General features: G+C 46.4%; 1 protein-coding gene across 1 annotated transcript; it reads left to right on the top strand.

Moving 5' to 3' along the window:
- Positions 1–25210: 25210 nt before the first annotated feature.
- On the top strand, positions 25211–44677 carry GDF6 (growth differentiation factor 6). The gene is made up of 2 exons (XM_040494035.1): positions 25211–26728; positions 41529–44677. Exons 1-2 carry the CDS (start codon positions 26302–26304, stop codon positions 42491–42493), a joined length of 1392 nt encoding a protein of 463 aa, XP_040349969.1. The 5' UTR covers positions 25211–26301; the 3' UTR covers positions 42494–44677.
- The last annotated feature ends 17523 nt before the right edge of the window (positions 44678–62200 follow it).

Here is a 62200-nt window from a genome sequence, read left to right as displayed (position 1 = left end):
CGCTCTGTAGCCACCATGGCTAGAATGTTCAAAGAAGCACAATGTGGCTGGCCTGCGTGTGTAGAGCACGCTCTGTAGCCACCATGGCTAGAATGTTCAAAGAAGGGGATTTCATATGTCTTGTAACAGCAAAGTCTAGGGCAATTTTAGAGCAACCTGGCCAGTGTACTGTGAGAAATAAACCAACGGACGTGTACGTAGTCTTCCCTCCTTTTATCCACCCCGGGACCCAGTCTCATTCTAGCTCCCAACCTCTTTCACCAAAATTCAGAGGAAATAAAATAGAAACTTGACTTTTTAATAGAAAATAGGGGGAATTCCTGGTGAACTCTGATTGTGGCTTTCTGGGTACAAAGAATGGAAACCTCCTGTGTGCAGCTCCAGATATGGGGATTCCTGTAATAAAGACTGAATAGCACAGGAATCACAAAGTCCTGAGGCATAAACAGGCCTCGGGGAGACAAAGATGGCTCAGATCAGCTCTGAAGGTGGTGAGTCTTTACTCCTGTCACCACTTTGGGGGTTTCAGCATCTATACAGACGATTCACCCAACACTCTGGCCTCACTCCCTTGACTTCATCAATTCTGGTGACCTTTTCCTGTAGCCTTGTTAGCCACCTCCTCGCACCATCTTCCACTGTATTTTGTCATTATCTGTCATTTCACTGACATTGAATTCATGGAAAAGACACAAAATGCCACAAACTATGGTGAATAGGTGCAATTAGAGGTCTTACTCTCAACTGATTGATTGTGCAATCTTCAAGTCCTGTCTCCAGAAGTGGCCTGTGTGTGCCTTCTGGCCAGCATTAGCTGCCTTGTGAATGTTGTGTGTATTTGCTCCTCAGAGCCCTTGTCTTTGAGAATTAAATAAAAATAGTTAATTAATAAATAATTAATTGAATAAAAGTGTGTTTACTGTTAAACTCTACCAAAGTTATTCCACCAATAATTATGTCAAGTGCTGGAAAGAGAAAAAATATCCACAGTATCAATTGGGTATATAGCAGCTCGTTAAAGCAAAGATTATTTTCTCATATGGAATTAAAGTGAAAAGTTAAGCTTCCTGAAAATAATTTTTAAGAAATTAATTTAATTTCCCAATTGTTTTACCTTTGCTGGAAAATAATTTTCTTGAATCTTGAATAATTGAATACATTTTTTAAAAATTTGATTACATTGCTACTATTATTATATATTTATATAAGTCACTGATTCACATATGTGATTTTTTATGTTACAATTTAGTTAAGTAAATGACATTAAAAGTCATTCAGCAAGTAGGTATGTCAAATATTAATAGATTTTTAATTTTTTTCAACGTTTATTTATTTTTGAGAGAGAGACAGAGACAGAGACAGAGCAAGAGCAGGGGAGGGGCAGAGAGAGAGGGAGACACAGAATCCAAAGCAGGGTCCAGGCTCTGAGCTGTCAGCACAGAGCCTGATGCAGGGCTCAAACCCACAAACTGTGAGGTCGTGACCTGAGCTGAAGTCAGATGCTCAACCGACTGAGCCACACAGGCGCCCCAATAGGTTAATTTTTAATTTAACTTTAAAATTCAACATTTTATTTAGTCACCTTAAATTTGCATCCAATAAAAAACAAGCCTTGTACTTTTTTAATGTACACACAGTGTTATATACTATATATACTGTATGTATATTTGTGCTGTGTATATATATATATATATATATATATATATATACACACAGCAAATACATAGATAGTACATGCTGTTGAAAAACCACATTCTGGGGGCGCCTGGGTGGCGCAGTCGGTTAAGCGTCCGACTTCAGCCAGGTCACGATCTCGCGGTCCGTGAGTTCGAGCCCCGCGTCGGGCTCTGGGCTGATGGCTCGGAGCCTGGAGCCTGTTTCTGATCCTGTGCCTCCCTCTCTCTCTGCCCCTCCCCCGTTCATGCTGTGTCTCTCTCTGTCTCAAAAATAAATAAAACGTAAAAAAAAAAAAAAAAAAAAAGAAAAACCACATTCTGATTGTGCACATCGGCAGGTGAATCCTCACTTCCTGATTACAAGTCAATCATGTTTTTGTGACACAGAGTCCTCACGTAAGCTGTGGTTAGTATAGCAATATGGTACCGATGGGGTAGTAAGAAGTTATGTAAGTGGAACCCGGGTATCAGCTTCAGGTGACACAGCTTTTGTGAGCTGGTCCTGTGAATTCCTGACCGGAGTGATTTGCTTCCACGTTTCTTGCATTCCTCAGCAAGCCAGGCACATACTCGTCTCAAAGCTGTTGCGATCACAGTTCCCTCTGCATCAACAGCTCTGGCTGCCAGAGCAGGTCTCACCCCCGGTTGGTTCAGGGCTCTGCTGGGAAGTCGTGTCCTCAGAAGGCACGCCCTGCTGGTGCCCACACTCGGAGCCCTGTCTCCTTCTCCGTTTGTTGGGATGTGTGATACCTATCACCGCCTGACATTATATGTCTATTTGGTTATTTGGCTTATTGTTTCTCTCCTTCATTAGATTGTAAACTTCACAGAGGCCTTTTGTTTACTCCTGTATCTCCAAAGTAGAGACTCCGTATTTGTTGAATGTGTAAATGAGTACATGAATAAATAACAGAGCCCAAGTTTGAGTCTTGGCTTAAACGGAGCACAGCTTGAACGTTTCTTTTTCATTACTTCAGGCTACCTTTCTACCTGATAGTGGTAGTGAAGCGCCCGAAGATAACAGGCATCTCTTTCTTTCTCCTGCGTTCCTGCCCCACCCCCTCTCTTTCCCTCGCTTGTTCTGTTTCACACTTTTCACATTCCTAATGGCTGACAGGGTCCAGGACCCTGAGGAGATAAATCTCCAGAGGGACCCCCTCCTACCTCTTGTCTCTCTCTGCCCTGCTTAGCGCAAGTCTAATGCAATTTTCTAGGCACACAGCCTTTGAAGGTGCTTTCTTCACCTGGTCGTATCACTTGGTCCCATGCTGCTGAGATGACTGTGGGCCTCTCACCCACTCCTGCCTACCAGGTCCTGCTGTCAGGTCTGAGTTACTGTGGGCTCACAGGTCTCATCCGAGTGTGATGACAGTCTCCTCCCCCGCTCATGCAGCAGAACATTTCTCCCGGAATATATTGCTCTAATCAATTTCAGGCATTGCCTTAGATGTCCTCGAAGCTTCCCAGGTACCATCTGAATGTACATTCCCATGAGACCAGCCCAGGACACCAGAGCATTTGGAAATTAAACTGTCTGGCTATGTACGTATTTCTGGGGCAATCTCAAAGCACAGTGTAATTTCTATTATGGGACTGGGCTTGTGTTTGTCTATCACATGAAATGGCAGAAAAGGAAACACATTGATTTTGCAAATGTATACTTTTTTTATGGTCTCTAAAGAAATGGAAGAAATGAGAGACTCCATTTGCTATTGCCATATGGAATATAGTGCGAGAAAAATTTACCAGCCTGCAAACCTGCAGTTCCTGGTCTTAAATCTTACCTATGAATTGTGTTTTTCTTCTAACAAATGGAAATCCCTGAACATTTAAATAGAGGACTCACTGACTTGTCCCTTGAATTGTAGTTCAACGCAGAGACCCTTTTCACGAGATTAAATTGTTTAAGTCCCTCTAGCCGTGAAAATTTTTTTCACGCTCACCCAGATTTCTTTCCAGAAAGTGACTAGGTCAGAAGGAGAGACACCAACTTAACTTTTATGTCGATGACAAGGGCAATACAGCTTACTAGGGTGAGCTTTGATGTTGGGCAGACATGGAAGGGAATCTTGTACTCTCTCCTCCACCAATACTACAATCAAGGCAAGTTATTGAGAGAGGTGGTATTGAAGAGCAGAGAAGAAGATGGGCTTCTAGGTCAGGTGGCTTGAGTTTAAATCTTGTTTCTGCTACTTATGCTATGATCTTGGACAACTGACTTTACCTCCCTGAATCTCCGTCTTTTCTTCTGTAAACTAATGCTTTACTTAACTGGGTGGTTGTGATCATTAAGTGAAATAAAGTATATAAAGCTCAGTTTCTGGCACAAAGCAAGGGTGCAATAAATATAAGCTGCTACATCGTCATCATCGTCATCATTATCACCATCATCCTCTGTAACATTAGTAATTGTGGTATTCGGTAAGATCACACAGCTAGTTAGTGATGGAATCTTAAAAATCCCTAGTTGCCTTATTTCCAGCCAAGTGATTTTTCTATTGTGTCAAAATATGTAGCTTTGGGAAAAGATTGGGCAATAAGTTCAACAACGAGGGTGGAGATGATGATGATGATGATGTTAGTAATGACGGTAACCGCTTGAACCACAGCTTTCTTTAGACTAGTGGTTCTCAACCTAGGTCACAAATCGGAATCATCTGGGTAGCTTAGAAAATACCTGGATTTCACTCCCAAAGATTCTGATTTAAATGGTTTGGAGTGCAGCCTGGGTGATGGGATTTTTTAAGACCTCTTCCTGATAATTCTAATGTACAGCCTGGGTTGAGAACCACCGGTTTAGGGACACCTCTTACAGCTTGCTCTTCTGTGACAATGGTCAAGCCAAAATCAGGCTCTGGTGCCCCCATAGAGGAAGGCCAGCAGAGAAGTTTCATTCCCTGGCCCCCAAATTACCTGCTGTTATGAGGTTGAGAGGATGTGAGCTCAGTTCACCTTGCTGGACACCTGGAAAGGAAAGTAGCAGCTGACTACCTCTCCACTTGGGACCACCTGCCCTGTAGTCTCTGTGGGTGCCTCTCCCTGCACCCAGCTGTCAGCTAACCCATAAGCAAAGTGTGTACCTGCATGTAGGCCCGCACATGTTTAAAAGCATGTTATCCTGGAACAGTCATGAGAATCTCAAAATGCGTGTGTGTGCTTGCATGGATGTATACAGAAGAGTGGGATCATTACAATCAATTTTACATTCCCCTGTATTTAATTATATTCAACACAAATCAGCTGAATATTGAATAGGAAGATGACCTTGATCTTGAGAGAACCTTGAGTTTGTTCTGAGCCACCAGGTGCCACCATATTGCACACCTAAGTAATGGCCTTCTGTTTAAGAGGGCTGGTCAAGTCCACTTCAGGATTCATGGCCATTATTTGTCAATACATGATCCCCTCTGTACCTGGAGGTACACACTGGAGCAGGGTCAGCCTGGCTTGACCAGACCTCACAAGCTTGAGCAGATGTCCCCAAGTGATGTGTCAAGCTTGGGGAAAAGAGATTCAGCATGTGTCCTTAAGGAGTGGGGAGTTGAGGGGCGCCTGGGTGGCGCAGTCGGTTAAGCGTCCGACTTCAGCCAGGTCACGATCTCGCGGTCCGTGAGTTCGAGCCCCGCGTCGGGCTCTGGGCTGATGGCTCAGAGCCTGGAGCCTGTTTCCGATTCTGTGTCTCCCTCTCTCTCTGCCCCTCCCCTGTTCATGCTCTGTCTCTCTCTGTCCCAAAAATAAATAAAAAACGTTGAAAAAAAAATTTAAAAAAAAATAAAAATAAAAAAGGAGTGGGGAGTTGAATCTGGGGCAGCAAATCCAGGCCAGGGTTCTAGAGCAAGAATCAAGGTGTGGAGTCCAAAAAAGGTATTGTGATACCAGAAGGGCAGGGGATGGGGGTTAGAGGAGCTAGACAAACAGGAAGCGTCTTGGAGCAGTTCTGATAAGTAGTCCCCTTCATTTGCAAGGGAAGCAGGGACCAGAGTAAAGTGGACAATTATCATTGTCTATGTATCTATTGTAAATTATTTTGCCTCTTGGAACCCTGAATGCTTCAGGTGGCTGAAGCTAGTGATTTTATCAACCCACTAATCTCTTTTAGGCCACTATGGGGTCTTGTCCATGGACATTTGTCCCTTCTGGAGTCCTCTCCAACCTTCCTTTAGTTACTACTTCCCGAGTCAAGCCTGCCTCTCTTCCTTCCCAGTGTGCCTTCCTCTGACGAGCTCCTCTTGTCCCTGCCCTGCTCAGGGCCCATGACCAGGGACTGCCATGTTCACTCTGGGCCCTTGTTCAAGACTCTCTGCTCCCTCCCCCAGCCTGTTAAGTACAAGAAGTCAGCAAGGTTTCCTGTTGGAAAGAGTGGATAAACTAACTTATATTGCAGTGTGACTAACTTAAAAGAGCTTAGTATGTTCCTCTTTAGGATATTTGCATTTTGTGTGTATGTTGGGGGAAGTATACTACAGGGAAAGGAATTTTATTTTTGTTGAGTTTTTAATGTTCATTTTTGAGAGAGAGAGAGAGAGCATGCAAGCAGGAGAGGGACAGAGAGAGAGGGAGACACAGAATCCGAACAGGCTCCAGGCTCTGAGCTGTGAGCACAGAACCTGAAGACCGGCTAGAATCCATGAACCACAAGATCATGACCTGAGCTGAATTCGGGTGCTTAACTGATGGAGCCCTCAGACGCCCTGCGAAAGGGATTTTAAAAAAGAATTTCAGGGGATACCTGGGTGGCTCAGTCGGTTGAGCATCCAACTTCAGCTCAGGTCATCATCTCGCGGTTTGTGAGTTCGAGCCCTGCATCGGGCTCTGTGCTGACAGCTCAGAACCTGGGGCCTGCTTCGGATTCTGTGTCTCCTCTTCTCTCTGCCCCTCCCACGCTCATGCTCTGTCTCTCTCTGTCTCTCAATAATAAATAAACGTTAAAAAATTTTTTTAAATACAATTTCAGGTATCTGTCATTAGACCAGTGACAGATGATTAAAGATTTTTGAGGATTTTTGAGAATTTAAAAACTTAACACAGGCACTCCCTAGGCCCCTGAGACAAGAACGATCTTCCCCATGTGCAAGTATACACAGACATCCAGGTGTGATGAGCCAGTGGGGTAGGGAGGAGGGAAAGGCACACTATATAGAATCAGCTGGGCAGACCTGGGTCTGGGCTCACACTCGGGCACTAGCAGTGTGGGATCCAGGCAATCAGCCTGAGCTTCCCAGGCCTTGCATCTTCATTGGAAAAGTTAGCTCTGGGGCCCCCAGGTGGCTCAGCGGGTTAAGCAATCTTGATTTTGGCTCAGGTCATGATCTCACAGTTTGTGGGTTCCAGCCCTGCATACCACCCCTCCTCTGTCCCGTTGAAGCTCCATACAGCCAGCACTGAGCCTGCTTGGCATTCTCTCTCTCTCTCTGTCTCTCTCCCTCTCTCTGCCCCTCCCTCTCTCTCTCTCTCTTTCTCTTTCAAAGTAAATAAATCAACAAATAGATCAAGAAAGAAAGAAAGAAAGTTAGCTTAGCCAGCACTTAAAGAATACCTTCTAAGTTCCAGCGCAGTACTAGCTAAGCCCAGGGGGGCAAGGAGAGAGCATTTACTGAGGAAGGTGAATCCCTGCCACAAGGCTTTTCTAGCCCTACGCACCAGGCATAGAGGAGACTCAAGGAAATGTATGAACTCTGCAGGGGGTGTTGGGGAAGCCTGCCGAAGGGGAGCTTTGTGCTCACCTGGGCTGCAGAATGCCCCGAATGTCCGGTACTGGGGACAGTGCACGGGGCGGTTGGAGCCATGAGCTTTGTGGAGTCATAGAGCCAGCTCGAATCAAGGCTCTGCTCCTCACTAGCTGTGTAACACTGGAACATTATCTGAAACGTGGGGATGATAACATATATACCCCATAGATGAGAAGTAAGATAATACAGGTGAAATGGTCAGAATGGTGCCAGCTTTTACCTTTTATTTACTGAACAAATGATCAAGACGGGGGATTTCCGGGAAAAGAGACTGGGGCGGCATTCTAGGCATAGATGGAGGGAAGGCAGAAGTACAAAAAGAGAATGATGTGCCTGGGGACTAATGGGCACAGCAGAGGTCAGGGACCTGGGACATGTGGGAGGAGCGTGGGGAACCAACCTGCGGAGGCCAGTGGGGGCCAGACCTTGGCAGGCCCCAGGGGTGCTCGGAGGGGTGTGGGCTCCGTCGAGAGCCTCAGGGAAGCCAGTCATGGCGGTGAAAGTGTTGGAGGGTTGTACCAGGAAAAGGTTTCTGGCAGGGTCATGAAGGTTGGGCTGAGGAAGGGAGACAGGTAACAGGGGTGTGGGAAGGTCCAACGAAATAATGAGTGTGAAAAAAGCTCATATTCGTGTGCAAAGTGTAAGACGAATAGGAGTGGTCCAGGGAGCCCAAGGCAGGGCTGCCGACAACCCCCTAGGCTGGGAGAACCCTGGGCCCAAACTATTGCTGCCAGAGCTGGGGGGAGGTGCGAGGGTTGGAGTGAGGCTCCGGCCACCAGCCCTCACCTGTTTGTGGCAGACTGCTGCAGGCCACAGGAGCGGCAGACAAGACTCATTGCAAAGGACTCCTCCCCACTCAACCCTGCTGCCCCTGCCCCCCACTCCCCTACCCGTGCAGTCTCTTGAATGGGAAACTTCTCATCGTGGCTGTAGGCAGACGGAGAATGAGGGCTTGAGGAGTGGCCTGGACTTAAATCTGCTTCTCTCTCTCTCTTTTTTAAAAGTTTTATTTCTTTATCTTGAGATTGAGAGAAACACGGGGTGGAGGGGCAGAGAGAGAGGGCGACAGAGAGAGAATCCCAAGCAGGCTCTGCACTGTCAGCACAGAGCCCGATGTGGGGCTTAAACCCACGAACCATGAGATCATGACCTGAGTCAAAACCAAGAGTTGGATGCTTAACCACAGAGCCACCCAGGTGCCCCAAATCTGCTTTTCTTAGTTACTAGCCCTGTGACCCAGGCAAGTGACTTAACCTCAGTCTCCTTTGGCCTCAGTTTTCACATCCATAAAATGGGGTTAATGAGAATGCCTACCACATAGGACGGCTCTGAGGATTAAATGGAAAGCACTGGCATGGTATCAGGCACACAGTAAGTACTAAATAAGCGTTTATTGGTTGAAATGTGTAAAGTGATAATACTTGCACCTACTTCAAGATTTATTGTGAGTATTTATTATGAACGAAGTATTTAGGGTAGTGTCTGGAATATAACAAACCCTCAGTTAGGTTCACTGTGACTGTTAGTATTGTAACAGATGCCCCGGAGCCCAGGGAAAAACTCAGGGGGAAAAGTAAAGGGGTGGATGGGAAGGACATTTTCCCTGTTCCAGTGAATCTACTTGAACATGAGTCTTGCTCTGTTGCACTTCTAGTTGAAGTTCACTTCGGACGTGTTTATTTGCTAATCATTTTCTGCGTGCATAGATATTCACCTGTACCACTTCCATCGCTGGAGAGACAGGAAGCCCCTACTCCTTGCACTGGACCAGCCCTTTATCTGCCTGCAGCTGATACACTGCATTTCTGCTCGGAGGCAGAGGGATGGACTAGACGATCTCCTCTTACCCTAAAAACTTTTTCTAAAAAGGACACGTCAGATTTCCATAGCTGCCTCACACAGAGACCTGCCTTTCAGGCCATTCATCACAACTGCTTTGCAAAATAAATGTAGGCTTGCTTCTCAGTGTCCCGGAGCCGGAGCCGCCCTGGGTTTGCAGACAGGAGCCAGAGATCCAGAACCGCAAGAGAGAAGGTAATCATTTGGCAAAAGAGAGAAGAAACCAGGCAAATGGAAAGCTGGGGGCATCAGGACATCCCTCCTGTCCCTGATATCCCCTTGACCCTCTTCCACGTTGAACAGCAGGGCCACCCACAGGAGGGCTGGCCTCCTCTGGGGAAACTGGGGAAGCCCTGGGCGGGTGGGGGTGGGGGATCCCAGCTCTCTCTAGAGCTGCAGGATCTGGGCCTACTCACTTAGCCATGCAAGCTTTTCCTTATCTGTAAGATGAGAAGATCAATTTGTCAAGAGTGTTTTTCAGCGTTCATGAATAGCCTTCTTTCCCTTACTTAGGCAGAGCTTGTTCCCGCCCTGGGGACTCTGCTCCCACTGTTCTCTCTGCCCAGAAGGCTCTCCCCCCAGACTCCTGTCACTACTTTCTTTTCATCATTTAGGCCTCAGAGCAAACATCTTTTCCTCAAACGGGCTTTGTTTTCCTCACCACCTGATCAAAAACAGCCATCCCCTGACACTTGTATCACATGACTTGATTCTATTGTTTAACCCTTGTTTATTTACATGGTTATCATCTGTCTCTCCCCTGATTAGAAGGTTAAGTTCCACAAATACATACTCACTGCATATGCCCATCTATTTCTGAAAATCAGAATTCTCTAGGCTTTTATCATGGACAATAACTTTAAACTATGTACTACTTATGAAAACCCATCTTTGATGAAAATATCTATAGAGGCATGCTGTTCTGTCACTTTTATTTTCTTTAATGTTTATTTATATTTTTGAGAGAGAGAGACAGACAGACAGAGTGTGAGCAGAGGGGCAGAAAGGGAGGGAGACACAGAATCTGAAGTAGTTTCCAGGCTCTCAGCTGTCAGCACAGAGCCTGATGCAGGGCTCAAATTCATAAACCTCAAGATCATGATCTGAGCTGAAGTCAGATGCTTAACTGACTGAGCTACCCAGGCACCCCTGTCATTTTTCTAAATATTCCGGATGCTACATCAGCAGGAAAACCATAAACTTGCCCCTTTCAAAGGGTGGCTTCAACTGAGTTAAATTTTTGTGCTCTGCCCTGGGCTTTCACTGAAGGATGCTATGAAAAACTACCCTAAGAATCCTTTGTTATTGGAATAGTACCAGGAAGACAGTACATTACAGCCCTAGGAGCCACTATGAGAAACCCCACTGTAAGAAATTCCTTTCAAATTTCAACCCTTAGCAAAATATTCACTTCTTTGAGGAGCTAGTATGTACTTCATCTTCAAGAGTTGAGTAGCAGACTGTATTTCTCTTTTCACGTCAGCTGCCAGGAAGCTCAGGGCCAAATGTTTAACTCCTTTATAGATAGTAGCTATGTGAGACTTATCGGCCTGCATATTTGCACTTCTCTTTTTCCTCAGTCTTTACTTCTTGCTTTATATTCATCCTCAGTATGCTTAATGTCTGAGAAGATTAAAAAAAGTGTGGCTTAGAAAAGGGTAGGTACCCATGAGGCTGGCCTAGCAAAACTACAGCTTAATCATAACAGGGGGAGAACCTGGCGAGGACACTGCTGCCACAGCCTCTGGACACGGGTCTCTGTCACTGCAGGTGTAGTCCTGAATAGGAGCATCTGCTGGGAGAAGACTGGTCAGACCCTCACAGCCAGGGGAGAGTGCAACAGGTGAATCTGCCCTTCTAGGCATCTGTATGAGAGATGGCCCCCCCTCCCTGCCAGACTCAAACAGGAGGGGATTCCTCAAACATGGGAAAGGGCTTCAGATATTACACAGCCCTCCCCGCTGCCCTGCAAAATAACTATTCACCAGAGTTTATTTTTATTTGGAAGGGTTTTTTTCTTATATACTTCAAAACCTTTGTGGAATGAAGGGGGATAGAGGGATATCAATAAATACATAAAACAGATGTGAATTGATCCATGCCAAAAGGTGAAAGAAACTTTTCATTTCCTTACTTTTCCAAATGAAAACCTGTGCTGGGTCCCATTCCCCGATGTCAGTGAGAAGTTCAGTGTCAGTTACTTATCATGGCTCCTTTCTCATTTCTTGTACCATGAGAGTCCAGGAGGCATAATTTTCAGAAAAATTGAGGGGATGGCATCCGTTCTCTGGGGAGGGCTCCCCGGTGGTTGCCATGGAGATGCCCATTATCCATATGCCTGGGCCCTCGCTGAGGTGGGCAATTCCCCTGGTGACACCCACTCCCTCCAGGCCAAGCCCTGTGCTGCATTTGTAGCTAGCTGGGCCACACTGAGGTGAAAGCGGAATATTTTAGATCCATCCGATGGGTAGAATCACCTCTAGGTGGAAGGAAGTCAGGTCGTACAGGCTCACGGAGGCCAGAACACAATGCTGGGCCCTCCACTGTGCGTTCTGCTCTCCCCGGCCCCACCCTGCCCTGGCCCCAGGGTCCACACGCTCAACCATCTTATACCCAACAGAGTGGCGCACACCTGACACATTTTCTTCAGCCTCTTCTCAGTCTGCATACGAGGGACACACAGACTGTGGGACAGCGGGGCACTGTTCTCCCAGATAGGAGGAGGAAGGTGACAGTCTATATTTTTAAACAAAAGGAGGCCGGATTTGACCAAACTCCTCACAGCCAGCAAATCGCCAGGATGATACTGGGCTACCACGCTGTTTCCAGGGCAGCAGTGGCGAACTCTCCCCACACCAGGCAAGAACAGAACGATCAAGGTATATCAAAGACTGTTGCTCTCCTGGAGGGTTTAAATTACGTCCCCTGCTGGTGCTCCCGCCCCGAGCTCCCAGCATTAAAGTGGCTTGTGTTGCCATCTGAACACCAGAGGGCGCCATTAGCTTAGTTTCTGGATTCTTGTCCCTGTAAGAACCAGACAGGTGTGAGGCCGTTAAACAAACTGCAATATTTTAGATCCATTTTAGAGCCAGTAGTTGGCCCTTTGCTGTGAATTAAGGTTACCGACAATAAAGTAGGGCAGAACCTCCTTGATTCCTTTCTGCCCAATCTCAACGTAAATAAGTAACTATGAGGCTGGTTTCAATGGTTTCCAAGAGACTGATAATTCCAGGCCTAGGGGCAAGAAATAGTGATTCTGGGCATGAGAAGCATCGGACCTTCTTTGAAGGATGAGGAAGGCTGTTTTTCAGTTTTATTAAGATGTAATTGACATACAGCACTGTATAAGTTGAAGTTGTTCAGCATAAGAGGGAGTCTTTTAAATAATTTCAGTGAGAAGTGTTTCCAGGTTCTGCACGTTACTCATCTCAAAACCAAGCAGTGGGTCCTCTTTCTCGCTCTGTAGAGCCACAGCTGCTGTTCAGGCCTCCCCTTACCGAGTATTCTTCCCAGAGCTCCCCTGACAAACGGCCCATCATAGAGGACAACATGCGGCCGGGTCTTCCACTGGGAGTTTGGCATTTTTGCGAATCTGGCCTGAGCCAGAGTAGACTTATGGAGAAAACGCTTGGTCAGCAAATGAAAACCACAAAGAAGATTTCGGGGATGTGTGTCTGATCAAAGCTTTTGGTCCATTCCATGGCTTTTTCGTTGTTATGTGTAAATAGATTGAACTTACAAATGTGTCTCCTGGGGCCTTGAAAGCTGGTCTCAGCAGAGTATTCACCTCAAAACACTGGTAGTGGTTATGGTTTTGAACATAACAAAAACACATTTTTAAAAATTTGTAAATTACAAGAAGTGCACTTGTCATGATGAGCACCGGGTGATGCAGGGGATTGTTGAATCACTATATTGTACACCTGAAACTAACATAACACTGTATGTTAACTAACTGGAATTAAAATAAAAACTTAAAAAAAAGAAAAAATCATAATTCAGACTCTGTTTATTCATTTATCATTCAGTTAATTACTGGCTATTTACCACTGGGTCTGAAGATGCCTCCTTGGGAGATGACTTCAGTGTGGCCCTTTGCCCTGGAGCTGTGTGTTGTCTTGTGGGAGATAACTACATGTAGAAGGTCATTGTTGTACAATGGGTAGAGACTGTAAACAGTATTCCGGACAAAGGAAACAAACCTATTGAGGGTTAAAGGTGGCTTTCTCTTTCAATAATTTCATACCTAATTGTGCACTCATTCTTTCCACACATATTATCACGTAGGGTTGTGAGGCAGTGAGCACACTCCAATTGTAGGCATGTGCAAAAGGATCCACGGTAAGGTCAGAATTGCCTGGCGCAACTGGGGCTCTAAAAGCTCTTAGAACTAACCAGCCAAGGCTCACGTGCGGGATGGGGCCCACAGTGAGAAGAAATTTCTGGGAGGCTCTTCCTGCCCACGTGGGCTGGCATGCACTGGCTGGTATGGATTACCAACAGGAGCAACAGAATGCTGCATGGAAAAGCCTGGAAGTTTGAGCACATGTCTCCTTGCTCAGAGAATTCCTTCAACGTGGTTGGTTTGTGCAAACTCTAAGTGTCACATGTTTGGTTTTTTTTCCTTTTTAAAAACGTATATATTTTCTTCATTTTTAGAGAGAGAGAGAGAGAGAGAGAGAGAGAACAAAGGAGGAGCAGAGAGAGAGGGAGAGAGAGAATCCCAAGCTCAGTGCAGAGCCCAACTCCGGGCTCGATCACACGAACCATGAGATCATGATATGAGCCGAAGTCAAGAGTCGGACACTTAACTGACTGAGCCACCCAGGTGCCCCTCACATGTTTTAACAATCAGTTTCTGAGTGAAGAAAATTTATTAAATATCCATAATAATGAGGAGACGGAAAATGCTATTAGAAACCGAGTTTTGTAAAATCTGTATCGTTTCTGCTTTTAAAGACTGGGCAGCACATTTCAGATCAAGGTAAGGATGCCTCATCCAAGAATTTAGCCTGATTCGAAGAAAAAATAAACATCAGTTTCCCCAATGTCGGCAGGCTTTTCTATGTGATGAATGGAGGCTGACCATCATGGTTGACTTGGTCTTTTTACAAAGCATTGTAATGGGCCTCATGTCGTTTGAGCACCAGTAAGGAAAGAAACAGGAGGTGTTTTGATTTATATAGTAAAGTAGGATTCTGAGATTCCCAGGACAATCTGTGGGGAAAGGCGGAGGGGGATGGATGAGGAAACATGGCAGAAGCCAGGGGGATGGCGAGTAGAGATGGCCAGTGGGAAGGTCTCAGAGGTGAGCCCACACGAGGATCGTTAAAGAACAAAGACATCTGATATTGCCTTTTATGTTGTCTTCTGGGCTGTGTGACAATCTAACTTCTCCACGCCTTCAGTACCAGCATGCCATATGTGGCATCCTTGTGTGCTGTGGGGAAGCAGAGGTCAAAAGGACAACTTTCAAGGCAAGACGGCAAGAAGAAACAGTCCTAGGAGGGCAGAAAACAGAATTCAATATAAATAAGGCATTGGAATAAGAGGGATCTGGGAGAAACACACGTCTCCAAGAACCCCTAGAAATATCAGGAACAGAAAAGATGCTGGTTTTCCTATGTAAGACGTAGATTCTGGATATTTTAAGGTTAATTATTAAAGAAAGGATGCCCCCACATGGCAGCAAGGTGCACCAGCACCCAGCTGGCTGGCCTGTGAATTACACCACCTTTCAGACTCTCTCCTAAGATTTTCCCACAGGCTCTTAATTCATTTCCTTATAGGTATTCAGCCACCTGGTTCTGAAGCATGTTAGCATCCCATGAGAATAAATAGCATGGATGGAGTTTTTCTACATTAAAAAATTGCAGACACAGTGATTTGACGGGAGCGAGGAAGAGGGTGAGGAATAACTGGGTTAAGTCTGCCTTGTATGTATTTGAGTTTAATAAAAGAGAGTCTTGAATGAAATAACCACACTGAACAGTTGCTGCGAAGGTCTCTGTGGAAGAGAATGGCAGCTTGAATTAATTGGCCTATTTTTTTCTTTTTTTTAATCTCCAGCCGTGTGAGAAACATAACCACAGGACTGTGGTAATTACAGAGTAATCAGAGCGATTTGTTAAAGGTAAACCTAGCTGGTGGTACTAGGGGTTCTGTAAACATTTTGTCACTTTGCACATTTTGCAGACAACTTTTAAGGGAGCATCAGCTTGTTTAACAAGTTCCTTGGGTGAGCTCTGTCATTGGATACACGGACTTCAGCTTTTAATCCTTCTTCCATTTGAGCTGATGCCTTTAATATTTTTTCAGGCATCAATTATGTGGCCAGTGCAACGTGTCCTGGTGAAAACTGGAAGGCTATGGTCAGGGCTCTGGGCCTGGCTGGCCCACGGGATGGGTTTCCAGAGAATGGCAGCAATGAGCGGTCGCCTCCTGCAGCCCACTGTTCCTTTACTCTTCTTTTCTCCAGGTTCTTTTGCCTGGAATGACTGATATCATTACAGTAGGTGAGCACACAGGCAAAGGAATTAACAGAAAGGGCCTTTGCTGGCGGAGCCATGTATTCCAAAAAAATTAGGGAGGTTTTTCCTCATTGGTTTCCTATTTTGTAGCTATATGCAATGCTAAAAAGTGTTAGAGAATCTTTTGACAGAAGTGTTTTTTTTTTATGTCAACCGCATCCCTTAGAATTTTATGGGGGCAACCCACAACACATAGCTCCCCCCCCACACACTCCCACACACATACACATACACACCCTTCAAATAAAACTTTTCCATTAGAATATTTATACTATGCACAGGAATTCTGATCTGTTCTGTTCTGCTCCATTCCTTTCTTTTGCTTAAAAAAACTGCTGATCATTATCTATTGCTCTGATGTCACAACCCACAGTTTGTAAAATACTGCGATCTAGACCATTTGGCATTAGGTCACAACAGTAAAGCTGTCAATTTGTTTTTTAATACCGCATGGCAGATAAATGATTAGAAGAAGGCATTAGTAGGAATCTCTGCTCTTTGGTCAGTCCTTTTCCTGCTCTATTTAATCATCCTTAAATAAAATCACTATGACCTTCATGAAGGGGCATCCGCCCTTCTCTTACTTGGTTGAATGGGGGTCAGGAAGACAAGGTTTTTCAGCCCAGCTCTTGTCCCCACTCTGTCACCAACTGTGAGACCTGGACAGGGTCCAACTCACCCTCATTTCTTTCATCTGTAAAATAATAGTACTATTAACAGCTAAAGTATTTCTATGCGCCACTCACTATTCTAAGTGTTTTACATAAACTAATTCACTTAATCGTACCGCAAAGCTGTGAGTTTAAGGCTATGTTGATCCCACGTTATAGCGAAAAGTAAAGACCTGGAAAGGTTAGGAGACAGGCGAAGGCTGCAGACCTACAATGGCAGAGGCAGGATTTGTGCCTGGGCAGCCCATAGCATTATTCTACACTACCTGTTTGGGGCCAGTTAAGCTGGGTGGTCTCCTAGGCCTTTCTCAAATATGAGTTTCTGTGATTCCCCTTGTCATGGTAATTTGGAGTTTCTCAAAAGTGAGTCTCACGGAAATATTGTCCCTGTCGGTCTTCAGGAAAAGTTCTGTGATATATGACCTTAGAGAATATATGTCTTACATGTGTCAGACAAACTCCAAGCAATGTTTCTTACTCTAGAAACAGGTTGTGTGTATGTGTGGAGGTGGTCAGAGAACATGGAAGGCAGGAAAGTTGATAAAATCACCCAAGGAGGTTTTTTTCTTTATCCTTCATATCCACATACACTACAGCCTTTCCCCTGCAGGACACATCAGGAGCTGTGGTCGAGGCAGGCACCATCAAAGATGTCTGTTACAGTTAAGAAGTAGAGAAGTACGGTTAAGAAGGCAGTCAGGCCAGCCTTCCCGATGGGACACATCTGTGAGCAGGAAGTAGGTGGCGAGAAAACACAGGCAGGTTCAGAAGAATCAGAAGAATCCAGCCATGTGTCAACACGACTGCCAGGCGTGTGCTCAGGAGTGATGGAAGACAAAGTTAAGGCTCAACGTAGCAGGCCTTGAATGCCAGGAGAAGCCAAAATGCCTATTGAAAAGACCTTTAGCATTAAAATTATACTTTCAGGTATTATTGAGTTACACTCCTAAAGTGATATTCTTGGCACGTTGGATACTGCCTAATATTGCTAAAATATGAACAAACTTCTAAGAGCGGGTCAAACAATCCATGGCAGCTATTTAAACCTTCAAAAAAAAAAAAAAAACCCATCAAGGGAATCATAGTGTTGGCTCCATCCAATCGTAAAAATGCACCCCACAGAGAAATAATCAGTATTTATTTGATGCTATACTTAAATGAATATCAAATAATAAAATCCTTATGGGGAGATAGGGTTCCCCCCCCCCCATCAGGGCCACTGTGGGAAAATAAATCTATCAAGGGACACATTTAAATAAAAAGAAAAGTAGATTAGTTTCAAGTGGTAGGGTTTTGGGGTTTTTAAGGAGAAAAATATTTTAATTCACTCGGTGCTTAAATAAGGATCAACAGGAAAGCAAAGTTTTTTTAATGTGCTTCAGTCCCAAATTGTTCAAGGACAGGAATAGAAAGAGTGGTGGAATGAGGAGGAGAGAGAGGAAAGGAAGGCAGGGAGAAAGAAGAGGGGTGGGGACAGAAGGAGAGATTGAGGAACCAGGCGTGGGGACGAGAGCCAGTGGCCAAGCTGAGCCTGAAGAGCATTCTCGAAGGATGCTGTGATCATCGGAAAGTCTCAAGGAGTCAGGGAAGTGGAAACAACTGAAGGCGAACTGTGGTGATCTTAACTGAGGGAATCAATAAGAGGAATTGAGAAGGGTTCACATAATATAGGTGGAGAGGTGAAGAATTGGATTTTAATCCCCAAAAGACTAACATGAGTTTTCCACTTGAAATTTGTGTAGATAGGTATAAATTCACCCTTAGTTACGCTTATTAACAGAGTCTGTGCAAAGGGGTTAAAAAGCCAAAATTGTCAAAAAAAAAAAAAAAAAAACTTGTCTAGATGTTTCTGCCTTTATAAACATTATTTTACAAATGGGCATTTCTTGAATTGTTTTATTAAATCTGTGCCCTTTTTTACTGAAGTAAAATATACACAACAAGAAAACTGCCCATTTTAGCAATTTTAAGCGTACAATTCAGCGGCATTAAGTATATTCATGTTGTTGTCTTACTGGGACCACCATCCATCTCCAGAATTTTCTCATTTTCCCAAATTGAAAATTTTTATTCATTAAACATTAACTTCCCATTCCGACCCCTACCCCTCACCCCACCCAGGCCTTTGGCAACCACTATCTACTTTGTCTCTGTACTTTTTCTGAAGACCAATTCATTATGACTTGTAACTGTGACATTTCATAATCTTAGCATTTGGGAAGCAAAATCAAGGAGAGAAGTCTTTTTGAGGAAAGGTAGGGCTTACACTGACTTTTCAAACCTTAAGTTCCATATTTATTGATTTCAAAATGAAATTTCAACCATTTCTCAGATTTAAAAGTGTTCATTTAATTAATGCTAAATGAAGATGCAACAAATTTGACTTTATTTTTAGTGATTCCCAGACAAGATACATTAGAGTATTGTTTTCTAAAAGTGCATGAAATTAAATAGTTACATCAGTCATTTCTATTTGACTGGAATATATTGAAACTAGTCAGTGTAGGCTCATGCCCTAAATATTAACATAAAACGAGTGAAATTGTTTCTGAAACAATTGAGGAAGCATACACTATTTTTGATGGAGTAGTTAGTTGTTCTTTGCGACTTCTTTTACAAGTTAAACCTGGCCTTTAAACAAATGGAGAAGCGAGCAATAAACAATAGACATTGAAATCATTTAGCTAATACGATTTAGAGTTCTGAAGCAAAAATAGATTATGATACATTCATAGTAAATGTGACGTTCTTAGTGCATGTAAATAAACCCTGAATTTGAGAACCTTTGTTTTCCCAGAGCCCTAGTAAATACACTTTCAACAGAGATCTCATGTAAAGTAGCCATATGCTTATAATTATCCAAATATTGTAGATCCCCTGTGTGAGATTTCACATCTTTATTGCTTCTATTTTAATGTTTACAAAGTTGGTAGTAATTTTTAAAACCAAATCTGATCCCAAACAGGAAAGACAATTTCCTATGTAATTGTAATTCTCTATGCGAGATTTGGCAAGGAGCAAATCGTTTCTAGGATTTAATCATCTTTACTCTTGTAAGCATCCTCTATGCTCATTTGAGAAGGCACTTTGCTCAGTTTAAGTATCCCAATACCTATTGGCAAACTGCAATGTGTTTCTAATCTAGAATATTTGGACAAACATAAAACATGTCGAATCATTACAGAAGAAAAGTGTTGCCACCAATCCACAGTGAAATACAGTAAAAGCTCACTATGTCAAACACATTTAGCCTTTTGAGAGGAGTTGCTTAACAAAAAGAAATTCTTAAGAGGACAAGAAAGCTAGTCAGACTGACGTTTTGAAATGTAATTTTGAAAAAAAGTAAAATGTAATTTTGGAGCAAATGTATAAAGATTGAGAACTACTAACAGAACTATTAACAGAACAGAGAACAGAGAACTATTAACAGAATTATTTGAGACTTAAATCCAAATGGTCAACTAATGAATGACCTCCATACTTACTAAACGTCTGTAATAAAAATTTATATGTGCTGTTGTATGTGTAATCTGCATAAAAAAACCCTAAAGGGACAGATTTTTACCTCCATCTGAGGGGACAAATGTAAAGTTAGAAGATTTTGTGTTCATGGAGCTAGAGAGTGAGACAGAGGTGGGATCTGGGATCAGAACCATCAGCTCCAATCCCCTCCTGTTTCTTTCACATCCGTAGTACATAAGATGTCTACACCCTGCTTCATTCTGATGCAGTTTCTGTCTCCCTTCCAGGTTCCAAACAGGCTCAACGTTGCTTACATCTAGAGATCTGACCAGATTAGGCACATTTGGCCTGCTACGACTGTAGGCAATTAAATACACCTGGTTCGCATGGGGAATGACAATTATTTGCTCATTAGGAATAAGAATCACTAATTTGAGAATAAAGTTGCATACTATGCATTTCCTTTACAGCTTTCTCTTAAAAATCAAAGCATTTCTCGAAGTTCTTGGCAGGTAGATTGCCCCTATTTCATGGTGCAGACAGTGTGGACCAATGGTTCTCCAACCTAGGCAAGCATCAGAATCCCCCGAGGGCTTGTTGACGTGTAGGTCTCTGGGCCCCAGCCCCAGAGTTTCTGATTCAGTAGATCTGAGGTAAGGCCCAGGAATGTGCATTCCTAAAAAGCTTCCCGGTGATGTTGATGTGATGTCCCTGGTCCAGGGACCACCCTTTGAGAACTATTGGTATTGGCAAACTACAACATGGTTGGACATCTCTGTGCCACGCGGTGCAACCAAACAAAGGAGAGCAGTGAGTGGCTGATGTGACACTCCAGTGAGTCTTTGTGCTTCTCGCGATATTCAGAACTGAAGCTCACGTTCCCTGCCAATCTCAGTGCTGTCATACTGGAGGCAGGCGTGGGACCGGCCACATCTGAGTCAGCCGATGGAGTGGGGAAACCGAGGCCACAAAGGTTGTGAGTAGGATACCAGCAGGCATAACGCTTCATTCCGTTTCATCTAACTTGTCTGTGATTCATTCTGGGAAAGAATGGGAGTGCCAAGCCAACAAGCAGAGGAAACAACAGAAGAACCAGAATCATCAGTCCCAACACAACAGGAGGATGTCAGAGCTGGTACCTCCCAGTCTGAGGTGTGAAGAAGAAGTTGTATCTTACGTGTACCCTTTCCTCCAAGGTCTTTTCCCATAGTGTTTGGTTAGGTTTGCTTTCGTCCCACCCTCTGCCGAGAATCGTCACCTTTTTCCTGCTGCTACATTTTTCACTCTTTAAGGAACATTGTTCATTCATGACTCTAAGCCAATGGCTTCTTTTTTTCCTTTTGGAAGGAACTTTTCTGCAGATGAAATTTTCTGAAAATGTCAAAAACATAAGAGCGGGGCTGCTCAGGTTGGAGTAAGTATGGTTGATGTGAGCCTCACCTGGCTGGCTTCCTCCTCAGCACTTAAAAAAAAAATTTTTTTTTTTAATGTTTATTTATTTTTGAGAGACAGAGAAAGAGACAGAGCACGAGCAGGGAGGGGCAGAGAGAGAGGGAGACACAGAATCCGAAGCAGGCTCCAGGCTCTGAGCTGTCAGCACAGAGCCCAATGTGGGGCTGGAACTCATGAGCCGTGAGTTCATGACCTGAGCCGAAGTTGGACGCTTAACCCACTGAGCCACACAGGCGCCCCTCTGGTCAGAACTTTAAACCCACTTATTGAACCCTTTCTGTCATTTGCTTTCTTTTAACCCAAATCTACCAATCTTGAATCTCATTTCTCTTGGTCCACATAGGTCACAACTAATCTTATCAGATCACCAGTTTATCAATTTGTGCAGAATAGTATAACGCTGGTCATAAAATATGAATGGGGACCCTACTCAATAACATTTGTATTTTAACTCCAGAACCTTTAAAGAATGGTTACCTCACCTGTGGGTGGGGCCCACATTAAAATTCAAATCTCTTCAGTTACTTAGAAAAATTCTATTTATTTATTTATTTTGAGAGAGAGAGAAAGAGAGAGAGAGAGAGCAAGCGAGCAGGGGAGAGGCAGAGAGAGATGGAGAGAGAGAATCCTAAGCAGGTTCTGCTCCAACAGCACTGGGCCCGAGGCAGGGTTTGAACTCACGATCCGTGAGATCATGATCTGAGCCGAAACCAAGTGTAGGACACTTAATGGACTGAACCACCCAGGCGCCCCTCTTCAGTTACTTTTACTAAAGTTGCTTTCCAAGTGACATTTCAATTAAAAATGACATAATGAAAGATATAAACTCCTTTATTTAAGAGCATCTTTCTCCTTGGGTAAATATGAAATAATAATTTAGAGACAATGGCAGCTCAGATTTCAGATAGTAACAGGCCGTTTCTACTTGTTTTTGGTCCAATATTTCTGGGCAGGCACATCTCTCACCTATGGAGACTTTGTTGTCAAATGCTACACACATTCGAGAGTCAAATGACTCTCTAATTTCTTAAAATCATGTTCATAGATGTCCCTATCCCTCGCTGATCTTGGCAAGCTGCTCTAAACATTCTGTGTCAGCATGGTTTGGGTGCTCCAAAGATAACTCCCTCGCTGTCCACAGGGGGGCAGGACATACCATACTGCACGTTGTCCCTATTCCCTTCTATGTGGGGGGAAAATCTAACCGTGGAAAAGAATGCCCCAGGAAACTGCTAAAGGTGCCTACGCCAGACCTCAGTTCAGCTCAAGAAACTCTTACCCCTTTTTTATATTCTTCATAGATGAAACCACTGAGGAAATATGAGAGAATTGAAGACTGGACTGAAACTTAACTCCTATCTACTATTTCAAATTCTCAAAATGTTGTGAGACGATCTAAAAGCATATGTTCACTTGTAGTTTTTTCTCTGTATATTTTTACCACACACACACACATACACACACACACGCACAGCAAAGGCCTTAGCATGGCCTTACTAACATTGGGGTAAATTCCTATTTGAAACGTATCCATGAGGGAGGAAGAGATAGGACTTTATACATGACTGGGGATCATTGCCACGATATTTGAAATATGAGATGTTTTTTAATATATGGGAAGCCTTGGATTAGGAGTCACAATGACTTGCCTCCCAGGCCTGACTAGACTACTGACCAGTGTTCAACCTTGGGCCCAGCCCCTGAGTTTATTTGCTCACCTGTAAGTCAGAGCTGCAGCCCATCAGGCAAAGGGCAGCCTACACTTTCCTTGCATAGACCAGAAGTGGGTAGTTATGTAGGAGAGTAGTATTCCCCTCCCCACTGCCCCCCTGCCGGGGGGAATCTTAGAGCTGGGAAGACAGACCACATCCTTTGTGGTCCCTGTCTCAGTGTCATTTACACTAACACATGACTCTATCTAGTGTGCTGAGAGATCCCAAGCCACAGCAAATAGGCTCATTACTTTGTTTCCTGTTTACCGATAACTTGTAGCTGATAATGATTGCTGTGAGCAAAATGAAGAGAGAACACGCTGGGTTGCAGTTACAGGCAGGAAACATTCTTATTGGATGGAGGGTCTGAAACCATGAATCATCATTAACCAGACTCCATACTGATAGAAATTAAAACACTGATAACACAAACCACAAGTGTTCATTTCCCCGAGGGAAAGGATGGAGAGAGACCACAAGGAGGAAGCCTCTTCTGGATGACACTCAGGAGACGGATGTACAGAGCCAGAAGCGGGGCCAGGCCAGGAGAGACGGCGGCGTGCATCCCAGGGGTGACAGGTAGGCGGAAGGGGGGAAATGCTGCTTCTGCAGGTGAGAAGTGAGTTTTGAGTCTGTGGTTTTGCAGAGGTGGCATGTGCAGGCCTGGAGAAAGGGGGTGAAGGGGGTGAAGACCTGCAGAGAGGGGCGGGAGGGCACAGGGGAGAGATGTGGGGGGAGATGGGCTTGGCCTTGATACAAAAAGCAAACAAAAGAATGAAAAGAAGGACCAGCAGATGTGCTTTGGGTATAATGTTAAGTGACAAGGGCGGGATACAGCACGGCATCTATCCCTGGATTGCAGTAATATGGAAATGATGTGCACAAAAAAGTAAAGAAGGAATGGAAGGGAACTCATAAAGGTAAAAACATTTTAATTTGGTGATTTGTTGGAGCAGCTGAAAATCTGAGAAGCAACTTTTCCCCATTCAGTGTCATTCCCTTTTATGTTGCTAATTTAGTAAATAGTAAACAATTTTAATGCACAGACAGGAAAGAAGGTCATGGTAAAGCATCCCTTGAGTCTAAAGGTCAGAACCTGCCAATCACAAAGTCAAAACTAGGGGATGTACATGGGATTGCTATAGGGCCACAGGGGCATCTGTGGGGGAGATGAGGAGGAGAACAGCCAGCACAGACCCTGGAGCAGTGTGACCTGAGGTCTCAGTTTCCCTACCTGTAAAATAGGGATAATAACAGCACTTATAAGACTATTTTGAAGATTAAATAAAATAACATGTGTAAAGGGCTTACAATCCTGCCAGTTCACAAGTTCTCTTAGGTGTTTGCTATTATCTGGGGGAGGCCAGTGCCAAAGAAGCGAAAGCAGAGCCCACACCTTGAGGAAGTTAAGGCATGAAGGGAGAGGGGAAGAGCAACTTCCCCCTGCAGTCAAGCCAGTGGACCTCTGCAGGGACAGAAAAAGGCAGGGAGAAGCAAAAGTGAGAGGAAGGGGAGTAGAAGACTGGCAACACACACATACAAAACAAGTGTGGGAGGAAATCATCTGAGATCAAATAAAACCATAAAGAAGAAAAAGGCACAAATGTGATAGAGGTTTAGGGTCCGCGATGCGTTCTTCTATGTTGGAATGGGAACACTGGATTTGGGGTCTGTGCCCTCGGTTCTCTCCCTGGCCGCATGTCCTCTTGTCTGAGTGTCCTTGGAAAAGTCATTTATCCCCTGTCTCATTTTTTTTAAATCTGTGAAAGTGAAAATGGCGAGGCCAACTGCACAGAGCTGTTGGGATGACTAAAGGAGAGCATGTTATGGTTGGTGGCTGAACACCCAAAAAATGCACCAGGAGATTCTAGGACCATAGCATTCCAGGGCACAGAGCACTGTGGGAGAGAAGCAGTCCTCCGCCTTGACTTCCAGCGTTCAGGCCCAGGAATGAGCGAGGCAGTGGGCGGGGAAGACACGCACGGGGAATCTGGGGACAGATAAAGGAAACTCGTGATGGGGCGAGGCTGGGCTGAAGAGAAACAGATTGGGGAAGAGCTGCAAAGGGAGGGGTCCGCTGAAAGAGGAGGGGGAGGCCGCGGAGGGAGAGGGTGGGAAGGCAGAGATGGGAGGGCAGTGTGAGAAGAAAAGCAGGCTGGGGAAAGAAGGATTGGAATGCAGAAGGAACTTAGGGAAGGAGAAAGTATTGAAGGCGGGAGGGAAAGACGAGTGGGAAAATGGGGACGCAGTGGAGCGGGGGACCAGGCCGCGCGAGGAAAGAGGACCCCGGGAAGAGACGGAGGAGAAAAGAAGCGGCTAAAGCCAGCGCCAGAAGAGCCTGGGGACTTCGAGAAGAGAGGCTGGGGCCTGCAGTAGAGCGCGGCAGCTTTCAGCATCCATCCGGACTCTAAAGACTCGTGGCCTTTGCTTGACCTCGAGGGTCGGGAACAGACGCCCTGTCTTTGTGGAGAGCGGTACCCCCACCGAGAGAATGGGGCTGTTCGGGGTTGGGCCCTGCGCCTGGAGCCCGGTGAGGCTTCGCTGGCCCCGGGCGGGCCCCTGAAGGCAACGAACGGCCGGCCTGGAGGTCGGGGCCGAGGAAGGAAGGTATCACCAGCCAGAGCCAGAGCGCAGTCCTCTGCAGACGCGCCTGCCGGGAGCAGTCTCTGGGGGGCGCCGCCGCCGCTTCCCTCCTCCGGGGCCGCTTGCTCCCCGAACAGTGGAGGCAGCGGGAGAGGACTTAGCGCCCGCGCTGCGCTGCGCTGCGCTGCGGGAGAGGTGAGGGGGGCGGGGGCGAGCTTCCGACGGTGCTAGGGGGACTCTGGCGCTGCGGATGCTCCTGGCCTCCCCGCCGCCGGGCGACCGCGCCCGCCTTCCCTGGCCCAGCGCTCCCGGCCCGCTCTGCGCACGCCGCCCGGCAACCCCGCGCGCGTCCCGCGGGGGCGCTGCGTCTCCCAGCCACACCGGCACACCGCGGCCCCTCTCCCCCACACCTCCTGGCCACACCACCGGCCTCTCCTCCCACCCTCCGCTCCCCTCCTCCCCCCACCCCTCCCCTCCCGACGAGGGGCGGGAGGGGGCGTGGCAGGGCCGGGGTTTGTGTGGCTGGGACCCGGCTCCTTGCACTCGGAGTCCGCGCGAGGAGCCGGGCCCCGGCCGCTGTCCAGCCGCTCCGTGCCCCTCACGCCCTGCGCCGCCGCCTCTCTGGGAGACGCTGCCACTCGCTCGCCATGGATACCCCTAGAGTCCTGCTGTCGGCCGTCTTCCTCATCAGTTTCCTGTGGGATTTGCCCGGTTTCCAGCAGGCTTCCATCTCATCCTCGTCGTCGTCCGCGGAGCTGGGCTCCGCCAAGGGAATGCGAAGCCGCAAGGAAGGGAAGATACCGCGGGCGCCACGAGACAGTGCCACGGCCGCGGAGCCCCAGCAGCGCCACGAGCCACAACCGCGGCCACAGGATGAGCCCCGGCGGCGGCCGCCGCCGCAGCAGCCCGAAGCGCAGGAGCCCCCCGGCAGGGGCCCACGCGTGGTGCCCCACGAGTACATGCTGTCAATCTACAGGACTTACTCCATCGCCGAGAAGCTGGGCATCAACGCCAGCTTTTTCCAGTCTTCCAAGTCGGCTAATACGATCACTAGCTTTGTAGACAGGGGACTAGGTAAGTGGCAAAGAAGACGCCCCACTCTTCTCTCCCTGGAACTCCGCAGCCAGGGCGCTGCTTCGGCTCTGGCAGGAGGTTGCGTTTGTGAATTACCATCCCGCTCTGGACGCCTCCCCCTTTCTTTTCTTAAATTGTTTTTCTCAAGCCCGAATAAGTTTATGAATGCAGCTGCAGATTTGACTCCGGTTTTCAACCCTCCCTTCCTCGCTTCCTTCTTTCCCTTCCTCCCTTCTCTCTCGTCTTTCTTTCTCTTGTCTTTTGCAGAAAGCAGCGTGGTGGCCGCTCGTCTGGTGGCTGGTGGAGGAAGCGTGGAGGACGGGAGGTGGCAGGCAAATCACTGGGTCTGGAGAGGGGACGCGGCGGGGACTGACGGCACCCTTGCCACGGGGTCTCGGGTTGTGCGTGGTGCGCGGTACAAGGCCTGAGCTGCGGTGGCCGACCGGGAGGGCCCTGGGGCACGAGTGAGCAGTTGTAAAGCCCCGAGCTCCCGTTCGCTCCGGGAAAAGCCGGCAGAAGCAAGTCCCGCGGTCGGAGGAGTGAGTCCTCGAGCGGCGTCTGGCATTGCCCCGACCCAGCCGCAGCAAGGGTTCTCAGCTCACCCCAGCGCTGGATGTGGGGGGGTATTAACAGCCTGGAGGGAGCCCGGCGCCCTCGGGCGTTTTTGCTCCTGCAGCGAGCGTGCTCTCTGCGGCTCCGAGGCGTCAACCTAGTCGTTTCTGCTAAGGCAGCCGCGAGCAACTGGCAGGGCGGGGCAGGGGCAGGGCAACTAAGTTTGGGGTTTGTTGGTACTTAATCCATATGGGTGCATGGATGTGTTCATCCACCTTTCCCAGCCAGGCATCGCTCCTCTCTTTGAGCTTCTCCCAGGGGCCCTATTCGTGGTTCCCTCCGAGGGCGTGGGTGCATGAGTGGGTGCCTGCGGAAACTCGTGCACCAGCTCCTTGCCACCCGAGATGGCCCACGTGGTGAGTGCCTTCAAGAGAACCCCGCTCTCCCCATGGCCCCCAGAAACTGAGGAGGGATCCACAGGCACCAGGAACTCAGCTCCTAAAGAGACCATAACGTGGAAGGAGGCAGGAAAGGAGGGGAGAAAAGGGAAAGAAAAGGGAAAGGGGAGGAAGGAGTCGAGAAGACAGGGAGGAGGAGGTAAAAGAGAGCGAGATTTGGGGGCAGCTATCCATTCCACCATCCTGCCCAGACTTAGCTCCGCGGCTTTGACCGGTTCCCCTCCTCCTACTCCCAGGTCAGTGAAAGTGGGGTCGCTCGGGAACCCGCGAGCGCCAGGGTTCAGGCGGACAGGGCTGCTCCGCTCGGCCTGCCTTGAATACACGCAGGTCCTCGGACCTTTTCGGAGGAGGCTAACGGCCCCCGAGCCCCGGGCTCTTCCCGGGCTTCAGACCCCAGCCTCCACCCTTGCAGCCACCTTCCTTGCAGACCAGGGTTCCTGCCCACGCTGGATTCGCTGCTGCAGCCGAGGTCAGCGAGGTTCATGAGCTGCTGAAAGGTCCAGGCAGCAAATTAACGCCGGCTATTTTATGGTGATTTTAGGGCTACTAAAGTCACCTTTGCAGACACACGTGGCTTCTTCGTAGCGCTGCAACTGGATCCCCAACCTCGGTGCCGGCAGCGCAGCTCGCCCCCTCCCCCCACCCGGTCTTCTCCCTGCCTCTGTTGTCTCCCTCCCTCTAAATCCTGTTTACCGTCCGCCTTCTCTGCTACCCTAGTCAAAGACTACCCTACACTTCCCTGGTGGAGACACTAAAGAAGCTCAGAGAAAATTGCTTAAGAGGCCTTTCCCCAGGGGAAGAAATCCCGGAGGCCCAGGCTGGCGGGAGGCTGGGCGCCTGTTTTCTTTTCCCCAAAGGAAGTGGCAAGAGTCTCCGCCCCTCCCCCAAGCAGGCACCCCTAACTCGTAAGCTGCGCCCTCCGAGTTTGGCCCGGGACCAAGGGACCCTGCAGGCTGTTGGGAGGTGTCTACCGAAGCCTGTGGCGTGCAGGCAGGAGTGGGAGGTCTCTGGAGGGTTCAGCTCCCGCGCCGACGCGGCCTCCCTTCTCCACTGCTGGCGCTGCAGTCTCCCCCCGGGCACCAAACTGGGCGCCCCGGGCGCCGGAGGTAGGGAAAGGGACTGGCTGCGCGCCCAGGCCTGGGGGCCTCTGTTCCCCAGCCAGGTCTCCAGGCTAGCGGGACCAAGACCCAGACGTCGGCTTCAACTCTGGAACGCGGTCCCCAGCCGGAGGAGACGCGGAGTGACCACTTGGACCTCAGCTTCGAAGGCGCGGTCTCCTCCACTCTCTCAGGTTCCCAGAAAACGCGAAGAAAGGCAGTTAGTTGACTGGGAAGGCTGTGCGACTCGTCGCACGCCGCTCGGGGGCGAAGGCGTGCGGAGCTCGAGGCCGGAGGGGGCGCGCAGAGGAGGGGTTGCGTTGCGGGCTACAGCGCCAGCTTGATAAAGGGAAAGCCTCACTTTCCCTCTCACTGATTTTGATTTGATGTGTCACCGGCGGTGACCTCGGGCTGGACCTTCCGGGGCTTGCTTAGCATCGGGCCCCTGATTGGAGTGTTTCAACTCAGCGATCTAATTGAGGGTTCATGTCATAACACATCAAACGGTGTCTAGTCTCCCGTGATGGAAGGGACCCGCCAGCCGCGCATCCCCGGCTCCTGGCGAGGACTTCCGCCCCTCTCACGTGGGGACTCTGAACCGCGCCAAACCCTGCTACATCCCCTCCCCCAACCCGTGGATGGCAGGGCAAGTAGGAGAGAGCAGGGGCCAGCCGAGAGCAGGGCCGGCCGCGCAAACTTGGCGCCTTGCCTCGGGGATGTTTAAATCGCCGTCGAACGCGGCAGGCTTGGCTTGGAGCTGCAGGGTCCCTCAGGGGGAGGAGCAAAGAAAATGCAAGGAGTCTTGAAGCCGGTCCGGGAGGCAGGAACTCCTCACTTACCTACAGTATTTGTAAAAAGCCTTTCTCACCCGGGAACCCCGGAACCTCAAAAGTCACCCCTCAAGCTTGCGATTAAGAGTGGGCGAGTAGGGATAAATTCGGTCGGAAGTGAATGAAGAGCGCTTTGGGTCATAAAGATAGCACGTTCTCTGTTACCTCATCCTTGCCACCTTCTCCCCACCCCCCACACACACCTAATGAGGAGACCTGATTGCGACTTTTAAAAAAAGGTCCCTCCTTTCGGGTTGCTCTTCCAGCATCTAGGGGTGATAATAATAGCCAACATATATTGAGCATTTACTGTATACCAAGTACTGTGCTAAAATCTATTACCTGAATTATTTCATCTAATTCTAACAACAACCCCTGGGGAAAGTGCTATAAACAGTGTTTTACAGGTGAATTAAGGAAGACAGAGAGGTTAAGCAAGTTGCTTAAGGTCACACAGAGTGAGGGGTGAAGCACACATCCAATTCTAGGTCTTGTGTACTTAACGATGACACTATATGGATAGGATAAGGGGTGAGAAAGTTTCTAAAGGATGGTGGCAGGAAGCGGGAACAAAAAAAAGGGGGGACAGATTTGCCACCCGGTCTAATATTCTATGATTTCTAAGAACCAGTTTGGAGTTGGAGCAGATCTTTGGATTTGAGGGTCTGAATCTGTGCTGTGCTTTGTAGTCTCTGTAAAGGCACAAACCACATTATCCCTGATCTTTACAAATTCTTGCATATTGTGCTTTGACTTTGGATCCACAAAGATGGAAACTGCACGTTTGTGCTGGTGCAGTTGTAAGATCAGAATAGATCAGTTTGGATACAGAGAAATTGCAATTAGCACATGCTATAACCATTCAAAGGCCACTAGTACTGGAGTCCTGGGGCCTGGGAAAGGCAGACAATTAGAACTTCTATGCACTCAACATGGCTGAGAGATAGAGGATGAGAGAAAGAGAGAAACAAATCTGGAACTCTCAGCTTTGTAGTTAGAAGTGCCACATAAACAAGGGGGGAAAAAACCTCCCCCTTGGTTTTGGAAGAAACCAAAATGAGTCTAGGAATACTGCTGTAAGTTTGGTTTCCAGATGATTTGGAAATAAGACTCTTTAAAAAAAATTTTTTTTTTCCCCTGGTGGTGGTGGTGGTGGTGGTGGTTGTTACAATAGCCTTCTCAGAAAGGCAGCGGTAGGGGACAGATCAAAAACCAAAAATGAGATCGGAACATCCTTGAGGAACTTGACACCCTAGAAATGAATCCCTGGAAAGTCTGCCGTTGACTGTTGCCTTCTTGGTTTACCTTGTGGGTCTCCATTATCAGAGGGCAGGGCAGGACAATTGTGGGGATAGCCGGGCCGCGAGGAGGGCATTCTCAGAGCTGCAGACTTCCCTCGCGATTGAAGTTTGTCCCGTACAGCATGTTTATGCAAAACAGCGAGTTTCTGGGTGGACCTGGGCCGCAGAGTGGCGTAATCAACGCAGCAGCGCTTTTGCCCCGACCCTGTTGTCGTTGGCAAACGGAAAATGAAATATAAGCAGGGAAGTATTTTAATGGGGACGGAGGGAATTCACAACTGTTAATTATTTGGTGACCTTGTATTCGATTTGTTTGAGTCCCTTATAAAAACACTAATGCAGACCAGACGGCCAAGTGAGGAAGCCGGCAGAAGGTTCCAATCTAGGCTTTATTTCCCCGGAAAGAGGGAACAGCCTTGGAAAAGGATTGCTGAGCGTTCAGAGTGTGCGCGTGAGGGCGCGCCCGAGTGAGCGTCCGCGTGGGGTTTGCTTTGCTGTCCAGGTTCATGATCTTCTACCAGGCCGGTGGACTGGAAGGTCCTGGGAAAAGGCCGAGGGTGAGGGAAGGAAGCTTTAAAGCAGAAGTTTGTTCTTCCCTTCTGGTGGGAAGGATTAAAACATTTTCAAGGCCACAAACCACAAACACCTAAGCCATTGGCTTGCTGTTAAATATCAGTTGCTGTCACCCCCTTCCCTAAGGCCCTAAGGCCTTTGAAGACTCTTACAAGGGCCGCCTTAGCAAGTAAGCTAAGAACACCTAGTGTCTTCTGCAGCGAGAGTGCGAGTGTGGCCAGAATTCTGGGCGAGCTTCCTCTGCAGGGGAGGCTAATTTGACAGGGACACTGAACGTTTTCCCCCGGCGCGGGAGGCTCTTGGGCTCTGCGAGTTTGCGCGATAGAGTTGCTGGTGGGGGAGGGGATCGAAAAACGTGCCCAAACATCCTTGCCTTTCCTCCACACTAAAAGAAAACCAACCAGCCAACCAAACAAACAAGAAAACAAAACAAAAACCAAAAAACAAGTTACCTAAGCCACAGCCCACGACAGGCCTTGAGAATCCCTTCCGCAAGCTGAAAGAAGACACGAAACCTCCCCGCTTGCGACCCGAGCGTTTGCGCGTCGCCTGGACCCGCGGGGAACGCGGGCGTTGCATAGATGGAGGTCCTCACGCAACCGGTTTTTTCTCCCAGTCTCAGTTCTCTGGGTTCTGGCGGCACACCTCCTAGCAACTGGTGTCGTCTTTCTGGGGCGGTGCAGGGAGGAGAAGAGAACGGGACGGAGGGGCGGGAAAAAGTACGGAAGAGAGAGGGCAGAACGAAAACGTTTGCTTTCTGCCGGGGCTGCTGCGTGCTTTAAACGACGCAGAGCAAATGAACAATACCCCCTGGGGGGCTTTTACGGGAAGGGAAGGGCACTAATTCAATAAGTCCTCGGGTACAGGATAACCCTGGTCGAAGGATGCTCTCTAGATCCGGGGACAGTATCCCAGCGGAGGCCGCGACGTATGGCAAGCGGGACTGTGGATCTCCGCGTCGCTTCGTGGCTGGGGGCCTCAAGCACCCCACCCTACCCCCGTCTCCCTTCAAAGCCCTGGCTTTAAGCTCAATGGCAGTTAAGTGGTGCCCTCTGTTTACAGGAATGAAATCGGGCCTCGTAGGCCTAACGAGTTCCAGGGTTGCTGTCCCCTGCCTTCCAGGACCGTCCACTAGCGCTGCTGGGGGCAGAGGGTTGGGTCGGCGTGGGGTGAGAAGCTGCGGGAGCTAGGAGGGACTGGCGGCGGGCGGCGGGCGGCGGGCCGCGCTGGCCAGCGTTCCCGGAGAAGCGCGCGCGGCGCAGCCAGTGGCCGGGGTGTCTGGGGGCGGAGCTCGGCTTAGGGACCGGGTAGTGGGCGTGCTGGAGAGGAGAGGGGCGGGCTTGTGGCCCAGGCGGACGCCGGTGGAGCCGAGTAAGCCGTGCAGAAAGTGGGGGCAGGAGCTGCGGGGAGGGTTGGTTTTGGGATCCCGGGTGGTTTATACGGCCCCCTACCCCGTACTCTCCCTAAATGACGTGAGAACCAAAGAGAATCCTTGCGCCCGCTTTGCCAATCTGGCTTTGCAAGATGGTCCAGCCCTCATCCCACTTCCCAGAACTGTTGCTCCTAAGCCCCGTGGGGAGGGAAATTGAATGATGTTGGCCTATGGTCCATAGCTGCCACAGCGAATCTCATTTTGGTGCGACGTTATTTTGGAAGTCAGCTCAAGGTGAACTCATTGAAGCAGAGTTTCCACGATCCCAACCCTTTAAAGAAGACACACCATTGAGGTTTCTCCTACGCAGGACCCCTGGACGCCGAAGGTCCTATCCTGTCCACACAACACGCCGGTTGGAACCTCTCTCCACACCTGCAACCTGAGAACTGGTCAGGGAGGAGAAACCAAATAAAATGGAACCTTTTCTTCTACTTTTGATCTCAAACCTCTCTAGTCAAAAGGCCCGATCATTTTCCAACCGGGAAAGCTGGTTCACGTCGGCAATTCATCCTCCTGGCCAATCCTGGGTCTGTGTCACTCCAGTGGGCTCCCAGAGACCCTGCTGGTCAACAGGGCAGCGAGGGCGGCCCCTGGCAGATCAACCCGGTCCGGGCCCTGCGTGCGCAACTCCAAGGGAAGGGCAGTGACCTGTGGAGGACGGCAGGACTCCGCGGAAAGTTGGGGACAAAAGCTACAGCATGAGGGAATGGTACCAAGTTTCCGTCTGGATTTCATCTGCAGTGATGTCAAATTAAGATTTGGGGAGACCAGGGTGAGACTGCAGTGAAAAGAGACGCCTGTGAAGTGTTCTTGATCTCCGCTTTGAATCTCTGGCTCTTGAACCCCTCTCAAGAACTCGTAGCCAAGAGCGTTTGCACTAAGTCCTTGGACACCACTTTACAAATGAATCCATTTCATCTTAGAGAAACTAAAGGAGTCTCCTTGAAGCTTCTTTGCCTTCCGAGTCCTGCTGGGGGTGCGCAGTGCCCAGTGCTCTGGGGGAGGGCTGGCCGCCTTCTCCAGCCAGAACCTAGCCTTACTGCCATTGAAGGCTGTGCTGAGGCTCCGGGTGTGCTGGAAGTTCAAAGTTCAGTCGGGTGGCATTCAGGGTTCGCCTTCCCTCCCCTCCTCACGTTTGACCCAAGCGTGGTGCTCGAACACTGGGATTTCTCTGTGGGATCCCCGCTGGCCACCAGACCTGCTGAATCGTATGGGGTTTACAAAGCCCAGACTCTTTGCAGGGAGGAGGGTGCCAGTCGGCCAGGCTTGGGAGAGAGGCTGGAAAAGCCTCTGAAGATTCTGTGGAGGACCTGCCTGAGGCCTCTCTGGCTTTGAAAGGAGGAAAACAAGCTGACAAATTCTGGGCCAGCTATTGGAGAAAACACTGGGGAAGCCAAGAGATCTAGAGAGAAGCTAGATGGTTGACTGTGTGGTGATCACACACACACACACACACACACACACACACACACACACCAACCTATAGGGCCTTCTCAGATGACTCAGTGGCTGGGCCTCATTCATTGCTACACCCCATCTTCCCCCACCAAATGTGCCTGGCTCTTTGCCCTGTGAAGATCACCCTCATCCCCACCCCGATTACCTCTGTGGACAGATCACGCCCCACAAAAGGGCTCCAAAGTGGGAAGCGAGGGGCGGGGAAGGCTACTAACCCCCAGGCCTGTCTGGGCTGGGTCTGCCCAGCCAGGAACCAAATGCCAGGGTTGGCATATGGGCCAGCACTGGCCCTGAACCCACAGAGGAGGGAACCTGCTAGGAGGGACCTATCGTTGATGAGATTCTGGCTAGAGGTTGGTTGCCCACCTGGAGGTTGTGAGAGAGACCTTGGTGGTGGAGGGACATAATGACAGGAGCACTGAAAAGGGTCTGTGTGATGGGGGTGAAGCCACAACCCCTATAGGCCTTGCCCCTCACTGGACCTTGGATGAATAGAAGCTGGAAGCCCTTGCTTCTCTCCTCCTCCCAGCACCTGTCCTCCACTCACTTCTGGAAATCCTGTGGAAACAATTGGACTGCATCTCCTCAAAGAAGGCCAAGAGGAGTGCAGGTGCATCTTTTGCCTACCTGATTTGGGTGGTTACAGTAATCTTGGCTGTGTTCATTGGGTGCTTCTGTGTGTCATGTACAGCTGGCCCTGGCTGCCTTGACTCTGACTTTTACAATGACTCTGCAAGGTGGGGGGGTGGTTCTCCCATTTTACAAGATGAGGCCTATGAGGCTGAGAGAGATTATACGACCTAGAGTATCCAAGTTCATCCAGCCACTAAGTTACAGGTCAGGATTCAAATCTATGTCTCTTAGACTCTAGACTTTTGTGCTAATTCCACATTGTCAGTAGTAACTAACATTCACACGCGTCTTCAGATAAATGTCTTTCCTACTCTTCTCATTTGCCACCCCTCCCGCAATGACTCTGTGAGTTGATGTTATCCTCATTTTGTAGATGAGAGAATTGTTTCCCTGTAAGTTCTCTTTCAAAAGCCCAACTGTTAACATCCCTTCAGTTCTGCTGTTTAGGAAGTGATTTACTCTTAGAGACTAGAGACCGATGCTCTTCCCCCAGGCATGGGCTGCATGAAAGAGCAGGAGCCTTCTCAGAGTTTCTACCAGACACAGAGATCAAGGGCTAGGATGTCCAGGGTGGTGGCACAGATTTCGGAGCCATATGGCCATGTTTACTTCTTGGTATCTTGGGCAAGTTACCGTTCAGCAATCTGCATGTGAAGCTTTCTGGTCCATAACATGAGCATACTCGTGATATCCTTTTCTTTTTCATAGTTACTTTTGAGGCTTAAATAAGTTGTTATAAGAATTTAGATCATGCACAATAGATAGTGTTTGCTATTATGATTTCTATTCCGGATGGTCAAGCAAGTGCACCCTATGGAGGGTGAATTGCGTGGATGGCCTCTTGAATCTGCACCTCAGTGAGGAGGCTTCGTGAGATCAGCAGTTTGCAACAAATCTCAACAGAGGCAGGACTCAGGACAAGAATACAGGAGGATGCTCAATATATTACTGTGTCCCAGGAGAGGGTAATCGTTGGAGCACAAATTACTCAGAGGCCTTCACGCCCCAGGAGAGAGGGCTGGTGACTCATTTTTACTCACCCTGTTCATCTGACTGTGTTTCTAACCTGTCGACTTTGGCATCTCAGGCAGTGCTGAAGCTGAGTAACTAAGGAGCAAGTGACTTCCAATCTAACCGTGCAATTCCTGCTTGGAGATCCTCCTTCTAGTAAAGGAAAAAAAAAAAAAAATCCTTGGGGAACCCAGTTCGCCTTGAATTGATGGCATTGGTGATGAATCTGCGTCGCGTGTCTTTCCTCCCTCTTTGCTCCACCGCCCAACGAGTGCCCTGGAAGAGGCGTGGCCACAGGCCTGAGGGCCCCGGATAGAATTAAGACCTTCAGATCCCGTCCTTTACTAGTGGCAAGGCATTGGGCAAGTGAAGATAACTCACAGAATCCCAGTTTCTGCATCCATAAATGAATGTAAAGTAGAACGGGTCTCCCCGCCAGCGGTGAGGATTCAGGGACAGAGGCCATCAAAGCCCAAGCACTGGCCTGCCACAAAGGCGCGCCCCATACGCGTTCAGTGCGGCTGTTGGCCAAAAAATGAGGGGGTTGGGGGAAAGGGTTAGCTGCAAAGACGTCTGGAGTTTTAGTTGTAAAGATGGGTGAATATCCCGCCCCTTCTTACTCCCCCCCACCCCACCTAGGGAAGTGGGGGTGGGAAAGTCCACTATCATCTCGGCTTTCTGAGCCCCTGCCTAGTCGCAGGATCTGTGCCATTGGAGGACGTGGGGCGGGACGCGTGGCGGGGTGTCGGGTGGAGGCGAGTGGGGTCAAATGCAAAGGACGAGAGCCCGGCATGCACTGAGGAGCCTAGAGAGCTGGAGCCGCGGGGGCACCCTGGAAGGGTGAGGGGCGAGAGACAAAAAATACCCGCAAGGACTCTCAAGCGGGACCTCAAGCTGTGTACCTATCTCAGGAATGTCTTGGAAAAAATGCAGTGTGTGAGCTTTCCGCCCCAAACCAAATGAAACTGCGGGTTTTCAGAAACTCTCCACTGGGTGGCCCAGCGGAGCTGGCCCCAGCGTGAGTAGCCCGGGGGGACCCTCCGGGCGCATTTCCTGCCTCCTGGAGTCCCTCGGCGAGGCCGCCCTCCTGGGGCTCAGGTTCTTGGGTGTCGGGTCTTTGGTGCTGTGGGCAACCTTTCCTTTCCCGTCTGGTGTTTGTTTCTTAGCTTTCTCCCGCCACGCCACGTACTGAGACTGCGACCCCGCATTGATGACTTTACTGTCCTAGGCCAGTTTTCTAATTTAAAATGGGCATTACAGTCCCTACCTTGCAAGTGATTCGTTTTTTTCTTGTGCCTTCATCTGTTTCCTTTTTAAATTGTTTGTCAAATTCCACACTAGATGTACATGTTTGAGGTGTCCTCAGCCTTTTACCAACTTGCTCTTAACTCAAAAACGGCTGACCTATTTATGAAGACTTCTCTTCAAGTATACAGATGTTTGTCCCTTCTCCTTCTCTCCTCCCCCTCCTTCCTCCATCCACCCACCTGGGAAAGTTGATAGGCACAAATCCAGCAACTGTAACTCGAAAGGTCTGTACGTCTAATACTCAACAAACACCGAGTAAACTGGAGTCTGAGCCAAGCTGTAACAAACCAGGTCGGTGCAAATTAAAACAAAATAAAAAGCTCCCATGACTACTGATTGATTTCAATTTAAAGGTGGAAACCTTAGGATTCCCTCCCAGGATGTAAGAAAGTACCACAAACCGAAGGGAAGGTTCATGTGTCTAGTGAGGAGGATGGGAGAGAGGGTCAACTGGTGATATCAGCCCTCATTTATGAGGACTCGGTGGGAGAGGAGGCTTGTGGGAAGGGAGTGTGAAGGGCTGGCTTCCTCCCCAGAGGTGGCCATGACGGCAAGGCCAGGCTTTCTGATGCCAGGTCAGCAGTCAAAGTGTCTTCAGGGTCACAGGGGATGGTGGTGTGTGCACTCCCCAGGTTGGATGCCTCCTTTGGGCGATTTCTGTGATGCATGGCCCCAGAGCAGGTCCAGACAGGTGGGGAATGTGGTCTGTAGGAGAGCTGCACAGAGAAGCCACCTTCTTGGACCCTCTGTTCAGGGGTTAGAGGTTCTGGAGACCCAGTGAGAGTACATGTGGCTGAAAGAGTACCAAAAATGTGGGGGTGGCTGTGGGGGGGCAAAAAGGAGCTGGGAAGAATAGTGACTTGGTTCTAGTGAGTAGGACCTTAGAGTCTGCCCTGGGTCTTGTGCTTTGGAGGACGCTGTTTTGCCTCACCTCCAGTGGTGCCCCACCCCACATGATGAGGAATCTAAGGAGCCAAGGGGACATGCTCATGTAGATTCATGGCTCTTACAGTGAGATCCCAGACCAGCAGAATCAGCATTGCCTGGGAGCTTCAGAAAGATGCATTTTCTAGGCTCCATAAGAAGCCTCTGGAGCTTGAGAGAATTTGCATTTCTAACAAGCTTGACGCTGTGTGGTGCTGATGGTGCAGACTTAAGGGGCCTCTACAGGTTTAGTGGCCTTGAGAGCTACTATTCTACTGTGGTCATTGAACCATAGAGCTCTTGCCCAACTAGCCCAGAGTCCCCTTCAAGGGCCTGGACAACTTCTTCATTGGGTGTGTCCTCCTAAGAGTGTATCTGCCCCAGATATATGCCTGGAAGCTTGCACCTGTGAGCAAGGGAGTCCACACTGGTGCAGGTGAGGCTGTTGGAGCTGCGATGGAAAGAGAAAGGAGCAGGTTAGACTGAAGCCCCCATTTGCACTCTTTCCCTGAGCCCTGGAAAGATTAAGAGCTGGCTGATCTTGCTAGAAAGACCATCAGAAATCCCAAGGCTGCACAATCAGTAGAACCCTCTCTCTACAGATGCTTTCCTCTGTTCTGACACCTCTTGAGAAGTAGAGAAAAGTAATTCAGCTGTGCAGACTAACCATTATTAGCCCACACTTAAAAAAAAAAAGAGTAGAAACAAAATAGGCTGCTTTCTCCATGTTTCACGAGAGAGATATAAATAAATAATTACCCTTTGCACCTTTCTATGCTCTCCAGCCAGTGACAGATTGTCTCAAGAGTTATGTAAGCAGGGATGGAAATGATTTCCTTAAGGAGTCCATGTTTTATTCCTAGCAAGCCGTGAAAATACAGTTTGGACTGTATCCCCCCATCCCTTATACCCCAGCCATTCCTGGTTGCTTTTAAACTCTAGTACCTGGACTACAATGGAGAGGAAATGGGGCTTAGGGGCTAAATGCTCCAACTCTGGAATTAAACAGACCTAAGTCTGGATCTCAACTTCACCACTTACTAGCTGTCAGACTTTGGTAATTAACTTAATTTCCCCAAACCTTGGTTTTCCCACCTGTAAAATGGGAACAATAAGAATATATCTACCTTACAGAACTGGTCTGTGCTTGTGGATAAAGTAAGGATGAAAAACACATCAGCCCTCACAATATTTAGCTGGTGCAGCAAATGCCTTCTGTTTGTCCATCTCATCACACCCTTAGTTTAGGGAGAGAGAAATATGAGAGGCAAGAAAGTGAAGCCTAAGGCAATAGGTCCAGAGATCTGGGTGGTGGCTGAGGGTTGTCAGACACAGGTTTCTTTAAAGGAGGAGAAGAAAGTGTGCTGAGTTCCCACTGATTTTAATGTGACCCTGGCCGGTTTGAAGGTCTTGGCTTCCATAAATCAACCGCCTCCAGCAGCTTTTCCCTCTTCACCTCTCTAACCCTTCCCACAGCTCCATCTCAGGTCAGGACTTGTGTGTTAGAGTGAGGTAGCCAGCCATGCAGTCAGCCTAGAGTGGGGACTGGGTGTGGCTGAGGCTCCAGACCCAGTGCCCTGGGGCTACATCTGGATAGGCAGGGAGGGTCGGACCCAGGACCCAGTGACGCTTTTACTATTGAAATCGAACCAAACTTTACTAGCTTCTGGGGAAAGCTGGGGGCTTTGGGGATTTTTGTATTTGCTGGGTTGTAAATATTTTATGAGAAGGCAGCCCAGGAAAATCTGGTTAGCTTTCCGCCTTGCACATTGAAGTGGGGTTGGCTTCATGCACAAATGCATCAAAAAAGAAGTCAAGTTGTGCCTTGGTCCCAAAGAATTCATCTTGGATTTTAAAAGCTTGTTATTCCCGCCACCCACCCCCTGCCATCATGTGCCCCAAATTTCTTTTTCTTATTTGTAATCAAAAATTTAATCTGCAAGATGAGTTGCGAAGCAAGAAGATTTCAAGTTGGGTGGGTGGGTGAAGGGGAGTGTGTGTGTGTGTGTGTGTGTGTGTGTGTGTGTGTGTGTGTGTTTGAGGTATTCTCCTTACTGGTGTATTTCTCTTTGACTGAGGGATCTTCCCAACGGATAGATGCCTGGTGTGTGTGTTTGTTCCTTTGCCCCCTGCAGACTTCTGAAAGCTTCATTGCTCTTTTGTTTGTTGTTAAAATGGTAGGTGAATTTGAGGAAGGAAGGAAGGAAGGAAGGAAGGAAGGAAGGAAGGAAGGAAGGAAGAGATCATATAGTCGATCTTCAATCTGTCAGCTTTGTGTTGGGCCTAAATGCTTCAGCAAAACTGTCTAATGGGCAGCAACATCCCCCTAGACCAGTGGGTCTAAACTAGGGCTGCATCTTCAAATCATCTTGGAGCTTAAAAACAAACAAACAAACAAACAAACAAACAAACAAAACTGACAAAAACCCAGTACCCAGGCTCTACCCTCAGATGGTCATGCAATTGGTTAAAGCAAGCCCTGGCACTGGTAATTATTAACTTCTCTAGATGATTATAATGGGCACCCAGAATGCGAATAGCTACGTTTCTCACTTATTGCCCAGCATGTACTCCAGCTGGCACAGCTGTACCGGCTGCGTTGAGCAAGATGGACATGACATGGTCCTAGCTCCTATGGGTCAGTGGAGGGGGGCAGGATGTTGCTGGGAAAGACCACTAAAGAGACAAATATAAGCAAGTGTTTGTAGATAATGCTAAGTGCCGGGAAGATAATAAGCCAGGTCCTGTGATAGTGACCAAGGGAGGCTACTTTAGATCAGGGTGGTCGAAGATGGCCTCACGGAGGAGGTGACATTTGAACCGAGACGTGAATGATGAGAACGAGCCAGCCAGCCAAAAGGAGGTCTAGGGGAAGCGCGGCCCAGGTCCACGACCACAAAGGGCACATTAGTGGTTACGCAGGCTCCTTGGAGGGGAAACCGGGGAGGCCGCCGCCACCGCCGCCTCTCCGGCAGCCAACGACTTCCGCCCTGGGAGCCCCCGGCTGACAGGAGGAGGGGGGCCTGCCCCGATGCTCCCCCTCCTCTGGCTGCGCACCGGCCAGGCGGGGAGCCCGGGTGGTCAGGCCCCGGGCAGGCCGAGCTGGACTCCCAGCCGGCCTGCCCCGCTCCCCGCCCTTTTCCTCCCGGGGGCGGCCGCAGAGCACCGGACTGATCTCCCCCTTAAGTGAAACTGACTGTAATTATTTTTTATCTCGCAGACGATCTCTCGCACACTCCTCTCCGGAGACAGAAGTATTTGTTTGATGTGTCCACGCTCTCAGACAAAGAAGAGCTGGTGGGCGCGGAGCTGCGGCTCTTTCGCCAGGCGCCCGCAGCGCCCTGGGGGCCGCCGGCCGGGCCGCTCCACGTGCAGCTCTTCCCCTGCCTGTCGCCCCAGCAGCTGGACGCGCGGACCCTGGACCCGCAGGGGGCGCCCCGGGCCGGCTGGGAAGTCTTCGACGTGTGGCAGGGCCTGCGCCAGCAGCCCTGGAAGCAGCTGTGCTTGGAGCTGCGGGCCGCGTGGGGCGAGCCGGGAGCTGGGGAGGCCGAGGCACGCGCGCCGGGGCCGCAGCAGCAGCCACCGCCCCCGGACCTGCGGAGTCTGGGCTTCGGCCGGAGGGTGCGGCCCCCCCAGGAGCGCGCCCTGCTCGTCGTGTTCACCAGATCCCAGCGCAAGAACTTGTTCGCCGAGATGCGCGAGCAGCTGGGCTCGGCCGAGGTCGCGGGCCCGGGCGCCGGCGCCGAGGGGTCGTGGCCGCCGCCGTCGGGCGCCCCGGACGCCGGGCCTTGGCTGCCCTCACCCGGCCGCCGGCGGCGGCGCACGGCCTTCGCCAGCCGCCACGGCAAGCGGCATGGCAAGAAGTCGAGGCTGCGCTGCAGCAAGAAGCCCCTGCACGTGAACTTCAAGGAGCTGGGCTGGGACGACTGGATTATCGCGCCCTTGGAGTACGAGGCCTACCACTGCGAAGGCGTGTGCGACTTCCCGCTGCGCTCGCACCTGGAGCCCACCAACCACGCCATCATCCAGACGTTGATGAACTCCATGGATCCGGGCTCCACCCCGCCCAGCTGCTGCGTGCCCACCAAATTGACTCCCATCAGCATCCTGTACATCGACGCCGGCAATAACGTGGTCTACAAGCAGTACGAGGACATGGTGGTGGAGTCCTGCGGCTGCAGGTAGCGGCGCCTTTCCTGCTGCCTTGGCCCCTGACAGCAGGGGAGGCTTGACTAAAGAGAGGCGGAGGAGGAGCTGGCCTTGGAGGAGGCAGAGGGTGGGGGAACAGCCTGGACATGCAGCCCGGTGGGAGAGGAGGGAGCGCAGCCTTCCCAGAACCTTCCACCTGCCAGCCCAGAGGGAGATACGGATTTTCACACCTCGCCTGGCCACCCTGGAAAAACAAGCCAAGGAGGATTTCTTTAGTTTTTTTTTTTTTTTTCCCTTTATTACTGTGGCTTTGGATTTCCTTGTGTGTCTCACAGGTTTTGATAGGAGGTGGGGGGCGGGGAGACGCATACCTGTTTCTCAACCGCTCCAAGGATTGAAAATTTTGTAGCTTAAGAAGAGAAACAGTGTGGGAGGAAGAATCACCTTTGACCACATCTTGGTTTGATTGTTTTCTATCCGTGTAAAGAAGGTGGGTTTTTTGTTTGTTTGTTTGTTTGTTTGTTTGTTTGTTTTTTCTGGCCATGGCCTAGCCTATGCCTTGTGACCTCCCAAGCAGAAGAGTGTTCAAATAGAGGAATTGGCACCGGGAACAGGAAAGCCAGGAACGGCCCTAGCTTTAGAAGAACTTGCTTTTATACCTGGCTGCCCTGGGCTCTCCCAGGAGAGGGAGCTGGCAACCGGCATCTCACTCAAGGGGTCTCAGGTCCTTTCTGTTGCTTTTTCTGGTAGGGGAAAGGGGGACTGGTATGGATGGAATGACAAGAATGAGTCCAAATGGAACCCCCTGAAGGATAATGAGAAACCACAAGGCCTGCCTCTGATGGCGCTGACACTGAGGTGTATTAGCCAGGCTGGAGGTAACCCAGGAAAAACCCTTCTGTGGTGTCTGTTTCTAATTGCTTTCTTTGAACAGAATTTGCCAAAATTCAGACATCCCCTTTCAAGGGGAAGGTGATTTTCCAGTTAAACAAAAAGTGAGTAGGGACGGGAAGCTATGTAACTAAGGTAAGAGGCGCAGAGGAGGGGAATGAGCCAAGAAGCAGAGGATGAAGTCAGGACGGGAGGTCGTGGGCCCCAAGGAAGGATGGGGAGAAGGGGGCAGGCCAGAAGCAGGGAAGAGAGGATGAAAGGGGACACAGGTCCCTGTGCCCGTAGATTTCTTTAAAATCTATGTTTTCTCCCCTCTCTCTAACATTCCTGAAAGATTACCAACCAGCAATAGCCCAGGGCTCCCCCAAAAGAATTGTTTCAGATTGTAATTACCAGTTAGGCAATGTTTTTAAAACTTAGTAATGAGAAACTGTGAAAAGAGCTAAGTGTTACATTGAGCTTGGAGTGGGAGATGGGGAAGGGACAGTGAGGGAGGAGGCAGGGGCGGTATTCATCTTCCGAAAGGAAGCAGGAGAGAGCACAACACAATTTCAATACCATTCCCAGATTGTCAGAAACATGAACTTTCCCCCAGCCTGCACCAGTATTATTTTCAAACATTGCCCATATGTAGGCCCTTTGCAGCATTAGTTTCCTTCCTAGCTTTGACCATGAAATGGTTTAAACAAGGGAACTTGTACCAACCATTAAAAAAAAAAAAAAAAGTTTTTGTTTTTTCCTAAGTGGTTTTGCTCTCTCTCGATCTAAACCTGTTGCTTGTTTGGTTCAGAGAACTACAAACTGTCCAAGAAAGGGTGAGAATGATTTTTTAAAAATGCTAATATAAAATGCTAAGTAAAAAAAAAAAAAAAAAAAAAAGACTTGGCCAGGAGAAATAATTTAAAATGCACATTTGCTTTGGATGCACTGTTGTTCTGTTACGGCTGTATATATTTGTTTATTTAAGGTGGCTGAAAGTGCAAAGGGGAAATGGACAGCATGCAATTCATCTTAATGTACAAACCTTATATGCACTCAAATGTTATAATTTCTAATATTTTAAAAGTTTATATTCGAGTTGTACAAAGTTACGCATTAATCAGATATTTCATTCTTTCATAATGTTATCATTTTCTTAAATATTATTACAAAATTTTAAGTCTGTCTAATGGAGAGTTTTTTTAAACTGTCTACCTCACTATAATACAAGTATTTACAACACTAAAGTTACCGGAGGTCAATTTTATATTCAAAACATTTTTTACAGTACACTTTACTTGGATGATACGCAGTCTAATACTGTATTATTAAACTCATTTTCCCCCTTAATCACTCAGCCTGGTTTATATGGATCTATTTAGAAAAATCATTTTCTCACGGAACTGTTGTCAGTGGTATTTTGGTCCAGTATGGGACTGAATGTCTGGAAAGGCACTGGTTATTTGAAAGTGCATCATTTAGAGCATTGCACTTCATAACTCTTCCATGACTCTTGGTGAAATTTTCATTTACCAGATTAAAGCCAAATCCTCGTCAACTCTTAGAAAGTGTTGATAAAGCCTGTAATGACTCCAGCATCTCAAGTCCCCAAATAAGAATTGGGATGATTTCTTGGCTTCTTTAACGTTGAGAAAAAGGCTGTAAATTATTTAAGCCCACCAAGATGTCAGTAACTACTGCCTTCATGTATGGCATACTGCAAGCAGAAGATATGAGACGTTCTCTGTTCACTTACTGTAAATCAGGCTCGTACTTGCTATACACACAAGTGCAAGTCTGAGCCCTCGCTGTAGGTCAGGCACAATGATGTATGTGCATTATTTCATTTAAACCCCTCAGAAACTCCATGATATAGGTATCATTTTTATCCCCATTTTACAGACCAGGAAACTGAGGTGCAGAGAGGTTAAGCAACCTGTCAGTGGTCATGTAGCCAGGGCGTGGCACTGAGGTTTTAAACCTAGTTCTTTCAGACTGTAGAGCCTGAGGCATCAACCCCTATACAATTCTCCCCCAACCTCATCTACCTGCTCTCTGGTTGGTGCCTAAATGTCAGTGTGGGGAATTTGCAATTAGTCACAATTCTGGAGGTTGGTGAGCTGTCACAGGGGCCACCAGCGCTGCCTGCGGGTTTGGAATATGTGAATTGTGTGACTGCTAGGGTGGGGGAAGCTGAAATGTGGGTACAGATTGCAAAGCTCAGTGAGTTCTTAGCTTAGGCTTGCCCCGGGAAACCCCGTAGTTTAGGTCATTGCTGGGTTTCTGCAGAGTCTCTGCGGTTTTTTGGAACTGCCTGGGTGTGGTTTTGTGAGTGGGTTCTCACAATAATGGTCAATTTACAGATAGGTTATGTTTCAATAGACTGGTTGTAAGTGGTCTGTGTAAAGGTGAGAAACATTTTCCTATGGAAACAATGTTGGTTTGAGTTTCCAGGTCATTTTGCATAAGTTTTATTTACCCAAATGGAACTTTTTAATAAAGCAATTTTGACTTCTGGGTTTTGGGGACAGATAATCACCTGGGAAAGAAAAAACAAAAAAAGAGGCTCTTGCTCTTCTCTTTCCTGGGTGGAGGTGGGTTTTGAAATAGTTGAGAATTCTTTGCGCTCTCCACCACTCTTTCTGTATGCCTCACCCAATTCCCCAAGCTCCCCAGCTACCCCTGGGACTGCCAGCCCTGCCCTGTAGTGTGTCCCCAATCCAGAGATTTCCCTTTTCTGCATAAATATTTCCAGCCCCAAAGTTATTTTTCTCTCTTCCTTCCATCAGAAAGTTTATTCCTTCACTCAGATGGTAGAAGAAACACGATCGATCGGATTGAATTACATGAAGATGTAAATATCTCCTAGTTCCTTAACCTTGGAGACATTTGCATTTTAAGAAAAGAACCTTGGGTAACTCAGATTTCTTGGGAGTGATGTGAAAGACTAAATAGAAGATTCAACACTCCAGCCACACACAATTTTGAGGTTGAATATGAGCTAGGCACTAAAGATACAGGGTGAATGGAAAGAACTGTCAATGTGAATTTTTTGATGTCCTTTAAGGTACATCGCTATTTATAGCTAATGTTTTAAAAATTAAATGCAATGCATTAAAGCAAAAACATTTAATAACTTAGTTTTTTCTAAAGCTCTTACGTTTAATGAGTGTAGGCCCCATAAAGAATTTGTTGCCCTTGTTTTTATTCATTGCTATATTCTTAGCATCCCAAATAATGCCCAACACAGAGCATACACTCAATAAATATGCTGAATGATTTTACAAATCCTATTTTACTTGTTAATATAATAATTTTAGTAAGCACTTTGAAGGGAGACTTAGATTTATGCCTCTTCCACTCGAACGGATCAGCCTCCCTTAATTCTGGTTACAAACCTAATTAATAGACTTCCTTTAAATATTGCACACTGCCTTTATCAACTTAATATATTCATTTTTCTTTTAGAGCCCTTCAAATTTCTCTAATAAGAAAAAAAAAAACTTCTTATATAGTTAAACCCCTCTTAAGTAAAGCTAATAAATTAAACTTCTTAAGATGATTCTTAAGCATTTCAATACTGTTTATATCATTTGGCTTAACATCAGGAATCTAAAATTAGTTACCCAATTATCCATTTAAATTGATTTCAGAAGGCTAACCTGCTAGATACCTTAATAGACAACATTTTTTAAAGCTTGAAAATGTTTTAAATACCAAATATATACAAATTGTCTGAATAATTAAAAAAAAAAACTATTTTGGGGGCACCTGGGTGGCTCAGTCAGTTAAGTGTCCGACTTTGGCTCAGGTCATGATCTCACAGCTCCTGAGTTTGAGCCCCTTGTCAGACTCCATGCTGACAGCTTAGAGCCTGCTTCAGCTTCTGTGTTTCCCTCTCTCTCTGCTCCTCTCCCACTCATGCTCTGTCTCTCTCTTTCTCAAAAATAAATAAACAATGGGGCGCCTGGGTGGCTCAGTCGGTTAAGCGTCCGACTTCAGCTCAGGTCACCATCTCACAGTCCGTGAGTTCGAGCCCGGCGTCGGGCTCTGGGCTGATGGCTCAGAGCCTGGAGCCTGCTTCCAGTTCTGTGTCTCCCTCTCTCTCTGCCCCTCCCCCGTTCATCCTCTGTCTCTCTCTGTCTCAAAAATAAATAAACGTTAATAAATAAATAAATAAATAAATAAACAAACATTAAAAAAAAGTTAAAAAAAAACCCTATTTTTGAACGTAGTACACAGTGTTAATGATTGAGATTCGATTTACTTAATCTTTGTACTCTATTCCAAAATTTCTTTGGGTTAAAAACACTAGCCCACTCCTGAAAATTGTAGTGTCACAAGCAAGGTAGAGTGGCCATTTCAGCAGACGACTGTGGCTGCAAATCTACCAAAAGTTTCAGTTGAGAAAGGAGATGGATTCTCCCTGAGACACTGACCACATGCCAACTCCCTTTTAACACTCACTGTAACTACATGAACTCCAGACTCCTGTCTTTTATGAGGTGATCTCTCTTGGTTTCAAGATAGGTCATTAACTAATTTTTCCTCCTGAGTTGGGTAAATTGAATTCCACACCCCTTATTAAGATTATAGCTAACTTTCTTCACTGATTAATTGGATTTCACATTTATTTAATGATCTTAGGATTTATCTTTTTTTAAAAAATTTTTTTAATGTTTATTTTTGAGAGAGAGTGCGTGCACATGTGCACGAGTGGGGGAGGAGCAGAGAGAGAGGGAGACACAGAATCCGAAGCAGGCTCCAGGCTCTGAACTGTCAGTAGCCCGACGTGGGGCTCGAACTCATGAGTCAAACCATGAGATCATGACCTGAGCCGAAGTTGGACGCCCAACCAACTGAGCCAGCCAGGTGCCCCAAGACATATCTTTGTTTTCACCTTTGGTTTTAAAATTACTGCCGTTTTATTGAATTATTCTGCCCTTACACAATTCTTCCACAACCTCTTCTGACTTTATTTATTTATTTTTCCTATAATCTTCCTTTGTGGAAGAGCTACAACTCTTACAGATATTAAAATGGCGTCTGATGGAAGCTGCACATCCCTTGTTCTTGGTCTAGTTCTATGGTCACTGTACTAAAACCATGTTAATAAAAACACAATCCCTATGCTTGAGGAGTTCATAGGAATATTATTATTATGATTACTATTATCTTATGAGGTAATCTTTATGAAAACCCTAATTCTTTTTTTTTTTTTTTTTTTTTTTTTTAAAAATTGCCACCTTTACATTTTTTTAAATATTTTTAAATGTTTATTCATTTTTGAGAGACAGAGCATGAGAGGGGAAGGGGCAGAGAGAGGGAGACACAGAATCTGAAGCAGGCTCCAGGCTCTGAGCTGTCAGCACAGAGCCCGACGCGGGGCTTGAACTCACACACTGAGATATCATGACCTGAGCTGAAGTCGGATGCTCAACCGACTAAGCCACCCAGGCACCCCTGAAAACCCTAACTGTTATCACTCTGCCTTACAGATGAGAAAACTGTGGCTTAGCCAGGGTCAGCCACTTCCTTGAAAGGAGTTAGGATGCAATCTGGTAGAATCCAGAGCCCAGTCTCATCTGCTCATTAATTCGGCAGCTGATTCATAAATTCTCGTAGCATGGTATGCATTATTTGAAGCTCGAGGAAACTTTACAAATTGAACTGGAGATACAGCCAGTTCCAAAATTGAATTCGGAGATTTTGCAGACTCCTAAAGGCAGGCTGCTCTCTTTATCTACATTCTGCATTTTTATGCTTTATTCGTTTCCTTGCCAACTCACAAATTCCCTGAAAGCTTAACCTACCCTTTTCCATAGCTGTTGAGGAACCAGGGAGAATAGGATTCAGGTTTGAGGGATGGAGAAACATTTACAGCCATGAGTTCTCTACCATCCAGATATTCAAAATTACAAAGGATGCAATGCTAACTCTTCCAAGTAGTCCAAACTTATTGGAAGTAAAATGTGTTTGATTTAAAAAGAAGAAATTTAATAAATATTTGTTATGTATTAGTGTCATCTGTGACTAGAGGCAGAATTTCCTAGATGTAACTGAGAATGGTCACCTGAGTGGAAATTAGAACCTCTTGATGTAATTTTGTTTTCAAAAATTCATATTTCCAAGTGATTATTCTTTTACCTCTACTGGGAATCCTTAATCATGATAATGAGGGGGCCTGGGTGGCTCAGTTGGTTCAGCATCCAACTCTTGATTTCCGCTCAGGTCATGATCTCAGGGTTTGTGATATGGAGCCCCTGTTGGGCTCTGCGTTGTTAACATAGCAGAGTCTGCTTGGGAATTTCTTTTCTCTCTCTCTCTCCCCCTCCCCCACTTGCTCATTCACTCTGTCTCTCTCTTTCTCTCCCCCATAAATAAATAAATAAACTATATATATATATATATATATACATACATATATATGTGTGTATATATATATACATATATATACACATACATATGTATGTGTATATATATGTATATATATATATATATATATATATATATATATATATATATATATATAAAATCATGATAATGGTTCAGCAGCAGGAATGTGAGACTAGTTAATGTACTTTTTCATCTCGAAACAGCTAGAAAACCAATAGTATGTGTCCAGGGAATTTTAAAACAGGTTTAACAGGATTATTTAGTCTTGACCTAGGGCAATGACCAAATAGGATTACATCCATGATGCGATTTGGCCATCTGCAACTCCATGTTTGGTTGTCCCTCTTTGGAACAGAGGGAATCTTGTGTCTTTACCCACAAGACCTGATGATTTACTTGTGAATGCCAACATACTTACACCACCAGCCAGGTGTGCCCTAAACTTTTCTTTTTTTAAATTCTTGATTAGATCCTTACTTTCTGAATTTTTGTAAGTTCTCCAGAAATGACAGTTCCAATTTGTTGGAAGAAAGGAATAATTGAACTGCCAAATGTCTTCACTCCTTTCCTTTGAAATTCATATTCTCATTTCCACAGGGGATTATTTACTTGTCTCTGTTGAGATTGTCTTAAAAGTCTTGGAGTTTCAGTTTGAATTTTGAGACTTGCCTTATCTCCAGTTTTATACCTAAAATCTCTGATGAGTTGAGAAAACCATGGAGATAATTAGCTTTTGAGTTATATTATTATTTTTTTCCCTTACTAGTAGATAATGTTTATTGGATACCACTAGTGTTCAAATCATGGTAGAAGAATTAAATTTATCCAAGGCCCTTGGTTAGATGGCTCAGTTAATAATTTATTCCCACCAGAAAGAACTTTTAATGTTGCTTACTTTAAAATTACTGTCCAGAGCAAATGGACATTTACCTTATAAGAATGTTTGGTTTAGGCTTAAACAAAACTATGTATTCTTTCCAGATTTCAATTTTGCCAAAACATGAAGTTTGTTGGGAGTGGGTTGCCAGTGAGCAAGAGCCTCTGACAGTGCAGTGAACAGATGGTTCTTCAAAATAAATAGGTAAGGGGCGCCTGAGTCGCTTAGTTGATGGAGCGTCTGACTTTGGCTCAAGTCATGATCTTGCGGGTTTGTGGGTTCAAGCCCTGCATCAGGCTCTGCAGCTGACAGCTTGGAGCCTGGAGCCTGCTTCAGATTCTGTGTCTCTCTCTCTCTCTGCCCCTCCCCTGCTTGCTCTCTCTCTCTCTCAAAAATAAAATAAACATTAACAAAAAAGAAAATTAAAAACTAGATAATAGTTTCATTAAAAAACAATGATCTGATTTCTAAAGATTACTTATATCAATTGGAAAGTGACTTCCTAGCCAGCACATTGTAGTTGTTGTTACCTAGTTGTCAGTGGGAGTAACCTGGATTGGGCATTGGGACAGCATAATGGTTAAAAATTCACTTCAGGCATGATCTGAACAGCCACTGTATCTTAGAATTCCTCCAAATCTCAGAATTTGGGCTATTTGTCTAGCGGTGCGGTACACAGACAGGCAGATCTGACTCCTTCATATCACTGTCTCCCAATCTCTTGGTGTGACCCAGGCTGTGGGTGCTTATCCTATGATCATGTTTCCTGGGTCTGGGGTGATCCGCCCTTGTTCTCTAGCAGGGAAGTAGCCAGGAATTCATATGCTCCCTAGAAGTTCAAGAATGTGAGAGAGGACAGGAATTTTGCTCAGTCTTGCTGGAATGTTGGTGGATTTTGTGGTTGGTGATGAGATTCGACTGTTTACTAGTTATATAATATCATAGATGATAGTGGTGGTGAGTGTTTGTAGTGTCAGCCGTTTAACCATTAGTAGTTAGAGATAAAGTTTCGACAATAAAAGATGGTTGGATCACTTAGGCCTTTGTTCAGTTTTATTTAACAGAAGCCCTCAGGTTAAGACTAGCTTAAATTTTAGAAGTTTAGCTTTCACACACAAAAAGTTCAATGACAGGCAGTCCGGGGATAAATGAGGGTTCTGCAATGTCTTTCAGAGCCTAAGTTTCCTATATTTCTGCTTCATCATTCTAGTGCATAGCTTTCGTATTCAAAGTTAACTTATGGTCCAACATGGCAACTGAAGTCCAGCCATCACATCCCAGCTGTAGGCCAAAAGAAAGAGGAAAGTCAGAAGGGAAAAAAAAAAAAAGGGCTTCTTCCAGCTGGACCAGCTCCTTTTAAGCAGCCTTCCCAAAAGTCCCAAACAACATTTCTCTTTATTTTTCATTGGCCAGAGCAAACCCACACCTGGCTTCCATGGAGACCAGGAAATGTAGTCTTACTCAATAAAGCATATGATTGTTCTTTGGTTAGGCAACACATAGCCTCATAATCCTAGGGTTTTAAGGCATGGACCCAATCTTATCAGTTACATCTCCTCTTCCCTGAAGGTGTCCTAACTCTGAGAGCTCCTCACAGAGAGTTCAGTTAGCTAGAACAGAAAGCAAGTGTCCCTAAAGTGATGGTAGAGAAGCACAGGCCCTGCAGTAAAAGCTTGACTGGAGAACCAAGCTGAGGAAGATAAGCCTTTTGCTCTCTCACTCCAGAAAATGTCTGGATCTATACGGCACACTCTGATTTAGCAACTTAATTGTAGGAACAAAGAAGGTTAAACTGAAAGAACAGAACAAGTACTTATTGAAGGAAATGTTGACCAGTAAGGCAAAAGCTTTGACCAGTCAGATTAGAATCTCCTCCTCCTGTGGGAAGGCACTGACAAGGGAAAGAGCATAAGGTAGAAGATCCCATCTCAACCTTAGCTTTCCTACTGCAGGTGTTCTTGTTGGGCTGTGTGTGTATCTAGACACAGATACTTATAAATGTATAAATAATCCCATTACTATATACACATAGAAATATTCTATATCTTTATCTTTATATATTCCCTATGTATATATAATATACTGCATAGTCTTATAACTCTGAGCTCTGCAGCCAACAGGCCCTCAAGGATTAAGGTGTACTGAGATATCGGGCCCGGGGCGGCCAAAGCCTATAGCACATCACCTCTCTCCAAGAGCAGGCTCTTCTGTTTGCCCCATTGTGTTCCACAAACATTACCACTTTCACTGTGAGCTCTGGGCCCCCAAAGGCAATGAATTAGTTTATTCTAGGCAGCCTCATGGTATGTGTCACAGGAATATCACTTTTATTGTCATCTATCAGCGATGGAAAATTAGTGAAAACTTAAGTCAGTTGTAGGCATCAAGCCACAGTCTGACTGAAATGCAGTGCTGACCTGGGCTCTTCATCAGTGAATAGAGGTGAAGAACTAATCAAGCTAACCACGGTGAAGAACCAAAACCTCTTACCTTCCAGATCAAACATCTTTAATGAGATAGATGAAAAGACCAGGTTACTCCTAGAAATTACAGTTGACTCTTGAACAACTCAAGCGTTACGGGTGTCTACCTTGCACAGTTGAAAATCTGAGTATAACCTTTGACTCCCCTAAAACTTAACTACCAATAGCCTCTTGTTGACCGGAAACCTTACCAATAAGTAAACAGTCAACTAACATATATTTTGTATGTTATGTGTATTATCTACTGAATTCTTACAATAAAATAAGCTAGACAAAAGAAAATTATTTAAGAGAATTATAAGGAAGAGAAAATACATTTACAGTGCTGTATTGCATTTATCAAAAACAAATCCACACATAAGAGGACCCATGCAGATCAAACTCATGCTATTTCAGAGTCAGTTGGCACTGATAATAATAGTGTCATGATATTTGTGACATTTTCTGTGATAAAAATCAAAACCAAAAGCGATATTTCACTACTTGGATGTTTTGGGGGGTGGGGAGGGATGGGAGTTTGTGAGGTCTTGCCATTCAAACAGCACCTTTTACCTCACACCAAAAACATCCTATGTTGTTAGTGATTTAACATTGATGTTTATTCCACAGATGGGCAAAATGGTCAATTATATGAATGTTAAAAGTTGAGTTCCTATTATGGACCAAACTTCAGTGTCCAATAACCTCATAGGTCATTTTGCTTCCTAAAGGTAGATTACAGAACAAAAATTTCTTACAAAAAGTATGCTCAATAAGACATTCAGAAGCCAGTTCAGCCTCTGTGAATGTGAGGTGGTCCGTGTCAGTGGTCATTGTACCAAATTACACGGCTTCTTTTAAGAGTATGTGTGGTCTGAAAGCATGGACCGTAGATAAAGATAAAATATAGAAATACACACACACACACACACACACACAGCTCTCTTACAGAGCTTTTTCAAGCTTGGCAAATTACCTAGTATGTAGAAAGTATTCAGTAATTATTAATTATTATTATTATATTTTTTGGATAGATCTTTGAAAGCTACATTAATCTTTGACTGGTGATAGAAATGAGAGTTCTGATAGTTCCAATAAGCCTCTAATAAGGGACATCATTGATTCATTAAGGAGTGGTGACTTTTGGGGCATCTATCATTTGCCAGGTGCTATGCTAGGCACTCAGAATACAGACTTAAATAGGAGAGTCTCTGTAAAAGAGAAGACTTGCTAAAATCATTGCAGCACAATATGGCAAGCATTATGAGGATTTGAACATCATGCTGAAGAGGAGAAAGCAGCACCCCTTCACACAAAAGTGACATCCCCTTGAGTTTTAGTGAGCCATTCACCCTGATTGGTAATCTCTCACATTGGTGAGGTGGGTTGCCAACTTAGTGTGCAGCATGTGATTACAAAATTATTTTTTCTCTCTACCTAAAATGAAATATGCCTTTGGAAAATCAAAGTTCTGACATACATCTTATTAACCCCGCTGAGCAAATGCACCTGGGCTATATATTTTACTAGGCTACTTAAAGGTTACAGGGTGGGCAGTGTAATAAACCTTGTTATATTATCTCGGGTAAAACAAACTCTGAGAACAGATATTCAGATGAGCCAATGCAGAGAATTCATCCTGGAGTCAAAAAAAAAAAAAAAAAAAAAAAAAAAGGAACAGAAAGGTGTGTCAATAGGGTCAAGTTCATCTGCATAAAACAGAAAGCCCCAAATAACAGTGGCTCAAAACAGTTTATTTCTCTCCCATAAAATGAATTTGGAATTTGATACTGTAGGGTTGATATGGCGATTTCTTAGACATCAAGGAATTTTCATCATTTAAATGTGCTTTTTATCTTCAAGTTTGCCACATAGTCCAAGATAGCTGTTGGAGCTCCTGGCATCTCATCCCTATTCCAGTAGGCAAGAGAGAGAAAGAAGGAAAGGCAAGAAGGGTGCACTCTCATCCTAGCAGTGTCGATTACCTTTATAGAGCCTTTATGAAGTTTCACATAACACTTTAGCTTGCATCTCATTGACTAGAACTTAGTCACAAGACCTCACCATGGCTACAGGGGAGGGTGGGAATGTAGTCTTTTGCTTGGATACATTGTTGCTGGAAATAACACTGAGGTTCTGTAATCATGGAAGGAGGAAGAACAAGCATACTGGGAAGATACTGGCAGTCTGTGAGACAATAGGCACCACAGGTTGCAAGGTTTTTAAGAGGAGTATTGACATAACATAATACAAGCCACATATGAAAAACCCACAGTTAACATAATGGTGAAAAGCTGAGAGCTTTCCCCCTCAGGTCAGGAATAAGACAGGGATGTCCACTTTTACCACTTTTACTTAACGTAGTACTGGAAGTCCTAGTCACAGCCATCAGACAAGAAAAAGAAATAAAAGACACCTGCATTAATAAGGAGGAAGTAAAACTTTCACTCTTTGCAGATGACAGGATACTATATATAGAAAACTCTAAAGATTCGACCAAAAAACTACTAGAAGTGATCAATGAATTCAGTAGGGTCACAGGATATAAAATCCACACATAGAAATCCATTGCATTTCCATACACTAATAATGAAGTAGCAGAAAGAGAAATTAAGAAAATAATGCCATTTACAATTACACCAGAAATAATAAAATACCTAGGAATAAACTTAACCAAGGAGGTGAAAGACTTGTATAAAACATTGATGAGAGAAATTGAAGACAATACCAACAAATGGAAAGCTATCCCATGCTTAGGACTAGAAGAACAAATATTATTAAAATGCCCATACTACCCACAGCAATCTAGAGATTTAATGCAATCCCTACCACAATACCAAAGGCTTTTTTCCCAGAACTAGAACAAACCATCCTAAACTTTTGTATGGAACTCCAAAAGACCCTGAGTAGCCAAAGCCATCTTGAAAAAGAAGAACAAAACTGCAGCTATCACAATTCCAGATTTCAAGATGCACTACAAAGTTGTAGTAATCAAAACAGTATGATACTGGCAGAAAATAGACACATAGGCCAGTAGAACAGAATGGTGAGCCCAGAAATAAACCCATTACTACATGGCGAATTAATCTTTGACAAAGGAGGCAAGGATATGCAACGCGAAAAAGACAGTCTTCTCAACAAACGGCGTTGGGAAAACTGGACAGCAGCATGGAGAAGAATGAAACTGAACCACTTTCTTAAACAATACACAAAATAAACTCAAAATGGATTAAAGACCTAAATGTGAGACCTGAAACCATAAAAATCCTAGCAGAGAGCAAAGGCAGTGATTTCTCTGGCAACAGCCAGAGCACCATTTTTGTAGATATGTCTTTTTTTTTTTTTTAATTTTTTTTTCAACGTTTATTATTTATTTTTGGGACAGAGAGAGACAGAGCATGAACGGGGGAGGGGCAGAGAGAGAGGGAGACACAGAATCGGAAACAGGCTCCAGGCTCTGAGCCATCAGCCCAGAGCCTGACGCGGGGCTCGAACTCACGGACCGCGAGATCGTGACCTGAGCTGAAGTCGGACGCTTAACCGACTGCGCCACCCAGGCGCCCCGTGTAGATATGTCTTTGAAGGTAAGTGAAACAAAAGCATGCATAAATGATTGGGACTATATCAAAATAAAAAGCTTCTGCACAGCAAAGGAAATAATCAACAAAACTAAAAGGCAACATACTGAATGGGAGAAGATGTTTGCAAATGACATATCTGCTAAAGGGTTTGTATCCAACATACATAACATACATACATAAAGAACTTATACAACTCAACGCCAAAAACTCCACAAATAATCCAATGTAAAAATGGGCAGAAGATATGAATATACATTTCTCCACATTCAGACATTCAGGTGGCCAATAGGCACATGAAAAGATGCTCAACATCACTAATCCTCAGGGAACTGCAAATCAAAACCACAATGAGATATCACCTCACACCTGTCAGAATATCTAAAATCAAACACACAAGAAACGGCAAGTATTGGCGAGAATGTGGAGCAAAGAATACCCAAAGAATACAAAAATGTTAGCTCAACAAGATACATGCATCTGCATATTATTTACAATATGATATTGCATTATTTACAATAGCTAAATTATGGAAATCACAAGGGCCCATTGATAGATGGACAGATAAAGAAGATGTGGTATTTATGCAATGGATTATTACTCAGCCATAAAAAAGAATGAAATCTTGCCATTTGCAACTGTATGGGCCGATCTACAGGGAGGGTTTAATGCTAAGTGAAATAGAGAAAGACAAATTCCATATGATTTCACTCATATGTGGAATTTAAGAAACAAAATACATGAGCAAAGAAGAAAGAGACAAACTAAAAAGCGTACTCTTAGCTACACAGCACAAACTGGTGGTTGCTGGAGGGGAAGCTGTGGGGCAGGGGGGTGGGGTGGGGCCAGTGATGAAATAGGTGAGGGGATCAAAAGTACATTTATCACGATGAGCACTCAGCAATGTATAGAATTGCTGAGTTACTATATTGTACACCTGAAACTAATATAACTACACTTGACTTAAAATAATTAAAAAAATAAAAATAATAAGTAGAATAAAATAAGGAAGAGTGTTGCATAAATTCTCCCTAGTAGTATGGGACACGGCAATGGGAATAGAGAAGCAGAGGAGTCAGCAACACAGGGTGAGCATTCAAATTAAAAAAACAAAACAAAACAAAACAGGGGCGCCTGGGTGACTCAGTCAGTTAATCATCTGACTTTGGCTCAGGTCATGATCTCACAGTTTGTGGGATTGAGTCCCACATTGGGCTCTGTGTTGACAGCTCGGAGCCTGGAGCCTGCTTTGGATTCTGTGTGTGTGTGTCTCTCTCTCTCTTTGCCCCTCCCCCAGCTAATGCTTTCTCTGTCTCCTGAAAATAAATAAACATTTAAAAAAAAAAACGAAAAAGTTGCCTATTTTTCTTAATTGTGAAGATGACTTACCGTTAATATCATTAAGTGGTATTGTCTGATGTGCATTTAAGATATTGCTTTCTTGAATTATCTGGAAAATGACGATTTTGTGAGGGAGAAAGCTCTTGTCATGGGAGATGAGGGCAAGGGTGTTCATTTACGTGCCCTAAAGAGCGGTGGCAATCGGTCTTCCATGCACTGGACGGTGGTGGAAGGGTTAATGTGTTAGTGCTTGCCCGGGGCTGGAAGATGAAAACCAGTAGGCTGGGATATTATTTTTATTGTGTTGACACAGATGCATTTTCGTAAAGATTTATAAGAAACTTTTAATTTTTCAAAATACTCTGCCTCTTGCTTTTCAAATTCCATTTTACTTATGTATGTGTCATCTACACTATGGCCTCACTGGGGGAGAACAACAACAAAAAATATTTCTCTTTTCTTTGAGGTTTTACATTCACGTGGAACATTTTTCCTGAGTCAATAAATCGTTGCTTACCAGCGAGGGTGCCCCGGAGATCTTCAGAAAATTTTCTGAAATTTGGGCGAACCCAGTAATCATTCAGGAAGAGGGAGCAAACAAACTGAATCTATTAACTTCCAAGAGAAGCAGAAGGTTTGGCATGATAATATCACCACTACCAATAATAATAATAAAAACCAGCAACCATTATAGACTGCTTGCACTGGGACCTGGCAAAGCTTAGTGCTGTCCACACATCTTGCTCCTCTCCCCTTTCCTCCTCTCTACTTGTACTCTTCCCAATGTACAGACAAGAAAACCGAGGCTCAGAGAGGTTAGGTAAAGTGCCTGTGAAAAAGGAAAAAAGGCCGGAAAAAAAGCACAACCGGGACTCATACCAGGCAATCTGATCTCACAGTCCAAAGCAGTCTTTAACCACTGTGTAATATCGTCTCACAAACATCCCCAGAATCTGCTCCATCCCTTATCACCGACAAAGCCTTGGATTTGCTGGGAGAGAAAAAAATGCTTGAAATCTAACTGGGCTCTTCTAGTATCTGTTTTGACAGCCGAAATTAATTGTCCATTTTCTGAGCACTTTTTGGCAACGCTCTGTAATGACCCGAACTGCCGTCCCCTTCCTTTGCAGTTTGGCAGGGCTCCCTGGTGTCAGGCTGACAGGGAGAGGGGTGGGCCGTGCACTCCAGCCCGTAGGTGCCTGGCAGGGTTGCCGGCTGTGATGAGAAAGGGAGCGATTGTTCTCACTCTCTGGAGTTGCTGAGAACGATGGTGGGCATTTTCGGTCTCTCTGATTAGAATGAAAAGCCTCACAGAGCTGATTAAACCAAATGTGATAATTGAGTGGAGCCTATCTCCCATCTTTGTGTTTGTCCTGTCAAAGTAAGACGAACTGTCTTTCTCACTCTCCGCCTCCCGCACCCCTGCCTCTGCACTTTCCCTCAGTGCTGACCAGAAGAGGGAGCAGCAGCAGCCGGAAGGTGAGCAAAGTGCAGGCACGTGTCAGAATGGACACCCATCTTTAAATGTGCTCATGCCTTTAGGACTAAAAACATTTGTTAAATTGAAAAATGCCACTGAGAACAGAAAATTATCAACATTTCTTCTTGTAGCTCTGAGCCTCTAGGTACCATTTTGGGCAACTTTATTTTGAAGAAAGCTGAAGCCGCCCCCAAATGTTCATGAATAATCACTTGAGAAAGCCCTTAACGTCCTTGATACTGATATTATCAAGATACAAGGAGTCCTAAGTGCAAGGTGCTTATAGGGTAAAATGCAAAAGAGATTGTGTGGATAAACACTGTAATTTCCACCTCCCCTCTTTATTTTCTCTGTGTTTCTCTCCTGTAAATAACGTAGTATGCAAATAAATGGGGGGGGGGTGTCAATATTTGGCTTTTGATAGGAGTATTTTCTCCCCTGATTCCTCACCATCATTCCAGGTGAAGGTGAACTTCACGTTGGGTTTCAATTAGGAGGAGAAAAGTAAATTGGAACGGCGACGGGGAGGTGATTCCTATAGGTGAGCACTGCCTGAAGAAGAAACAGAGAGGAAAATGAATCAAGAATAAAAGTCACCCGTGGCTGCTTGACATAAGATGGAGCAAAGGGTTTGGATCAGGTAGACTCTTCAGCAAACTGCAGGAGGAGGAGAGGAGGAGGATGAATTTGATGCTAAAGGCAGGGGAAGTGCTGGAAGTCTTGAGGCTGGAATAAAGAGAAGGGAGATGATGCTGGGCATGCTTAGACCCCAGTGGAAGCATTTAAAGCAGTGGATCCTGCTGGGCGGGTCAAATAAGAAAGGAGGCCACATGTACTGATTGGCCAGGGAGGGTCCCAGTTTATACCTGCTGAAACTATTCATAGCTCCCTTGTTCATTGCCCAAGCGTCTTGGCTTAGATGGTAAATTATATAGTCCCCTTAACCTTAGTTTACACATGATTCATGGTCAAGGGATAGATCACATATGGAGGGGGAGGGATAGCTTTTGGAGAGGTTGCTGTAAAACAAACAAACAGACAAAGCAGGATGATGGGAACAGTAAAAAGGGACCTAAATGGTGATCTCCTGACACAAGGGGATATGAGGGGGACCATGAGGGAGCAATGCATTGCTCCATGTGGTGGCAAGATCCCCAGGGACAATTGATATTTATTATATGAAAGTGTTGAGCAAACAATACATACTTGTGAGGTGGATGAAGTCATGCACAGGTGGAGGAAGCAGAGCCTGATGTGAAGAAGGCAAGATCAGAGCCCCAGCGGGAGCTTCTGGAAGCAAAAGTGATTTTCTAGAGAAAAGATATCTAGGAAGAAGTGTGGAGGGCATGGTCGGTTCTCGATCCTGGTGGATCAGAAATGGGGGCAGAAGAGAAAATAGAGAGGCAATGGTCTGGGGAATAAAATAGATGCACAGAAGATGAAGCTTCAAGAACAGAGGCGCAGTTCAGATGCCACATGAGGCATCAGGGACAGAGTCGAGTGATGTGTGGAGGCAGCCCTCACAGTGTTCATGGTCTGGAATCTAAGACCATCACAAATAAGCACTTACAAATCAAAGTGTAACTCCTCTAACACAGGAGTACAGTAGGAAGGGCTTCGTCTTGTTTTAAGGTGGCATGAAGGTCCTGTGGGTGAGGGGCCAATATGAGTATCAGATTGTTGGAGATGGCTGATGGGGGCCTCGAGGAAAGAAGAGGAATTTTCCAGTTGTGGGAGTGGCAGGAGGGAAGATGAGAACATTATTCCAGGTGGATCCATGGGGTGAGCACGTGCAGGACGGTGCACCTGGCACACAGGGTATCTGTGGGATTAAGACCACAGAGGAGGGCACATGAAGAGCACTGGGAGTTCAAAGCTAGAGCATATAACTTTGGTTCCGCAGCTCACCATGCAAAATTGTTAAAGAGGGGGAGTGTTCCACAAGTGAACTTTGAGCAGTGGACGATGGAAGGGCAGATTGAAGGAAGGTGAGACTGGAACAAGGGAGAGGGGGAGGGGAACAGCACTCTTGCAGGGTGAAAGGAACAGAGAGGAGGGGAGGGAGGGAACTAGGGGACACCTGTAGGGTCTGTTTGCAAGGTCTGCAGGGCAATTTGGATGTGGAAGGTGAGGGAGAGAGGAGACGCAAATATTTTGACTATGAGGAAATCTCTGAGAGGGTGGTGAAAGGAAGCAGCTCCAGAAACAGGGCTTCAGGGATGTGAGAAGCGAGTTTGGTGAAAGAAAGCAGAGATGGGTGGGGAGAGAGTGGAAGGCTGGAGGGGTTGAGATGGGGTGACAGTGTGATGGGGAAACAGGGAGGAGGGGTGCTGGGGGTGGGCACACTGCCAAGGCTGAAGGAAAGTGGTTAATCTTGTTTCCTGAGATGGATACGGGAAGCCTGGGTATATTTGGTTTTGATGGGGTTATAGAAACAGAAGGTAAAAGCTGATGAAAAATGAGGGAGATTCTGTGGTCACTAGAGAAAGCAAATAGTTCCAGCTGATGTTACAGTTTTAGTACTAGGCTTACCCCCAGGGGGTACTCTAATTCTTGTAGATGATGGTTGTGAGTTCAAATCTAGATGGAAATTGGTGGGGAGGCAGGAGAAGAAAGATGGCTGAAGAGGCAGAGAGCAGCCAGGGATGAAATGGCACTAATATGTGTTTGACAAAGGGACCGAGATATCAATAGAGATACCAGTAGAGAAGGAAAGAGAAAGAAAGGGAATGTAATATG

The sequence above is a fragment of the Herpailurus yagouaroundi genome, unplaced genomic scaffold, assembly GCF_014898765.1.
Source record: "Herpailurus yagouaroundi ecotype Mexico unplaced genomic scaffold, PumYag 186, whole genome shotgun sequence".
NCBI classification, from domain to species: Eukaryota; Metazoa; Chordata; class Mammalia; order Carnivora; family Felidae; genus Herpailurus; species Herpailurus yagouaroundi.
This window is presented reverse-complemented; position numbering and strand designations above follow the sequence as displayed.

Coding starts and splice junctions, on each gene's coding strand:
- GDF6 (XM_040494035.1), top strand. CDS start 26,302: ATGGATACCCCTAGAGTCCTGCTGTCGGCCGTCTTCCTCATCAGTTTC. Junction 26,729..41,528: donor CTTTGTAGACAGGGGACTAG/GTAAGTGGCAAA, acceptor TTTATCTCGCAG/ACGATCTCTCGCACACTCCT.